Below are 71,632 nucleotides of genomic sequence, written 5' to 3' on the forward strand. Positions count from 1 at the left end.
TTTGGAAAAACCTGACGTTTCACATTCCTCTTCACTCCAGTATAAATACCCCTTTAACCCATGATTGAAGGAGAGCTTCCAGAGAGAATTTTGAGAGAGAAACCCTAAAGAAAAACAAGATTGTTTCATACACAATCCCTACCTTAGAGTCTCATCAAATTCCTCACTCTCTTCCTCTCCATTGTCAAATCCTTGAGAGGCATTATACCAAACCTGGTTCTCACCATTATCATCTCTGTGAGACAGTCGTTTGGAGTTCTGGGAAGCAGTTAGGAAGGAGCCAATATTCATTGGTTGATGCTACGGTGTAGTAGCGGAATCCGGGAAGCTAGAAAAGAAAAAGGTTCGGCGCAACCTCGTTGGAGCAAGAAGCTTGGAGGGCTTAGGTGCACTGGGTAGATTAGGCTTGGAGGGTCTATTGCTGTCCTTGTATCCCAACTGTATTTTCTAGTGGATTGATTACCGCTTGGAGGGCGGCGGAGAGGTTTTTCGCCGAGGTCTTCGGTTTCCTCTTCGATAACACATCGGGTGTTATCTTTGTGTTTGCATCTTCCTTCCTCTCTATCTCTGCCTTTACATTATCTGCTGTGGTTTATTTTGTTATGGCTTAGATAGTTGTTTAACCAATTTCATATTATAGCATATGTTAAGTTTCCGCACACTTGTTGTTTGACATATTGCTTGTGTTGGTTAAGTTGGTTTTTGGGGGTCTAAACGTTCAAAAGTGTTTTTGTACACGTTTTTGAACTTTCAATTGGTATCAGAGCGGGTACACTGCTGTTTGGTTTCATTACCATTTGTGTGATCCTTGACTCCTTTTTGAGATGGATAGGTCTCAATCCCTTAATGCACCTCTATATTTTGATGGAAGTAATTATGCGTTTTGGAAGGTTCGTATGAGAGCTTTTCTATGCTCTATTGATGAATCCGTGTGGGATGCTGTTGAGATGGGTTAGACCAAACCTGAGGCAGCCAAATCCACATGGGATAAGGCAGCCCTTGCTGCATCTAATGCTAACAGTAAAGCACTAAATGCTATTTTCTGTGGTGTGTCTCCAGATGAATTTCACAGGATTTCTCACATTACCATTGCCAAAGATGCATGGGAGATTCTGGAAACGACTTATGAAGGCACGAAGAAAGTGAAAGATACCAAGTTACAAATGCTGACCACTCGGTTTGAGGAGCTTAAGATGAGTGAGGATGAGTCTTTCGACTCTTTCTATGGGAAACTAAATGAAGTGGTTGTCAGTAAGTTTAACTTGGGGGAGAAAATGGAGGACTCAAAGATTGTGAGGAAGATCCTTCGATCATTGCCAGAAAGTTTTCGTGCTAAAGTGACAGCCATTGAAGAGAGCAAGGATCTTGACGACATCAAGGTACAGGAGCTGGTTGGTTCTCTACAGACTTATGAGATGTCGCTGCCCAATCAACGGAAGAGTAAATCCCTTGCTCTAAAGACCATTAATGAGAAGGTGGAAGATCAAGGCTCATCGGGAGAAGATGTGGTTGACAAAGATGTAGCCTATCTTGTTAAAAATTTCAGAAAGTTTTTGAAATTTAAAAACAATGGAAAATTTGATGATAAGAGAAAATTCCAAAATTCTGGAAGGGAGAAGAGGGATTTCAATAAGAAAGATGGAAAAGAATCCCAATCCACACAAGGTGTCACTTGTTTTGAATGCAACGGGCATGGACACTTTAAGAAGGAATGCCCGAACTATTTGAAATCGAAAGGCAAAGTGTATGCCACAACCTTAAGTGACTCAGATTCGTCTGACTCAGAATCTGAAGAGAGCTGTGATGGAGAAGGAAACTATTCAGCTTTCATGACTGTTGCTCATGTCGAGTCTTCGGATGAGTTGAGTTTGCTTGTTCAAGACCTTGGAGAACATAGTGATGATGAATCACTAGGAATTGTTGAAGAATCAGAAGCTGAAGAAGAAGAAAGCACAGCAACTCTTCAAGAAAATTACAACTCACTCTTGGAGAAGTCAGGTGAATACACAAGGGTAGCCAAGGTTGCTGTGAGAAAGATGAAGAAGGCTGAGGAGGACTACAAAAGTCTCCTAATCCGGTATAGGGAGGCCAAATGCGAGATTGAAACCCTGAATGGTGAGCTGTCCGAAGCTTACACTAAAGTGAGATTTCTTGAGAACGAGGTGATGCAAGCAAATGCTAAAATAGAGAGGGTCACCACCAAGAAGCTAGATGATGTTATATCTTCTCAAAAGAGCTTTTCAGACAAATCCGGACTGGGATATACCGGAGGAAGTAGCTCAACTGGACATGTCACTAAAGAAGTGAAGTTTGTGAAGGCCAAAGATCCAGTTGTAGCTGATCCTACTGGTGTGAAGCTCGAGGTGGAAGAGAAGAAGAATGTGGTGGACCAACGGATGCTGAATCATCGTAATCAGACTGTGGGCAGGTCTGAATCTCGTGCCAAGTCACGTCCACGACCACAAAGAGGTCCTAGAGGAATGTATGTGTGCCATTATTGCGGACTTCAAGGGCACACTCGACCAAATTGCCAAAAGCTGAGAGCAAAGAACAGTGCAACTCCTCAAAGGTCAGGAGGACCAAGAATTGATAGGAGAACTTGGGCAGGTGATCAACCTAGAGAGCAAAATGGAGATCCCGGAATGATGAACGTGATGAAGATGATTGGTGCATTCACCAACTGCTTGGAAAGCTTCTCACGAAGGTTTGAAAGCCCTAACTCCCGTACCCAATCCTTTAAGGAAATCACCCCAAACGCAAGTGACGTGTGGGTGAAAAGGGGTACTCATGCATAAGCATTACAACATGTCCATGCATTAATACTTCCTATGCTTTGTGACTTTGTTTGTGTGGTATGCTTGTTGTTTTTGACTTTGGTTGTTTGATTATTCTTCTTGTGAATATTTCTTAATTGTGTTTTATCAATCTTTTTGTTTCTTGAGTCAAAAATCCAAAAATTACATAAAAATTTGAAAATCAAAAAGCTTGATTGACTTTGTTGAGTTTTGTCTTAAAACTCATTTTGCCTTGTACCTTCGTGCTAATGGCTTTGTGCATTTTCGAGCATTGCTTGTTTTTATGCACTCATATCTCTAAGGGAAAAATCTTGAAATCTATGTGATTGTTGTAAATAGATCTTCAACCTTGTCATGAATGATTAGTGAATGGTTATGTTGATCTTGAGACATGCATAGACTTGTGTCTATATATCTTCCCACTTTTTATTTTTGTTTTGCTAAAAAGAGCTCACCAAATGTAAATCTCCAAATGAAAAGAGATATTGAGCTGCAAAAGCCTGTCGCACATTCTAGTATTTGACTAGGAAAAAGGGTAAGCGACCTTATATTAAAAGTGAAATTTCATTCAAAAAAGGCCAAAGGCCTGTTCTTCAAAGAGAAATGTTACATATCCCTCTCACAATGAGAGATGATTGTCTCAAAAAGATCAAAAAGATCAAATGTTATGTTTGAAAGTGGAGTCAAATGAAAAGCTCCAAGTTATGTTATCAAGTTGTGTGGGAGGTCATATATTCATATTTCTATAATTGAGATTGGTCACATGATCTAGTGCTAATTGTGTATGCCTTGGTTGAATTGATCATTGAAGCTTCACATTAGACAAAGGACTATCTCATTGTTGATATCCACACACAACACACAAGTTTATGTTCAATAAATGCCATATCCATTTATGTGAATGTACTTGATAAAATGTGTTTTCACATGCTCAATCTTTGTTAATTCAAGAACAAAAAGATTTTTTAGTGTTTTAGGTGTTTTTGGAAAGTGTTTTGTTGGAAAAAAATCTGAAAATTTCAAAAATACAGTTTTGCCCTGTTTTGGCGGCTCAGTCGCGGGTATGTCAAGTCGCGAGCCTCAGTCGCATCTTCGCTGGTCATGTTTGGCGACTTGTTCGCGAGTGGAAGGTCCAGTCGCGAGGATCACTCAGAGATTTTCGCGGCTCAGCTCGCGACTCACTCGCGGGTAGACCTTCCAGTCGCGAAAAACACTTAGAAAAATTTTTCAAAATTTTGTTCTTGTGTGCTTTGGCGGCTTGATCTGGCGACTGTGTGGCGACTTAATCCAGTCGCGAAAATCGCGTGTTTTGCAGAAACAGGAGCAGTTTTTAAACTTTTTCAGTTTTTCCCTCGAATTTTTGTGACTGTTCATCTTCTCTCTAAACTCTCTCCCTCCCAAACACTCCGTGCTCTCTTTTCCAATCTCTAGTATTGCACTCTTGTAGCTCAAAATCGTCAAGTTACAGGTATGGGTTTTCTGTTTTTCACTCTTTTCTACTTGATTTTGTGCTGTTACTCTTGATTTTTCGCATATGATTGTGTTTTTGGAAATGGGTTTGTGTTTCGGTCTCTGCTCCTTGTTCTTGCTTAGCTTGTGGATGCTGTTGCTATAGTTTGTGTTAAATGATTGTCATATGCTTATTGCTCTTCATCTTGTGCTTAGCTAAGTGTTTATTTTATTCCAATCTGATCTTTGAGCTGTTGAGTGATTTCTATTGGTTCGTTCTGAGGATGTGAGTTTTACTGTGCTAGATTTGCATGTTTTAGTGTGTTAATCTGTGGGAAGCTACTGTTAGGCTCAATATACTGTTTGTGTGTCATATCATTTCTTCCATCTGTCTCAATGTCATTTATCTGCCTTGAGGATAGTTTCACCATGTTGTTCATGTGTTTCCTATCCTAAGCTTGGTTTTTCCATATGTTTGAACTAAATAGCTTGTTGTCTAAGTTTTTGAAGTTCATTTGTATGGTTGATATCTCTCTCTGTCTATTACATGGTTCTGACTGGTTATGCACATATATTGCTATATGTTGTTGTGGCCTTTTCTGATTGTTCACAGATGGCTCCCTCACCTCAGAAGAAGAAATCTACTGCAAAGAAGGCTGACAAGAGATTAAAAATGGATTCCAAACTGTTTAGGTCTGTCCATCACTTTGAGAGATATAAGGATAACTTCCTGAATTGAGGAATTATTCAAGAAAGGTTTGTAGATTTGGAGGATTTAAGACAAACTTTTATTCCCAGTTGTTTTGAAGGAAGAGGATGGGACAAACTTTTGAGTGATTTCCCTTTGGTGTGTGAACCCCTGATTAGGGAATTTTATTCAAATGCTGTGATAAAGGAGAATGAGTTAAATTGCTGGGTTAGAGGGAAAGAATTCATTTTGGATGCACATGTCATAGATGATGTACTAGGGCTTGAGGGTTTGGATGATGAGGAGTTTATCAATTTCAAGGATAGGAGTGTCTCTATTGAAACAGTTCAACAGAGGATAGGTGGGCAGAGAGAAGGGAAGTGTTTGAATACCACTGCCTTTCCAGTGGACATGAGGGTTCTAACCATAATCATGATGTTTAACCTTTATCCTATTAAGAAGTTGACCACAATCAATTGTGCTAGAGCAATTTTTCTGATGGATCTCAAAGAGAAGAACTTCATAGATATAAGTTCCCACATCTTTGACATCATTGTGGATGAGACAAGAACAACATCTAGACCAAAACTGATCTTTCCCAGTCTCCTAATGAGGATATTTCGAAGGAAGGGTGTTCCAATTCCTCAAGACATCAGTCACATGTCCACACCCTCTGCAATTAACAAACTTACCTGCAAAAGGATCAGTGTTAGGCTTCCAGGAGAAGAAGATGAAGGTGATGAAGGAGAGGAAGTCCCAATGGAGACTGATGCAGAGGCAGCAGGGCATGCATCCACCTCAACACCAAGGAGGAGTGGCAAGAGGTCTAGAGCTTCAACTTCTGCAGATGCACCTCCAGATGCTTTCCAGATCATTCTGGAAAGGCTTGATGGGATCAGGACAGTCCAAACTGAGCATTCTGACAGGATGAGAGCCATGCAAGACCAGATCGATTGCTTGGCTGCTAAACTTGACAGCTTCACAACTCAGCATGACCAGTGACCCTTTGGCAATTCCTGTCAAAAAGGGGGAGAAGTTCATTGATGATTAAGAAGCAGAAAAGCAGCTCTTAAGGGGGAGTAATTAGTTGAGGGGGAGTAATGTGTTTATATATGTTTATGATTTGAGTATTTTAGTGTTTTTATGGTTTTGATACACTGTTTTGGTGTATAGATGTTTCTAACTCTAAACTTATACTCTTGGTTTAAACTTTAATATATGTTTGATGATGTTATTCAGGATATTCTGTGTTTTGTACCCATATGCTTTTGTAAGCTTTTAGGGTTTATGGTTTATGCATAGTTTGTAGGCTTTATGGTATGTACCTTGCTTTAGTGCAGCCTTTATGCTATGTTTGAAATCAGTACTTTAATCTAAATGTTATGCATTTTGGTTTATGTACTGTCACTCTTGTGCCCTTGTAGGATTGTTCCTAGATGCATATGCCCTGTGTGCTATGCATTGGTTGAGTGTTGAGCATACAAGTGTCTTGCCTTGTGCTTGTTAACTTGTATGTCCTTGTGTTCATTCCAAGTGTGAATGAGCACTGTGATCACTACCTTGTGGTGTTCACTTGGTTGATCAAGCCATGGTTTGTTTATTCACTCCATCTCTGCTTGATCTCATATTGCCTGTTTCATATGCATTTATAATTTTCTGCTTACAATGATCATGGTGTATTGTTGTGTTTCAAGAGTTTATGTTCATATGATTCAAGTGCTTCACAGCTTCTAGAGTTAGGTGTGAGTGAGTTTTGTTCAACTGTTCCCAACTCACATGTTAAGTCTAGAGTCTGTTTTAGGGTTTTGTCACGGAATAGCCAAAGGGGGAGATTGTAAGGTTGAATTTATTCAACCATCTAATTGGCTTTATTCCGTGCCAAATTTGCTTGTAATTCAGCATTTAGTAACCCTGTATTTAGGTGGGATTGTTGTAAGGGTAGTGAGTGAGATAGAGTGAAGATTGCTCAAGAGTGTGCAAGAAAACAGAGTGTCGCGGCTGGGACTCGCGGGTGGACTCGCGGCTTCAACCCGCCAGAAGATGTACACGTGCCAAGCATGCTGGAAGATGAACAGTCATGCTAGCTGGAGCACTACAGGACAAAACAGGACAACTGGCCATACGGTTAACTCGCGACTGGATCTCGCGACTTGTTCGAGCCGCGAGGTCAAGCCGCGAGCCACCCCTGTTTTGGAAAAACCTAACGTTTCACATTCCTCTTCACTCCAGTATAAATACCCCTTTAACCCATGATTGAAGGAGAGCTTCCAGAGAGAATTTTGAGAGAGAAACCCTAAAGAAAAACAAGATTGTTTCATACACAATCCCTACCTTAGAGTCTCATCAAATTCCTCACTCTCTTCCTCTCCATTGTCAAATCCTTGAGAGGCATTATACCAAACCTGGTTCTCACCATTATCATCTCTGTGAGACAGTCGTTTGGAGTTCTGGGAAGCAGTTAGGAAGGAGCCAATATTCATTGGTTGATGCTACGGTGTAGTAGCGGAATCCGGGAAGCTAGAAAAGAAAAAGGTTCGGCGCAACCTCGTTGGAGCAAGAAGCTTGGAGGGCTTAGGTGCATTGGGTAGATTAGGCTTGGAGGGTCTATTGCTGTCCTTGTATCCCAACTGTATTTTCTAGTGGATTGATTACCGCTTGGAGGGCGGCGGAGAGGTTTTTCGCCGAGGTCTTCGGTTTCCTCTTCGATAACACATCGGGTGTTATCTTTGTGTTTGCATCTTCCTTCCTCTCTATCTCTGCCTTTACATTATCTGCTGTGGTTTATTTTGTTATGGCTTAGATAGTTGTTTAACCAATTTCATATTATAGCATATGTTAAGTTTCCGCACACTTGTTGTTTGACATATTGCTTGTGTTGGTTAAGTTGGTTTTTGGGGGTCTAAACGTTCAAAAGTGTTTTTGTACACGTTTTTGAACTTTCAGATAGGTCTCTATAAATTAGTTCATTATTTTTCAGATATTAATAAAGAAATAATCAACTTATATATGTGATATTTTACGAATTTTAAAATTTTAGTAGTGTGATACATCAAATTATGCATTACATACACCAATTTGGATAGATCTTACTTGGCCACATTAAATTAGTTCATTAGTGACGAGCTAAAGAAATCCTAAATAAATTTTGGCAACAAAAGGTCATATTTGTGATTTTCCACCCAAAAAAAAAAAAAAAGAGAGTTAAATTTGCAGGAGAAGATCACCTTCCATTGAATCCTCTAATTTCCTTTGTTTTTTTTTATTTTTTATTAAATATAAATCATGAAACCAAATTAAACCTAGCCCAAACATTAATCCGATCTATGAGCTGGGTTACTAGCACTACAACAAAATGTATTTTTAGCGACGAAAATTAGTGAGGAAATATTTTTTGTCACTAAAAATACAACTTTAGTGACGAAATATGAATTTCGTCACTAATAATGAAAACAATTATAACATTTAGCGACGAAAAATAAATTTCGTCGCTATTGTGATCTGAAAAATGGGCGCCAGTGGAGGGAAACTTTGGTGCCAGTTTAATTAATCTATAGCGACAAAATATTTCGTCGCTAAAAGTTAAAATTTTTAGTGATGAAATATTTCGTCACTGTAGGTATTGCTGTGGATAGTATTAGTGATGAAAATCCTTTCATCGCTATAAGGAAGAATTAGCGATGAAAAAAATTCGTCACTAAAAATAATAATAGTTTTGCACTTATATGTTTTTAGTGATGAAATCACAATTCGTCACTAAAAGTATGATTTAGTGACGAAATATGAATTTCGTCAATATGGTTTCTTTAGTGACGAAATTTGAATTTCGTCGCTAAAAATCTTAACAAAATAGGGTTTCTTAACAAATTCTGGCTCCTTTTGTGACGAAACTGAAATTCGTCGCTAGAAGTGGGCAATAGCGACGAAAACATTTCATCACTAAAGACCACTATAAATACTCCCAAACCCATTTCAATACCTATTAGCCCCATTTCAATACTCTAAAGACCACTATAAGCCCCATTTCAATACCTACCATCTCTCCCATAAAAAAAATTTTAAAAAAAAAAAAAAAAAAAAAAACCTATCATCTCCCACCGTCGCCAATGAGCTCAACGGCAATGCTTCATCTCCCACCATCGCTGATGAAGCTCAAAGGTGACGCTTCATCTCCCACCGTCGCCGATGAGCTCAAGGGCGATGCTTCATCTCCCACCGTCGCCAATGAGCTCAACGGCAATGCTTCATCTCCCACCATCGCTGATGAAGCTCAAAGGTGACGCTTCATCTCCCACCGTCGCCGATGAGCTCAAGGGCGATGCTTCATCTCCCACCGTCGCCGATGAAGCTCAACGGCGACGCTTCAGCTCACCAATCGTGACCGTCACCGATTAAGCTCAACGGCGACGCTATTGCTCGCCAATCGTTGGCGACGCTTCATCCGGCACGGCGACTGTGAGTTTCTTTGGTCTTTCTCTCTAACTGGTCTCTCTCTCTTTTGCTTTTTCATTATTGCCATGGCTGGATTTGTTATGATTTTTGTGTTTTCATTCATTTAATGGAAATGGATTTTTCTTTTCTGGTCTCTAATCATTTTATGTTGTCCAAATTTATCTGCTTGATGTTTGACAAAATGCCTCAGAGTTGAGTTTGTTACATGTTGTGCTATATAGTTGATTAATTGAGTTTATGTTAAATTGTCAGGTCCAACATGGTTTAAAATTTATATTTGTGTAGTACCCTTTGACAATTTTGTTAGAATGGAGAGAATTGTTTGGTTGTCATTTTGCAAGAGAAAAATAAAAATGGGTATTGGAGTTTATTGACAACTTATACTTGTTTTCTTGGTAATGGTTTTTGTCCTATTCCAAGCACTTAGCAAGTGGTTGCTGATTTGAATTATTCTTCTATTCTAACTGGGTTACAGATGTATTTATGAAGGTTTTTGGGTATTAGGATTTAACAAATGAGAATAGTAAGACTTTGAACAAGGGGTGGTGTTACTGTAATTCATTATTGGTGGCTACTGGATTCATTTAAGTTTTAATTAATGAACGGATTCATAAAGCAGTGGCTAGTGAAACAATTTTTATTGGGTAAGTAATAATACTTCATTCATGAAAGATGAAACAATATAGTGGGTAGTAAAACAAATTAATAGGAGTAATGATGATCTTAAGTAATATCTTGATTTTCATTCATTTTTGCAGGAAACTTGTGGAACCTATGGTATTTCCAACGTGTACACATTTTACAACTAGAATTAAAGCTCACTACAACTAGGTTTGATTATTAGAACATTGTTTTCCCCAAATTTTATTATTATTATTATTTTTTTTTTTTTATTTTTTTTTTTGTGTGTGGCTGTGACTTTAAATTTTCTTACTAGTTAATTGTGGGCTGTTGTAAGTACTAGAAGGAGAGTGAACCCCCTTTTAGGGAGGCAATTTAATAAAGGATCTCTCAGCAAAGTGAAATTTAACTAATGAATTATAGGTTGTTTGTTAGAATTTTCATTGATCTTATATGGTTGTAAACTTGTGAGCTTGTGCATTATGTAATTATTTCTCTTTATCTAATGATTGTCATGGTCATGAATTAAGTACTAGAAGTTGTCCCTTTTAAAGAATTTCAAGATCCAAATAAGGTGAGTTTCTTATGCATACATGGTTAATATGTGAATCTATAAAATGCTTCTATTTTTCCCCAGTTAAGATGTACAAAGAGTATCATCTATATTTACTTTCTTGACCAATGAAAATGCTAATTAAAACATGAAATTGAGTCTTGATTCTCAGATAATTGACTCTCAACCTTTAACGGTGGCTATGCTTTCTTCTTTGTTATTGGCAATATCTCTTTTTAAGGTGCAATTATGTTTTGTTCATGATTTATAATTGCATTCTTGGCTGAATCAATGATAATGAATTAAGAGATCATATCCCAATTCCCCCTAGTCTGATCTGAGTTGGGAGGTGGGATTGTGGTTTGAGAATAAAAAGAGATGAGTGTTTCTTTGTCTAAGTTATTTAGTATCATATCCCACATTCCTTGTTTTTCTTAACTACTTTTGAGTTTAGTCTTTAGATAGAGCCAAACCCAGCACTTTGTTTTGAAACAGACACAAGTGAAGTGATCTCAAATGTTGTTGTGAACAAGAACTGGACACTGGTCATATATAATCATAAAGGTAAGATTATTCGTGGGTCTTTTTATGTTTTTCTTTTCTATACTCCCTTTGGTTATTATGTGTTTGTTATTGGTTTTGTTTGTGCTTAAGCTTAAGTAGGGAGCTAATTTTGGTTGAGATTTTTTCTTTGGTGGGTTATCCATTTCTTAGTAAACTAAAAGTTTCTTTTTTTTTTTCTTTTGTATGCGGGCTAAAGCTAACTAAAAGTTATCTTTCTTTTATCTCCAACTCTCTCTCTCTTTTGTTGCTGAAGAAATTGTGAGGAACAAGGTGAAGAACACAAGTTAACTTTGAATTTTTTCTTAAAGTTGTAAACTTAGCTTGAGCAAAGTAAGTAAATTCTAGTTAAAAACTTATAAAACTCTATACATACTTGTGATATTGGAAATTGGCTTTGTGGTGAGTTGTTGTGTTGGAGCAAGCGGGTGGCTTGCATGGTGTTATAAGGTGGTTTAAATACATATTGGGAGTGTTTTTAATTTCTTGTAAATGTGAATGAAACTTGTTGATTAGTAACAATTGTGTTCCTTTATTCGATTTCAATACTTGTAAGCATTGAACTTATGATGTTTGTGATTGGTTTTGTGTTGGGTTGTCATGTTGGAGTAAGCGGGTAGCTGGTCAATGATTCAACCAGTGGGTCACTGGTCAAACCACAAGGTCAAATAAAAAAAATTTAAAAATAAATATATATAAAAATAAGTTTGAGAAATTATAACATAAATATGTAAACTTAAAAAATTGGCATATGCCTAAATTAAACTGCCCAATTGGCCATTATAATTCAAAATCAAGGTTCACAATAACAAAGTAGTCTTTTGATAGGATGAGAGCCTTGAAGGTGGGTAGAAAAACAAAGAAGAACATTTTTTTTAATTCTTTAAGTTTTTTCCTCTTTAAATTACCATATTATTACACATTAAATAGTAAATAGATCAATAAAATAGACTTATAGACGTAATTTTACAAATTTCACAAACCCAACTGGGTGATAAAACCTATATGGATTACATAGGTCACCACAAACCTGCCGAAGTTGACCGAGCCTTATGCATCAATGGTCCATTTAATCACCTGAATTGGTTTAGGTGCCGAGTTTCCAGTTAGAATGGTCAAGTCAGTCCGAGTTTAACAACCATGCATGCATGTGACGTTTAAAAATCATATAAATGCTAGATGTGCAATCTAATACTTGAAAGCATCTTCAAGAAAAATAGCTTCTACTATCTCAATAATAATAAGAAGAATAGTAATGAAAATAATAATAAAGTTTGATTCTTTTTTTTCTTTTTTTCTTTTTTAACCTTCCCCTCTCCCATGTGTGTGTCTATGTTTGTTTCTAAAAAAGGAATGAAATTTTTATGTCTTACTTGAAAAACTGAGAATCAAATATTAACGTAATTTTTCTCTTTTTTTTTTTCTTTTTTTTTTTTAATTTTTTTATGTTCTATCAATCATAGTATGCTATGGGAAAGGGATTGATTTCTTCATACCATTTTAAGCTTTTTATTTTATTTTACAAGGAAAGTCAAAAAAATACATGACAAATTTTGATTAATAGAATATAAAGTGGAATTTAAAAAATGCTACAGAAGATTTGTGTTCCTCAAGTGCTTAAGAAAACCAAAAAGGAAGGACAATGAGAATTATGAGATCAAAAGACATGACGTTAGTCTACATACCTTTGCATGAATGTGAAATGGACATGCTTTATCTATGTTTAGATGCGCGAAACATATTGATCAATATATAAGAGCACAAGACAGAAACCGAACTCGCGATAAAAAATTAAATTAAATTAAATTAAAAAAAAAAAAAAAAAAAAAAAAAAAAAAAAACTACTTCTATTAAAAGAAGTTCAGATTATCAGTCAAAATGCCTTGTAGCTGAATGGTCATCTCCCCAACCACTTTGTGCTTGAGGGTTTAGGGGGAAAAGAATTCGAGTTGCGGAGTTAGCAGTATGTTCTAATTATTTCTCCAAAAAAAAAAAAAAAGTTCAGATTATCAAACTAACATTACCTACTTTATTAGGTCTCTTTAAATATTTAAAGTCAAGTTCAGCTCTTTTGAAAATCGTAGCGATTATTAGTTAGTTTTTATTAATTGAGAAGGGTTCTTTTGAAAGGCAAGCCTTATAATTAGTTAGTTTTCATTGATTTAAAAATAATAATAAAGAACCAATAGATTAAGTTGTGATATATAATCAATTTTATAATAGACAAAGTTTAGTTACAAAATTGGTTGTATCCTAAGGTTACAACCTTACTTAATAAAATAAATATTATTATATATTTTGAAAATCTAACCGTTGAATTGCATGTTCTTTATACTTTTAATGTCAATTGAACATTATTTACTAAATAATCTATAAGTTTATATTTTATGCATAATTTTAAAATAGAAAAATTTACAATTTAAACAATTTATTGATGACATAGTTATTAATTTTTAAATTTCTAGAAATTTTACAAGCATGAAGAGTATAAGAAGAAGATATAATCCAATAGTAGATTTGTCAAAATTCATTTCCTATGAAAAGATATTGAGTAAGATAACCTTAAACTACAACTAATTTGTAGCTAAACTTTGTTATTTGCTATTTTATAAATTAGTAAATATCAATTATAATTAAAAAAAAAAAATCATGTATAAAATTTTATAATTGAATATGGAATCCAAACATTAATGGAAACTAATTTAATCCCAGGTTTGTAACCTCCCATATTACACACTAACATTTGGAGTACATGCATGCACTACTGGTGAGTGAGCTAAGCTGCACCTTTTCACCCAATTGCCATGCTAGGAAAATTTCCCATTTATGGATGAAAAAGAAAGTAGAGGGAAAAGTGAATTTTTTCAAAGTCTATCCAAAAAACAAAAACGCTCCTACTCTCCTACTCTACTTTCCTACAAATACCTGCTTCTCCTCCCACAAAATCCCACACTAACTCAAGCCTGAAAATCCCGAAGTCCAAACATTCGCAAATCCAAATGGCTCAACAAGTTTACGACCTTCCTTGTGATGGTGAAGGCACTTGCATGGCTTGCAAGAACAAGCCCACAGCAGAGGAATCTCTCGCGTGCAAGACATGTGCCACGCCGTGGCACGTCGCGTGCCTCTCTGTTCGTCCCAACTCCTTAGCCGATACTCTGCAATGGGACTGCCCTGATTGTTCTCTGCTCTCTGCAAACCCGGCTCCTGTCTCCGGCGCCGGAGAATCGTCGAGTTCCGGTGGCCTTATCGCCGCGATTTGCGCGATCGAGTCAGACTCGTCGTTGACTGAACGTGAGAAGGCTAAGAGAAGGCAGCAGCTGCTGTGTAAAGACGCGGGACCTTCGGATCATAAGGAGGTGACTAATGGTGATGACAACCTCCTCAGTATTCTCGATGGTCTGAACTGTTCCTTCTGCATGCAATTACTGGAAAGACCTGTGTCGGTTAGTACATATACTCATAATTCTATTTTAATTTTTTACTGGTCTCATTGCACGCACTTCTTAGTCAGAATTCTATTTTAATTTTTCACTAGTCTTATTGCACATGCTTGATCATCTATTTTTGGTTATTTTGCTCATTAAACCAAAAGAATTCATAGCGTACATGCATGTATACTTTTGACAAATTCTGTGGTAAAACGTGTTTACTTTTGTTTATGGGCACTGTTTAGAATAGAAATGATTCAAAACTTAGGAAACCCCAATTTTAAATGGATTTTACTAGGCTAAGGCTCTTTCATATTTTGATGTTTATTTTTAGAATCAAGTTTTATAAGCAATCATAATGCTATATCCACTAAATGTTCAAGAATGAATCAAATCTAGATTCTAGATTGCCTTTCATAATAATGATGTCATATTTAAAGAAAAATGCTAACGGTATTACCAGTTTTAATACCTATTAAAAAAGAAATACTAACGGTATTACCGGTTTTAAAATCCATTAAAAAAGAAATGCTAACGGTATTACCAGTTTTATTATTTATAAAAAAAATTCTAACGGTAATACCGGTTGCACTACCTATAAAGAAATGCTAACAGTATTACCGAATTTACTATTTATATAAAGGGAAAAAAAATGCCAACGATATTATCAGTTTTACTACCTCCAAAAGAATATTAACAACATTACTAGTTTTATCACTTATAAAAAAAATGCTAACAATATTTATTACGAAAACTTTATAAACTAACATGTCAATAAATGTAATTAGTGTTGATGAAGTTGCTAATGGTATTACTAGTTTTTATTTTTTTGAACAAACGGTATTACTAGTATTAACTATCTATAAAAATGAGAAAAAAAATGTAATTATATTACTAGTTTTACTACCTCTAAAAGAGGAAAATACTAAGGTACTCCCGGAGTATTACAAAATAGTATTCCCTCTTCTTACATTCATAATGGACCTTACTATAAATTTAATAAGTGGACCTTACCATGAATGTAAGAGAATGATGTACCATTTATAGTACTCCGAGAGTACTTAAGAATTATTCCCAAAAGAATATTAACAATATTATTAGTTCTACTACCTATAAAAATAAGCTAACGGTATTGCTGGTTTTATTACAAAAACTATATAAATTAATATCTCAATGAATGTAATTAGTGTTGTATCATCAACATAATAAATATGTTTATTATTATTATTATTATTTTGTATTTACATTGATATGTATAGTCTATGTAGCTTTTCTATCAATAAATAAATAAGAAAATGTAAAGTACATGTAGTAAAATTTATAATTTTCCTAAAATTACTTATATTTGAATTCAGCATTATGGTTTTACATCATTTCTTTCCCTAAATGTCTGCTGGTGATGAATTAATTCCTTCATTCATGTGTTTAGGTTAAAGTAAAAATGAAATGGTTTTGATGGATGTTTCTGTATTTGGTGCACGCTAATGATCTCAAGGTTTCCTTCTTTTTCTTTTTTAGACTCCTTGTGGTCACAACTTCTGCCTGAAGTGTTTCACAAAATGGATAGGGCAAGGCAAACGCAACTGTGCGAATTGTCGCAAGGAAATCCCACCAAAGATGGCAAGACTTCCTCTGATAAACTCTACACTTGTCACTGTCATTAGAATGGCAAAGATGGCGAAAGCCAATGCTGAAGTTGGGACCTCAAGGGATCATCCTGTTATCCGTAACGAAGATCGCCCGGATAAGGCATTTTCGACTGAACGATCAGTAAAACGGGGAAATGCTAATGCAGCTAGTGGAAAAATATTTGTGACTACACCTATGGATCATTTTGGGCCAATTCTCCCAGAAAATGATCCGATAAGAAATCAAGGTGTGCTGGTAGGGGAGACTTGGGAAAATAGATTTGAATGTAGGCAATGGGGTGTACACAATCCTCATATTTCAGGTATTGCTGGGCAGTCAAAGCATGGTGCCCAATCAGTTACCCTCTCTGGGGGCTATGAAGATGATGAGGATCATGGCGAATGGTTCCTATACACAGGGAGGTATATTCTTGTCTGTACCAATGGCATTTGTACTTGAATTCTAGTTTTACTACTGGCTTGCTTTTCACAAGAAAATTTAATGAGTTGAAGTGTATTCTTAGGTTGCGTTTAGCATTGGCTGAAAAATACAGTTTTTTTTACTATTTAGGGTGTGTTTAAATACCGCTTATTTTACTGAAACTGAAAAATTATTGTTAAAAGTACTGTAAATAAAGATCAAAATTAGTTGAAACAATATAGTGGAGTTCATGAATAGTGCCAAAAAATGCAGTGGGACCTATGAATAGTAGTAAAAATAAACTGAATAGTGAAATTATTTTCATTTATAATCCCAATCCAAACACATGCTTAATTTATTTTTGCTACTATTCAGCTTATATTTGCTATTATCCATGTGTCCCATTATACTTTTTGTTAATATTCATAAGTTCCGTTGTACTATTTCAATTAGATTTTAGTTTTATCTTTAGTACTTTCAACAAAAAATATTCAATTTCAGCTAAGTAAGCTTTTAACTTCCTCAATTCAGTAAGTTTATTGTATCTGTTTGGAGTTGTTTGTTTGTCTATGATTAAAAATTTTCATAGTTCGGTCACATATATAAATGATAGTAACTTGGTTATATTAGTTGAAATTAAAATTGTCAAGTTAGGATGGTTGATTGTCTAGCCTTAGGTCTTATACATGTGATTGATCATTTTCTTATTATCCCAACCCTTCCCTTCTTCTAATGCAGTGGTGGAAGGGACCTTAGTGGCAATAAACGCACAAACAAGGAACATTCTTTTGATCAGCAGTTTGAAAATTCTAATGAGGCATTACGACTTAGTTGCCGGATGGGTTATCCTGTTCGTGTGGTGAGGTGAGTCGTGTTAATGAACTTTATGATATTTTTAATAGTATGCAACTGCATCTGGGACTGTAATTGGTATAAGTCTGTGTGATTCTAAGTCAAAATAATCATAGTTTCAACCAATGACTTTTGGTAGCATATACAAAATGAATATTGTGTTTTCCCTAAATAGGCAGTTAGTGATGTATTTTCTCTTTGCAAAAAGTTCCCTATAAGGTCGGGTCAACCCTTGTTACTTGTCAAAATTTTGTTTACTACTGACTAGGAATTGTCAATATTGTTTATGATCAGTTCCTTGGTGAAGATTATTTTATTTTATGAGGTACTATTTATCTCTCCTTTTTTTTTTTTGGGTCAAGTAGGTCTCACAAGGAGAAACGCTCTTCTTATGCCCCTGAACAAAGGTTACGTTATGATGGGATTTACAGAGTTGAGAAATGCTGGCGGAAAACTGGGATTAAAGTAAGATGCTTGTTATTGTTAAAAAAAAAAAAAAAAAAAAAAAAAAAAACCCACCACTGGGATAACCAGTTGGGGCTGTGTTCTTGGTGAACTTGTTTACTGATGAGTGTTTGTTGTATTAGGGATTTAAGGTGTGTAGATATCTTTTTGTTAGATGTGACAATGCTCCTGCCCCATGGACAAGGTTTGTTATTTCCATCATACCTCTCTCTCTCTCTCTCTCTCTCTCTCTCTCTCAGTGTTTGTGGATTTGTAACTTTGTGTATGTGACATGAAATCAACAGTGATGTTCATGGAGACCGTCCAAGACCACTGCCCGTCATTGAGGAGTTGAATGTTGCAATTGACATAACCGAAAGGAAGGAATCTCCATCTTGGGACTATGATGTAAGCTAATGCTCTTACTTCATGTGTTCAAAGAGGGTTCTTTCTCCATTGATTGCATTTCTTCTTTCCTTCTGCCATCCATGATATCTATACAGTTTTATCTAAGTAAACAATATGGCTTCCTAGGAGTCTCTAAAATCTTCCTTTTGTGTTCTTATGGTTTGTAACTTAGTTGTGAGTTATTGATTTTCAAATGTCCTAAAATGTTCCAATTGGATTCTCAGGAGGAAAAAGGTTGCTGGATGTGGAAGAAACCTCCACCATGTAGTAGAAAGCGGACCAATTATGGACGTTCGGAAGAAGGGAAGAGAACGAAGAAAGTTAAACGGCAAGCACAAAATAAGTCTGTAAAAGAGAAACTTCTAAAAGGTTTCTATTCTTGTCTAATTTACATGTTTACAAGCTGAATGTTCCTCCCTAATTTTCATGTAGTCATTGTCAGCTTCTCTTACCTCACTATATTGTTCTATCTACAAAGTAAAATTGTGCTTTTGTGTAATTGACCGAGCAGAGTGTAGCTGCTACATTTGCAAGAAGGTGATGACTTCTCCACTTACTACCCCTTGTGCTCATAACTTTTGCAAAAGCTGCCTAGAGGGTGCCTTTGCTGGTCAAAGCTTAGTGAGACAGAGGACATGTGAAGGCAGACGAACATTACGAGCACAAAAGAACATCATGAAATGCCCTTCGTGTTCAAATGACATAGCTGAGTTTCTTCAGAACCCCCAGGTATGATAGGCACGCAGATATTAACTGGGCATTGCGTTGAGGCTCAACTTACGTGCATGCATGTGATGTTTGTGTGTTGATTACAAAAGCATCCAATAAGAACACTAGGAGATGGATCTTATATTTAATTGGTTGAGACAAGCCATGTGACATTCAGAATGAGTTTTAGTTGTTTGTTACTAAAACTATTATTACTAGAACAGTCCACATTTTGTGATCCATCTCTTGTGGTGGTTGCATTCTTGATTGAAATTGCAAGGAGTTGCAGGATCTTATTGATGATCATCAAGTTTCTGTCACAGGTTAACAGAGAACTGATGGAGGTGATAGAATCACTACAACGCGAAATTGCAAAGGAAAATAAGGAGTCAAAAGAAGAAGCTGATGGCATCCATGAGAAGGCAAAAGGAGTCGATGTGAGTAATGAAATTGTGGAGGAAGCCAAAGAAAATAACTTGAAAGATCAGATTGAAAGTGAAATCCATCAAACAGAAAAGCTGAAAAAGACCAGTGGCAAATGTGCACAAAAACGTGGTAGAAAGAAGGGCAGTACATCCTGTAAGCAACTTGATGATGGAAAAAATGGCGTTGATCCTTCAGAACCTGAAAAAGCTGCCGGTGAAGAATTACAAGATCCTGTTGCAGAGAGCAAAGCTTAACGGACCATCAAGTTTGCTTTGGACAATGAAAGCTTCATCCTTCATATAGTTTTTTTTTACCAGCTCTAAAAACTCATTCACCTAGTAGATTTCAGTTCAATGCATTAATAAGGTTATCCTTAAAAATACATTTTTTATCAATAGAATTTGAATTATGTCGATTTATCTATTTTCTCAGAAGTCCTTTATATTTGATCATCCCGGAATCAAAATTAAAAAATATTATATTAAAAGTCATCAATTCCTCATAGACCAGGAGTTGATGCGCCCAAATGCTATCTCATGTGGGATGTCCAACCATTCAATTTGACTTTGATCTGTTGTTGACAACAATTAAAAAGGATTATTACACAAGTTTGTCCCTTGGGGGTTCGGTTTAGGTGGGATCAGGTATGATATAATTTTAAACTTTTGCTGAAAAAAGGGCAAAAAAAATAAAAATGGAAAGCAAACAAACTCCACCTGCGAGTAAGATATTGAGTGTGGAGCCATTCACATTCTTCAGGCATTTATATAATGTTATGGTGCAGTATAATCTGTATGAGTAAGTGGTTAACATGTAACAAGCACAGCCCCTAAATGTTGCTGGCTTGTTAATATATATAATCTTCAAGATCAAAAAGATGAAGAAAAAAGAAGATATTCTGAACCCCATACATTTTCTTCATACAACATTAGATTCAACAGATATTCTATTGCATGCCTCATTCAGCATAGAAAATGCTTATACTCTGACTCAACCAGGGTACAAGGACAAATTGAAAAAAAAGAAAAAAAAATGAACATTATGCAATAGTCCTAAACACAAATTTTGTAGGCAAAGAAGATAATAGAGGGACAAGGGTAGGCAGTAGGTGGGTGTGAGACTGAGTGGAGGTGGTTCAGAGGTAGGTGTACCATAAAGGTAAAGTTTAGAAAGGCTTCTGGTTCCGTAGAATGGCCTTTTATTCTGCAATGTCTTTGTGCTGTGGGTTTTCCTCCAAAGTTTGTTGGTTGGGTGAGGGAATGTACCACATCACCAGAGTTTTCTGTGGCTATTATTGGGGACTAGCAGGCTATTTTGGAGAGGGAAAAGGGCTTAAAGAGGGGGATCCCTCGTCCCCTTATTTGTTGTATCAGCCATGGAGGTTTCAACTTAGTTGCTAAAGAAGAGAGACCTTCTTAGAAATTTAAGCACCAATGTACCATCCAAAGTGTGCACAGTTAAAGCTTATCAATTTGTGGTTTGCTGATGATCTTATGATATTCATTGCTTCTGATCTACCTCCTATAAAATTTTGATTAGAAAAGCATTGGATGAGTTCAAGTTGATATTTGGCCTGGAATCTAATGAGCAGAAAAGTGAGGACTTTTGTGCAGGTTTATCAACTGGCCTTAGTGACCAGATTTTAGAAGCACTGTAATATAAGGAGGGTAATCTCCCTATGAGGTACCTAGGTGTGTCTCTGATACTTGGTTGGGTGAGCTATAGAGATTGTAACCCTCTAATTGAGAGATTCACAACTAGGGTGAGCTCTTAGACTGCTAAGCACATTTCATTTTCTGGGAGGTTACAGTAGCTTCAATCAGTTCTGCATAGTAATCAAGATTTTTGGCTGGTATCTTTATTTTTCCTAAGCAAGTTATAAGAACTGTTGAGGAAATCTTTTTTAAATTATTATGGAGAGATTCTGTTAAAGGTGTAGCTTGTGCTAAGGTGGCATAGGAACGTGTAAGCATTATAATTGGTGGTGATAAGGGGTGGTGCTAAAAAGTCATATTACTATTTTTTGCACATTTTTAGCACCACTAAATATAAAACTATGCCTACATTGATGGAGCCAAAACCAAATAATTTGGCTCCACAGTTATAGTGCACAGCTTATGTTAAAAAAAATTATTTTATTCATATGTTCACATTACTTTGTATTATTTTTCACGTGTTCACATTAATTGCTTTATATTATTATTTGGTGTCGCTCATCCAAATAATTTGGCTCCACAGTTATAATGCACAGCATATGTTAAAAAAAATTATTTTATTCATATGTTCACACTACTTTGTATTATTTTTCACGTGTTCACATTACTTTATATTATTATTTGGTGTAGCTCATTCACATGTTCACATTATAGCTCATATGTAATAAAATAGATATATATATTTTATTGTGTTGTTTATATTATTTTAAAAGCTAAAATAAGGCCACTGATGTTAGGTATTTTGTAAAGTAAGAATGTAAAAGAGATAAAATAGTTTTTTATGAAATCATATTGCTACATTTATTGCTCCACCAATATGGATGGTCAAGGAGGGTGGATTGGATAGGGATAGAAATTTGGAGTAAGGTAACTTGCCTTAAGCATATTTGTAATCTATTTGCAAATGTTTGATCGATGAATCTGGGTAGCTTTGGTGCAATCTCATAAGCTAGACTTTTCGATGTATCGAAGTATCCCATGATAGCTCCTGGGGCTGGAGGAGACTCTTAAGCTCAGGAATGAGGCCAGGTATTATATTAAGTTTGCCACTGGAAAAGGATTACAAGCGTTTTTGTGGTATGATGGTTGGCAACCATATGGCATCTTGAATGATAAATATGGGTACAAGCCATATCATGCTACCAGTTCACTGGAGGCTAAGGTGGAAAGTGTTTTGAAAAATGGAGCTTGGAATTGGCGAAAGCCTATATGATCGAATCAGCTGTAGGGAGAAAAAGTAATTGTGTTTCATGAAAATTGGCGATCAATAGCAGCTTCTGTGGGTCATGTCCAGAACAGAGAAGTTTACTGCTGCAGAATCATGTAATGCCATTCAAATATAAAATCAGAAGTTCCATGGTGTAAATTTGTTTGGTTTCACTAGCTATACTGAGACATGCTTTCATTGTGTGGTAGATCTTTAAAAGAAAATTGACTACAAGAGTTAGGCTATTTGGAGTGTGGGGTATAAATATAATGGCAGATCTTTGTATCTATTCTGTGTTATGTCAAAATAAAATCTTCTTTAGTTTTAGTTATGGGGAAAAATAAAACGTTACAATAAAATAGATAAATAACAAAGGAAAGTTGTGTGCATTTTTGCATTTTTGAGCTAATCTTATATAAAATATCAATGGACATTTATATTTATATAATATTAAAAAACTGAAATGTAGCATTTATTGTTATTATGCTCAACGTAACATATCAATACATTACAGTCCATTTCAGTCCTCTTTGGTCCATTCGATTTGTTAGGTCCAATTCGATCCAGTTTGGTTTATTTCGGTCCATCCAATCCACTTCTATCTTGTTTTGTTCTCAAAGTCCATTTCGGTCCACTTTGATTTTACTGCATTATTTTGAAGCCCAAGCTTAATTAAATGACGCCCAGTTGGGCTTTGATGTATAGAGAAAACAAAGGCCCATAAACTTGCTACAACTCAACACAGCTAAGACCCATCAGATGGGCTATTAGTCTGGGCAGCGATGACATTACCAAGTCTTTAGAATACTAGTCTTAAGGTCCATTTGGTAGGGAGTATGGAAAAGTGAGACGATAAAAAATAGAGGAAAAATGGAAAAGTGGGAGGATAGAAAAGTTTTTAATTTTCCTTATTTGTGTTTGGTTGAGAGGGTGGAAAAGTGGAGGGGTAGAAAACTTTTTGATTTAGTTGAAAATAAGGTTTGTATAAGTCTACCATCATGTCCCTCTTAAATAAAACAAAAAGTAATACATTATACTTTTTTTTTAAATTGTGTATAGATAAAAGTGAGCATTTCAAAAAATAGCATAAGAAATCATCCAAAAGTGTTTTCTTAAAAAATAATAAATAAATAAATAATTTAAAAAGAAGGAAAAGAAGAAGAACTCACCACATCTGACAAAACCAAATAAAGAAAAATAAAAAATAAATAAAAATAAAAAGCCAGCATTACCATAAAAAAAATTAAAAATTAAAAATTAAAAAAAAGAAAGAGAGAGAGAGAGAGCCAGAAACATTAAAAGAGGTGGGGACAGTTTTGTCCAAATATTTTTCCGACTTTTCACTCCAATTTTCTCTCCAATTTGGAGAGATTGTATTTTAAAGGGGGAGGAGAGAAAACTTTTGGGTCCCACCACTTTTCTCTTCCCCCTCCCCCTCTCAACCAAACACCCTTTCTACTCATTTTCTCTCCTATTTTCCACTCTTTTTTTTCCATCCTCCCTAAAATCCACCCAACCAAACATACCCTTAGGCTCTTTGCCAGCTTCCAATACCACCATCTGAAAGTCCCAGAGTATACATTGAGGGGATTAAATTGTTTGGAGTAACGAGACAGCCAATGGAGGTTTCATTGATTTTTTTTCCTATTATTGGAGGTTGAGTTTTAATAAAATCACAAGGTGGATGGTTGACGAAGTACATACACATTTAGACCTAGACTTACTGAAGGTGTCAAGACTGGAATTCTTGACAATGGGTCATTCTTTGGCCGTTATTATTGTATTTCCTCTTGAAGATGATTTAATTTAACCTATGGGATAGGTGAAATAGCTAGGATCTTGATTAATTGGTGTAAGAGCCCTTCGAGGAATTCCACATTGTAATTATTGGGTGTGGTGGTGTGTGAGGGATTGTGGACTACACATATTAGGCGAATAATTAGGTTATAAAATAGCTTGAAAGACTAAAACCTTAGATTCCCCTATTAAAACCAATCATACTGCTACATATTCGTATTGACTAATAAACCGCATTATTGAATTTAATGGTCAATATAATTATGAGAATAAATCCACTTATTTTTATTACAACCATATATTTTAGTAAAATTTTTGTTCATTGATTATATTAAAATTGTGGGCATCGATAACATTACTAACTACTAAGCCTTTATAACACTAGTCTTTGCCAATTTCCAGTACCAACATTTGAAAGCCCCGGGTTTCTCAAAATAAAAAAATAATAATAATAATAATAATAAAAAATAAAAAAATCATTTGAAAGTCCCGGAGTAATAAAGGTGCTGTTTGGATTGGGCTGAAAGCTGCATCTGCATCTGCATTCGTTCTTTTCTTTTCTTTTTTCTTTTTTTTTTCACTTCACATGTTTTGCTTTAGACTAGGGACAATTATCACTGTAGCAGCACTGTAGCAGTATTGTTCATACATTGTAGCAGTACTATTCATAGGACCCACAACCACTTTATTCAGAAAAAAAAAATATTAAAAATGGGTCCCATGGCACTATTCACACATTTAAAAATTATTTTGCTACAGTGTTTTCAGTTTTCAGTTTCAGCAAAAATAAGTCCAATCCAAACAGACCCAAAGTCGATTTTGGATTTCGAAGCTCAAAATTGCAGAACTTGACCCAATGATCTTTGTGGATAATTAGAATAGGCAATGGAGACATGGGACTTTATGTTCATCACTCATTTGGAATTTTCTAATAAATACTCTAAGAGTACTCATTAATTTTTTTTTTTTTAATATAGTACACTGATCACAACTTTAACATAATTAGAGATCTAATTAAGTACCAAGACACCTTTCTCAACTAGGGTATTGCTATAAATAAAGTTATGGAGACCAATTGCCTATATAGCACACCGAGTGTGCATAGTGTGATAGTGACTGGATAACAGTATTACATTATCGATTGTTTCAAAAGCTTAAACTATTAGGAAATTGTGAATTAATCACTTAACCATAAGTCTAACACTCCCCCTCACTTGTGGGCCTAAATTTCCCCCTTAATAAGTAGGGGCCCAACAAGTGGGAATTTAACATTTTAAATGGGAGAGTAAAGCCAGGAATCGAACTCAAAATCTTCTACTTTGATACCATCATTGGCGGCTTTAAGAATTTTTTTCAGGGTGGTCATTAAGAAAATTAAATTATATAAATTTAATAAAAATAGAACTTCATATATTGACCATTAAAAAAAAACACATATACATGCACACAAAGACATAAAGTCTTACAATTTTCTTTTTGAATTTTCTTATTTTGAAATCTTTGCATGATAGTCTTATTATCAATGTTGCAAATTACATCTTTTTCAAAATTTTAGTTCCATAAAAATTTTCTTGGGCTTTTTCTTTTTGCTTGTAAGGACCTAATATATTGTTAAGGGGATCAAAGTTTAATGAAAAGTTTGACTACAAACTAAGCTATAACCTAAGATTACAACTCTCACTAAACAAATTAACATGGTTACATATTTTCGTTTAAAAAAAAAAAAAACATGGTTATATATTTTGAAAATTTAAATGTTAATTTGTATGTTCTTTATTTTCTTAAAATACATGTCAAATTTCATGTTAATGTCAAGTTATTTACTATTTGTGAGGGTCCTTTTGGACAACACCCAGGCCCAAGTAGAAATAAGGACCCTGGGCCCTCTTACTTATTGTTTTAAAGGACTAGGCTTGATTCACCGCAGCTAAATGAGCTGATTATGAACCAAATGGTGCACAGAGTAGGAATCCTACAACACATACATACTAGAAAACAAGAAATATATGCATTGAACAGCAAGAAACAATAAAGGGGCAATGCGATAAAGAAAAACACAAAGTAAGCGTTAGGGGTCGTTAAGATACTTTGAAATATTTCATTAATTTCTCAATTGTGTAATACATCATGCTCACTAGGACGTATCACAAGGTCCAAAAAAGTTCAAAAATTAAAAACTTAGATGGCTCTTCAGGCCTTTATGACTTGCAAAGTTTGAATCCCTTTGAATCCAAATGTGTTCTCTAATGGCTATTTGAGGATACTGGACAGTATTTCCCTCTCTTTTTTTTTACTTTCTTTGAATTCTAACAAAGTTTTCTCAATGATTCTACTCTAATTCACTGTTGCTGAATGCCCTTCACTGTTGACTGCTTCCCCCTTTTATAGTGTCATCCTAGGGTTTCCAGGGTACCACTGATTCCCCCCATTTTCACCCCTAGGTACCGAACCAATGTTATGCCAGCAACATTGATGGCTGGTCCCTTCCTTATTCCTCATAATTTTCTTCTTTTGGTGTTTCTTTCTCAAAAGTCTCCTGCTGCCTTTCCGTTCTGGTATATCTTGAAGAGCTGACCTTGGGTTTTTCTCCTTTCAAGGCTTGTAGTTCCCACCTTTTCAGACTCAGCTTTTGGCTGCCTTTCCCTTTGTCATTTTTCCCAAGCGTGCTAATTCCTTCCTGCCAAGTTAAAAGTTGCCTAGCCACTTCCCTTCATGGTTCTTTTTTCTAGGTTCCCCGAGGTACCAGCCCCTTGTTCATGAATTGTTGGTTCCCAAGCTTTCTGATTCCTTTTTGCATCATTAGGTGGCTAATAAGGACATAGTTGTTCTCATTCCTTATGTTTCTTAGCATCCCCTTTGAACTATCTTAATCCAACCTTGGCATTGCTGCACATCTCAAGGATCCTAAGCTCCTGGAAGCCCCCAAGTATCCCGGCTCAGGTCATACCACTGGGCTCCCTAGCGATTTTCTGACCTTGACGGGCTGAGCTTTTCTTCTTCCCTTCGTTTCATGAGTTCTAAAGCTTACCCATTCGTGGGTTTGGGTTCCTCCTTAAAACCTTAATGGATTTGGGCCTACCATCCTTTTTCTTTATTGCGAGCTCAAGTATTTTTTTTATGGAGTTCAATTCTCTGTGCCATTTTGGGCCTTGGTGCAACTTCATGACTTTTTAGACCTCAACACTATTTAATCTATAAACTTATTTTTTATGTAAAATTTTAAACAACAAAAATTCGAAATTTAAAAATTTGAGTGATGACATAGCTTTTGATATTTGATCTTTTTGAAATTTTGCATGGAGGATTTAAGAAGATAATGTAATCTAATGGTGGATTTGCCAAAATTCACATCCAATAAAAAAAATATTAAATGGAGTTATAGTCTTAATCTAAAATTAAGTTTGTTGCTAAATTTTGTCCAAAGTATAATAACGTTGAGCCTAAAAAAATTTAGGGTGGTCCCAAATATTTTTTAAGGATAAAAAATCATAAAATTTTTTAAATTTACATATAATAATTAATTTTTTTCCAAGTTAGGGTGGTCCTGTGACCACCCTAAACTCTACGTGGAGCCGCCAGTGGATGCCATGTTAAATTACCGATTGTCCTAAAAGCTTAAATTATTAGGAGATGGTGAATTAATCACTCAACCATAAGTCTAACAGACAGTTTTCTGGTTGGTGTTGGTGTTCAAGATTCGAGAAAGTATATAACTTTAATTTTAGATTTTAAGCTCAAAATGACTGGATTAATTAAGCAATTTAGGTGTTGAGGTAGCAACATTAAAACATGATTAATTGATTATATGAAAGCAAGAGACCCCTGTTGGCAATTGGCAAAAAAATATAGGAATCCGGAAAACTTTAAATTTGGGGAATAAATTAGGGCAATCATAGATAAACTCAAAGGGTTAGTAATGAATAACTTCAGTTAATTTTTTGTTGATAATTTGTTTATTTTAGTCTATTTGTACCTGCTTCTGTCACTTTCAACAACTTAAAATGTTACTACTTGTTAGTACCTCTTGTCTCTTGATATCAAATTCAATAAGTATTATTCTGCTAAAAAATATTCAATAAGTACACCCTCCATCTCAGTTTGTTTGTCCTGTTTCTAAAAATAAAAGTCATTAATTTACTAATGTTCCTATTATACCCCTACTTTATTTTCAAAACTATTTAAAAAGAAAACTAACAAATATTTTTTTTTTAAATTAATCTAATTGGGGCACCTTTTTAGTTGTCTCATTAAGAATAACTCTTTAAAAAAAAAGCTGATAAATTTATTTAAGGGTAATTTTGTAAACTTATACATTTTTATGAGGTAGACAAGATAAGAGACAATGTTCCCTTAAAAAGCTTGACTTTTCAAACAGTACAAACAAATTGGGACGGAGAGAGTAGTATTTTTTTTTATTTTCCAAAATTTTTTTAAGGAATTAAAAGCAACCTAAGCAAAAAAAAAAAAAAAAATTTACAAAATGTAATGGAACCTAAGGAAATAAAGAAAACAAACACGTCAACAAAATATGCAAAGAAGCACAGGACCAAAAGAAATCAAACTTCAAACTTCAGAAGTTTTCTCCACCCAAATTTTGGTTGGAGTATGAATAGGTCTAGTTTTCTTAGATTTAGGTTTAGACCTAGAAAAGGTGGTTTTAAAACCTAGATTTTTTACAATCAAGCTCAATGCCTTAACAAGTTCACCAAGAAGAGGCATGGGATTTTTGAGAATTCACTTTTGATGACTTTTTCTTCCAAAGCAATCTTCTTTTCAACATGAAGCTTGAAGCAATTTGGATGAGTATGTCCAAAAGCACCACAGTGGTGACAAAAGTGAAGATTCTTAGTGTTTTCCCTCTTCTTAGGTGTAGAAATCACAATAGGTTTAGACTTAAATAGCACCTTGACTTGTATTTCAACTTTTGGTTCTTTTATCCTAAGGCATGCATTTTTCACAAATTGGGGAACGAAATGAGAACTAGTGGTGAAAGCATAAGAAGCAATATTACTCTTATCAAATCCTAAACCAATTTTTTTAGAGCTAGATTTTTTAGAATTTAAAATATCATCAAGTTTTGACTCGGAAATTCTATCTAGCTTTGCTCTAGTCAACAACAAATGAGTTTCAAGATCTTTTACTTTTTCAAACAAGGACACATTTTTTTTCTTTTTCAACACAAAAATCAAAGTAGTCTTTTCACTCAATTGCATAACAAGATCATCATTTTCAATTTTCAATTCATTTAATTTAGACTGAACAACTTGCATTCTTCTCAAAACGAGCAACACTCAGTAGTTATACATAGCTTATTGTAAGCATCTTGTAGATCTGCATCGTCGTCAAGAATAACATCAAATTCAACTTTAGGTTCAAAGTTGTTTTTCTCATTTTCATTAAAAATAGTCATAAAGGCTATAAAATTTCCTTCTTGGTCACTACCAAAGTCAGCAGACTCTTCATCACTAAGTGTAGCTGCAAGAGCTAGTAGGTGGGACATCTTGTAATGTCCAAAGCCTTGACAGCCAAAACATTGCTAACCCAAGGAATTGTTAACAAATTGTTTGACTCTTCTTTAGAAGATTTTTCTATTTGTTCCTTTTTGGGTGGTTCGAGTCTTTTAGAAAATCTAATTCATAAGTCTGAAGTGATCCAACCAACTCTTCTATAGGAAAAGAGTCAATGCCTGTACTATCAGTGATGCCTATGACCTTAGGTCTAAAATCATCAGTCAAGGATCTCAAAAGTTTTCTAACAATCTTAGGACCATAAACTTCTCCTAAATTAAAGGCTGAGTTTACAATGTCATTAAGTTTTGCATAAAATCATCAAAAGATTCATCTTCTGACATTTTTATGTTTTCAAATTTTGTTGTTAGTTGTTGAAGTTTGTTAATTTTAACTGCTTTTGTTCCCTCATAAGTAATAGAATAGTCCATGCAGTTTTAGCAACCTTAACATTTGAGATTTTCTTAAATTGCTAAGGAGAAACACCATTGAATATAGCATTCATGGCTTTGCTATTGCAATTAGCTACAACAATTTGTTCATCAAACCATTGAGCTACAGGAGTAGCTAGTTTAGTCCACCCATTTTCAATAGACAACCAAACTTTTTCATCCAAAGATTTAAGAAAAGCTCTCATTCTTACTTTCCAGCATGCATAGTTGTTACCATCAAACATAGGGGCACAATCAAAGAATGACCATGATCCATTACAATTTAGGGTCAAGTATCAACTCACGATAGGTAGTTGAACGAGGAGTTAACCTGCTCTAATACCAATTGTTAGGGTTTTAGACCCCAATTTAGTCAAATTCAACTAAATCTCTAGCCAATTAATTAAAGTGATTAATTATGCAATTGGATCTGAATTAATCAAACATCACACAATCACAAATCACATTAACACTAAGAATGATGATTCAGGAAAACTTTTGAAACTGTAGTTTCAAAGTAAAAAACCTAGGGAGGATTTAACCTAAACAATCCTCAAGTCAACATTTCACTAATAGAACGGAAGTTTGTACAATAGACTTAACCCTAAATCTACTGCTACCTCATGTAGTACTTACTCACGTGACCAAACATGGCTCTGAATCCATGGACTCTTCTATTGTGAAACTGTTGCACACAAACACTCATATTTGTGACTTTGAGAACTCCACTTAAAGGTTTAGATCATCAACTATGATTGATTTGATGCAACAACTTCACTCTATAGCTAGATCTGTTGTTTGTACAAGGTTTCCAGCTATAGCTTCAAAAAGGTTTGAAAAAATTCAGATATGTGTACAAAACACTGCCTTCTTGAATGTGTAAAAACGTGCTCTAGGGTTTGTATTTACACATCCTTAAGATCCATCAAAACCCTAGATCCAATGGTTGAGAAAGAAAGTGAGAAATCTAATTTGCATGCATCTCGATCGGTCGAGATAAGTGAGACTTTTTCTGCACTTATCTTTTCCTACTTTCTTGAGTTTTCAATTGAGCAGAATTTCATTTGTCTTGTTTCTAAATATTTCTAGACTAAACACTAGACAAAAACTAAGTTCTAAAAGTTACAATTTATTCATGGTTGCCAGCCTAAACATATGGACTTTACAAGTACCTTGCTTTAAAAATGAGAAATTCTATAGCTTGAATAGGTAGTTCTGATATTTATTGCTTATGTCTACTATTTACTATATAGGCAAAGTTATTAAGTAATTAAAAGATATCTTAGGAACAAATGAATGGAGAGAAAGTGATAAAGAGAGAACATAGAAATAGAAATAACTTCCAAAACAAAAAAGACTAAACAAGAACGAAGGAATCCATTGATGAAGATCCTTCTGGTTCTCTTTTTATTGAAGAAAAATTCACTTGGCTCAAGGTGAAACAGAATGCTCATCGCCCCTGACTCAAGGTTCCACAAAATCCTAATTTCCTATATATTATTTGTAACAAGTAGTTTTGATTTTGATTAAGTGGTTACATTCTGTATATTTAATGTATTGGATTGGTTTTAGACTACATAGTAGATACAAAAAAATATATTCTTTTGATTTGATGTACTTACTAGATCTAATAATGTCCTCGTGGCAAGATGAGAAAGTCTGTTGCTTGAATATTTAGTATTCCCTTATGCACAAAATTCAGCTACAAAATTGGTTGTAACCTTAAAAAATGACAAAGTTCAGCTATAAAATTAGGCTAGAACCTTACTCAATATTTTTTTATTGGAGGTGAATTTTGACAAATTTACCATTAGATTACATCTTTTTCTTATATCTTCCATACTTGCAAAATTTCTAAAAAATTAAAGATTAATAGTTATGTTATTAATAAATTTTTTAAATTACAAGTTTTTGTAGTTTAAAATTATATATAAAATATAATCTTATAGATCATATAGTAAATAATATCCGATTGAAACAAAATCTAACGTGTATTTAAACCATAAAAAACATGCAATTCAACTATTAGATTTTTAGCATATATAATAATATTTATTTTACTAAGTAAAGTTATAGTTTTAGGCTACTACCTCTCTTATTTATTACTTGTGCTTACTATTTTGGTCGAGTAACCACTCTTAATAAGAAATTGAAGGAAATATCAGAAACAGAAGAAGTGGGGAAAGTGATGAAGCTGATGTTCTGAGTGACTCCTGGTCCAACTCCTCTTTTGACTCGCATGAAAGTTTCAGAAATATCAGAATTTATGGCACTGCCAACGCCATTACATAGCCTTAAAATTGAAGGATGTGATGTTCTGAGGTCCATACCTGAAAGTGTGATAAAGAACCCTTCTCTCCAACATTTGTATATTATTAATTGTTGTTCTCTCAAGTCCTTTCCCATAGGCATGGCCTTAAAAATTCTTTATATCCGGAATTGCAAGAAATTAGATTTTCCCCTTGCAAATGAGAATGTACACCCGGATGAACTTGAAGATTTGAGTGTAGGGAGTAGCTGTGACTCCCTGACAGACCTCTCCTTACACTTGTTTCCAAAACTTAGAAGACTTTCTATTTGGGATTGTGCAAAACTGCAGAAACTCGGTGCCAGAAAAAATTCAGACAGAACTCACATCTCGAGGCCTTGGAGATCAGGGATTGTCCTAAACTGGAATATTTTCCAACAGGAGGATTGCCTACCCCCAATTTGAAGTCCATTTGGTACTCTAATTGCAAGAGTCTCGAGAAACTACCTGATCAGTTGGGCACTCTTGAACATCTCACGGCAATGTTTATGAATGATTGCCCCGAACTTGAACCACTCTCAAAACAGGTTTTGCCTTCGAAACTTTGTTTACTTAGGATCACTTCCTGCAACAAACTCATTTCCGGGAAGGAGTGGGGGTTGCACGGGCTTGCCAGTCTCTGTCTTTTGGAGATTGAAGGTGAATGTAAAAACGTGGAGTCATTCCCAGTGGAAGGATTACTGCCCAGAAATCTCAGTTCTCTACGCATCAGTGGACTTTTGGATCTCGAAAAGTGGGACAACACGGGCCTAAAGAAACTTGAGTCTCTTAAAACACTAGAGATTAGCTGCTGTGAGAAACTCCAGTCCTTGCAGTAGATGGTTTTCCATCCTCCCTCTCTTTCCTCTGCATAAAGAAGTGTCCATTGTTGAAACCAAAACTCCAAAATAAGAATGGGGAAGATTAGTCCAAGATAGCTCATATTTCTTGCGTTGAAATTGATGAGGAAGTAATCTCATGAACGGGGCTTTCAGCGAGGTACTGATAATCTTGTGACTCGTTGGACATCATTTTAATTTACTGTATGTTGTGAAAAAATGATTTCGCTTATCTTTTCTTCCATCTTGCATAATCTAGGCCAATATTGTATACTTCTTGGGCCACCAGGAATTGCTTGAGTTTCAACGTGGGTGCTGCCGTTATTAATTTACATTTGCCTCCTACTCTGTTATCAATCGTTTTGCAGACTTCCAATTCTAATATTCAGAACAAGTTTTGTGGCTTATATGTTTAGGAAAATTATCTTAAAAGAATGTGGAGTGTATTTCTTTTAGTAACTTCTTTGATATATTTTGGGGTTAAAACGATGCACATGTATGTAAGCTGGATGTGACTTGAGAAACTGTTTTTTTTTTTATTGTGAGTTGGCCATTGTATTTATATGGACTTGGCTAAACCAAAACAAAAAAAAATGTGTTAAATTCAGTGTAATGAGATATAAATTGATTTGAGTTTGTCAGGGTTTAAAGGTGTTTTACAAAAGTTGGTTTGAGTGTTTCCTATTCATATTAGAAACTCTAAACTAATAGTGAATTTTGATTGGCATTGCTTGAGGATGTAAACTTGTAGTTGGCCAAACCAACGTAAAATCTTGTTATTCAAATACAAGCCCCCTCCCTCTTACACATCATGCTTAAATTTGGAAATTGGACAAGCTGCTGCTTGCTCTTCTTGTACATCTTTTGTAGTTTTGCACCCAGTCAATTGCAAATTCGATCTCCATCAAAGAAAAGTATCAAGTTCGCTTCTTTCAAGAGTCATGAATAACCAGTGTTTGCTAGAGGAAGAGCAAGCCTATCATCTTCAATGTGAAAGCGGATTATAAAGTAACAAAATGCAGCCTTTTTTTCTTTTCCTTTTGACACAAAATGAAATTTAAAGTAAATAAATGAAATTGGCAAATTACTCCTACAATTATTAGAGTATGGATTAGGAATTAAAATTTCGAAAAAACTTAAAGAAATTAGACTATTTTTTGTTTACAAAAATTGAAATTTAGAATAAATAAAATGAAAATCAAAGTGCCCCTATAATTATTAAGGTTTAGCATTAGAATTCAGAAACAACTTTAAGAAAATTAGACTCATAAATTCACAAGCTTATCCTTAATGAAATTTGTGAGAACAAAGGCAGAAAGCTCCTAAGAAACTAGAGATTGAAGACATAACAAAGAGATATTTCTGTAATCTATATATATAGTGTCTTGTATTGATTTCATTATGAAAAAAATATACATATTACAAAATATGTGCAAAAGAGAGAGATTCTAATAACTCAATGTAGTTACACTATGACTAGCCGTTAGAATCGGTTAAAAACTGATTCCCTCTATTAAGCGGTGTCGTTTGGTGGATTAGACTTGGGCTTGGACTGTGTATGATACGGGTCCAAAGCAATATTAGTTTCTTTAATATGTTGACGGCCCAAGCTTGAAACGGCAGTGTTTAAATCATCACTGTTTATGCATTAGGAGTCAGGGCCCAAGAGTTTTTTTTTTTTTTTTGAGTAAACAGTAATACTTATTAGAACACACACGAAAATAGTAATAATAGTGTTTTAAACCGGGTTTATAATACATTACATAACCATCAAAATGTATTGTATAATAGTGTACTCGGGTTTATAATCACCTTTTCCCACTTAACCATCAAAATGCACAACCTCTTAAATTTATAATTATGTAACACTTAACTCCTTGTTCCTGCATCTGTTTTGGGGATTATGTCTAATAGAATATAGTATCAAAAACCAATTTACCTTTCCCTTCAAAACATATGGTAGCAAGTAAATTGGTCTTTTAATATTACTTTCCGTTAGACTTAATTAAGAAAGTGATGTGATGAAGTCTTACATGAGTTTTAATTTGGGGAGCCGATCGTAGATTTTTGTAGTACAAATGGTATGTGTAAAATGGGTGTACAATTTAGAGTAGAAAAGTGTACCGTTTGTTTTTCTTCTTGAGAGAGAGAAATTCATACTTTCATTGAAAATAATGAAACCAAAAGACTTTTACATCAAGTTACTATTTAGAGCTTGCATTACGTAGAAAGCAATATAACAACAAGCACTTTTTTTTTGGTTTTTACTATCTTTTATCTTAAGAAGGAATGACTTTTTTTTTATAGGAAAAGACCATTAGTTATGACTTAATCCACCTAAACATACTGCTAATGGTTGCAATGGTGCAGCAAATGTTTAGGCTCAGTACAATTTCCTACTTAAGCTTCTCATATCTTTCCTAGAGCCTCGAGTAGATCGTACAATAATAAGATCTTTGGACTGGTTCAAATTATAGCCTATATAGGAATATTGCTAGCATTTATATGTGTCACAGGGTTAAATTTTTCTTTCAAATTTTCTGTCTGTGATGGCACTAAGCCCACTGACTTAGTCTCAGCCAACACACCACACACACACACTGTAGGAACACTATGAACAGAATTATCAAGAGAATGCACACACACACAGCACACACAGTATTTACAGGGCACCAACCCCAACCTTCATTACTCAATATCAAGTACAAAGGAAGCCTGAGAATCCACACGAATTTCTCAAAGCAAAACAATACACTCTCTCTGCTGTTGACAACCCCAACAGCCTAGGATAATATACAGAATAAATTGCCATGGCAGTTACTACCAAGTAACTGCCCCATTTCCTGGACTTGCTGCCACATGTAGTCTGACTTAGGACACCTTCACTGCTGCTGCCTTACACGTTTCCAGCCTTTGTACTGCATGTCTGAAGCACCCACAATGCTAGGAAACGTTGGTAACTGCCACCAACTGCTGCTGCACACATAGCACATGCCAGCCCAACACTCAGCATCTCATCATGGGTCTTCTGCCCATGTTCCAATAGCCCACACGTGATGCCCATCACGTTTTAGAAGCCTTGGCCCTCTACCCAAGCCCTTCCTTATCAGCATCACAGCCCACATATCATGTCCATCAGCAGCACACTAAGTAACTGCCATCAGCCCACTCACATCAATCCATACATTCAGCCAGCACCAACCAGCCCAATGTCTTGCACAACATATCATCAACATCAGCAGTTCAGCACTGCCTTGCACTCAAGCCACCAAGCCCACATACAAAGCAACCAATAACCAAACCATCATGCCATGCACTACCACGCAGGGTCAGCACCACCTGCTGCTGCCCAACATCAACAAACCGTTGCTGCCCACCATGGCCCTCCTCTGCCATGGCCTTGGGGCATCATGTGGAGCAAGGTGCCTCCACATGCTGCCCCTCATCATGCTCATCAAACTGATCCCAGCAGGGGGACTGGGCTTGTCCCCCTCAAAGAGCACTTAGGAGCTTCATTAGATAGGCATGAGGAGCCATTGGTGTCTTGAGAAAACATTGAGCCATGTGACTGGCCTGATGTTGTCCAAGCACTCCACTTCCTCATGCCATCATCAGCAACTAGCAAAGCTCCTAACAATATGATAGCTATGAAGTAATTACAAAGAAGTGCAATAAGTTTTTTTTTTTTTTTTTGGGAGAAGAAGAAGTGCAATAAGTTGACATCATTACATTCTTTAAGGACTTTTAAAGCAGCAATATTGATTAATTCAACATCAAGAGTTGGTCCAAGATTTGTTTTGCAGAGTGGCATTCAACTTCGGTCAGTAAGGATTCTAAAAGGTTCAAAAATTAGATTTAAAAATTTAAAATATATATATATATATATATATTTAAGAGAGTTGGGCATGGAGACATTTGAATCCTAAATGTCTCTATTAAAAATACTAGAAGATGCCAACCAATAGAGTTACAAGGATCTTGGCAAAAACTAATTTAGTTCACTTAATTAAGTTGCTTCTTACTTGTGCAAATAATAAACTAATTGAAGTTTGCTGTGAGAGTACAAGATGATAGGTAAACAAAACAAAACAAAAAATCTTCAAAAATTTATAATATTCTCACTTATGAAAATCCTCTCCATCATAGTGATAATGTGAAACAACCATTGAATCAATCCTGTACATATTTTCTTTCATTACCATAAACGCCAAATCTGGAGAAAATTCTTTGAGATCTCCAATGGGCAAGCTCAGCTTAAATACAAAGCTGAGAGATAGTATAGTAGTAGCATTGCACCTTAAAATGGAGAGTCCCCATTTGCTAGATTCAATTTTGCAAATAAAGTTTTTGAATATAATTACATAGTTAAGTTTGAAATAATCCAACCACACTCCATGAATTACATCTCAACATTTACAAACCATTACTTATCATCTATCATGGCTAAAGGATCCAAGGAATGGTTTTCCATCAATAACCTCCTAAAACGTCCTTTAAATGTAGGAAAATCAAGTAACAAGGTAGCATAAGAAATCTCCTAAAAAATAGATAATTCCATGGCCTTTTATCAGAGAAAAATTTGTCTTTGACATTAAGCTTCCAAGCGTGGATGGTTGAGACCACACTGGTGTTCTAGATTCACTTCTTGATTTTGCAAGAATCATTAACAAGTTGTGCATGCAACCGATTGCATCAATAGTTTCAGCCGGAGCGTGAATTTAAGACAAAAGTTGTTCAGTCCAAACCAAAACACCGTCACATGGCAGAGTAGCCGAGATGCTTAGAACAGGTCCTTTAGAATGAGTACACTTGAACAAGTGAAATGCAAAACGTGCAACAAATGATTAAACATGGTTAGCATATATAGTAAAAAAATACCTCTAGATATATAAATTTTTCGGGATCAGCTATGTACTCTCAACAAAGTAATCAAGATTAGCCAAATGAGGGGGAATGATGTTCCCAGGATGATAGGGTTGGTGAAATTGCTGAGCACCATTTCCAATGAAATTTTCTAGACCTCAAGTCCCCAATAGAGTGTAAGGTTTAAGGAGCAATCAATAGAATATTAAGGTTTAGATATGTACCTGTAGACACCATGAGCAAATTTTTAATAAATTGTCTATAGAGAAATTGCACAGCTATGGATGGGGCTAGGGGCTAGGGGCAAGCCAATATAGCTTCTTAACATATTGTATAGGGAAACCTCCACCTATCGCGGATCAAATATCAAAGCTCTACACTCTTCACTTACATAAGAAAGTACAAATAAAATAACAATGTGCACTAAGCCCGAAATTATTATGACCACATACTGTAATAAGGCTTCCAGGAACATAAACTGAGCTTCATTCATCCTGTTTTGACTAACATAAAATATAATTAATGGAAGCCCAACTTAACCCTAAAATTCCCTCAGAGAGAACTGAAATTGGAAACCTGAAAGTTCTTAATAGCAGCCGAAGGGGACTCAAAAGCACATGTTAGCACTGTACTTATTGGCGAACAAGTAAGTAGATAGCTGAAACCTATGTAGCACGGGTGCGTTTCGGGACTCGGGTGCGGGTGCGGGACTCGGCAATTTTTGAAAAAGGTGGGTGCGGGTGCGGCGGGACTCGGCGATTAAAAAAATATTAAAAATATTTTTATTTATATTTTTAATATATTGCTAAGCATACTTTTTTACATTATACAAATATATACCAAATTTAAGAGCAATAGACAATAGTAGATAATAACTAAAACATGATCAAAGTTAAGAATGCGTGAGAGAGAGTTGAAGAAAGAATGAGCTGAAGAACAAAGTCACAGCAACCAGCCAAGCAGCAGAGACAGAGGAGAGTCGCAGAGATCAGAGCAAGAGAGAGTGAGACGGAATGAGAGAGAGGTAGTGATGAGAGAAGTTAGAGAAGTGAGAACTAACGAAAAAGAAAAAGAGGCAGAGAGTGAAAACCGAGTGGTAGGGTTTAGTATTACGGTGCGTTCTGTTCTGTGTGTTTTTTTTTTTTTTTTTTTTTTTTTTTTTTTTAATTTCGGCCGTTTCGGCCGAATCGGCCTGAATCGGCCGTTTCGGCCGATATCGGCCGATATCTGCCGATACGGCCCGAGTCGGCCCGATTCGGCCCGAATCGGCCCGAATCGGCCCGAGTCGGAGCCGCATCGGCGCGAATCGGCGCGAGTCGGCTCAGATCTCGAGCCTGCCACGTGGCAGGACTCGGTCGGACGCGGCCGGACGCGCGGGCAACGGCGTCCCTCGCGCGTCGCCGCGTCCGGCCGCGTCCGACGCGGGTGCGGCACCTCCGGTGCCGCGTCCGTGCTTCATAGGCTGAAACTAGAATTGCATTTCATTATAGCAGCCAAACCTAACAACAGTTATCTTTTCTTAAACAAAATCTCAAAATCCATAGACCAAATATGTTTTTGGGCCAGTTTTAGATGAGGATAATAACAAATTGTTAAGACTAGAATGAGAAGCTGGCAGCCCCACATTGAGAAGATTTAAATTTTATCAGATTCCTAAAGTCTAGCATTTCCAGTGAGGAAAGATTTATTAGCTCCTCAGATATAGATTGAAGTGATAAGTCTCTGGATGCTAGGAGAGGTAATACAGTAGTGCATAGGATAATGGTGCAAAAATACCAGCTAAAGCAACATATCAGTATCAACTTCAGTGACTTTCTTAGCATACATGCCTGACACTGAACCCTGAAAATTTGCAAAGAATCTATATGCCAGCTTCAGAAAACTTGAACCTACTTCTAAAAGATCATGTAACATAAGGAAACCAGTTGAACAGTCATGCAAAATGAAACTAAAATGTAGATCTGCTCTAATGCATGCTTGGGTATGAGAACTGGAGAAAAAAACTCAAGACTCATTTTCTTTTGGGAAGTAGATGAAACTCATACTTGCCCAAACAAAAATTACTGGACTTATACGATTGACTACAGTTATATAATCGATCATAGTCACCAATTATTTGTTACAGTCTTCTAAGTATCTTTTTTTTTTAACAAGATTTGCACAGAAAAGGAGACATACTTGGGGCATATTTCTATGCTCCTCTTATTATTACTACTTCAGTGGAAGAAAAAACATGAAAGATGTAAACATGGACACCCACTTTACGCACCAAAAAACTAGCATCAATTATATGAATTATAAACATTTAACCAACCCTTATATGACACATTAAAAAACCCTGTTTGCACATTTGCTTAAGAGCCTTCTTCTGAGCATATAACTCCCCATATAAGAAAACTACTTTGGGCCGATGCTACAGAATCGTTAGAGGCAATGATATACTGATCAGTATACATGATAATAACCTCAGGACAAACATATCACATAATTACAGTAAATAAGAATACAAAAACAAAAACTACTGTCCAGCTAACTTGCATAAAAACTTCAGAAGTGGATCCAGACTTCTTCAAAAATCCTCCAGTTGCTGTACATAACATGAAGAAGGAAGGAATAGTGAATAACTGCAGAAGAACCCACATAAATTTGAGCACTTGCTGGTGGCCCCAGCAGTCTTCAAAATTAGCCTAGATATATTATGATACATTATGGAAAGAAAAGATTATTTTAGGAGATGCAATAATCATTTCACAATGTACAGTGAATTAAATTGATGTCTAGCAGGTCAAATTGCTATTCATCAACTGAGTAATAAAATTACCCTGGTGATAGTGTTTTCATTGCTTCAGACAGGGACTCTTCTATACTTCCTTACTAGTTTCTATGAAAGAGATATGAGCTATCTTAGACCAATATTTTGTCTCATTTTGGAGTTTTGGTCTCAGCAGAGAGCATTTTCTGCTCCAGATAAAAGACAAGGATGGAAGACCCTCTTCGGGATAGACTGGAGCAGTAAGGTGCTGAAGCCCCTGGTCATCCAGATAAAAGTAAGCTCCTTCTAGCCCCAATTTGTCCAACAAATCAACTACATTTCTTGCCGCTGCAGGAATTCCTTAGCTGCTGGTGAGAGGAGGGCTTTTAGGGACGGGGGAAGGCGGTGGATAGTGCCCTATTCATAGTAAGTTTTTTGTTTTGACTGCTGCTTGAAAAAACGCTGGAGCAGAACCTCTTTTTAGTTCCGTCCTTTTGGCAAGGATCAGCTAGCAAAGAGCAGTTTTGGATATGAAGAGTTAAAAGGGAGGCAGGCAGCCCCTCTTCTGGCATCAACTCAAGCTTCTCACAGCAATTGATCTCCAACTTTCCTAGCAACGTGAGGTGCTGAAGCCCTTGGCCTATGAATTTGAGATGTGGAAGTCTGCTGATACGAAGAGAAGTGAGGGTGTTGGGCAGCAGCCCCTCTTCCGGAAACAATTCCAAGTTACTACATCCACCTTCAATCTCAAAACAAGTTAGTGACACCATTCTATGCAAGCCCCACTCCTTCTGAGGCATCAGATTGTTGCAGTTGGTAATCAAAAGAGATTGTAGGTTGGGAGTAGGCAACCCCTTTTCTGGAAAGAATTCCAGATTTGGGCAATCCTTGAATTTCATTTTTCGAAGAAATGTGAGATCAAAGTGAAGGTTGTTTGGAATTGAAAGGGACTTGAGATTCCTACAGTCCTCAATATGAAGATCTTGAAGCTTGGTAAATAAACCTAATGGTAGAGATTGAAGAGAATCACAGCTTCTCATTATTTGCAAACTCTCAAGGACTCTAAATGGGTGCATCGTATGCTCAAGTAGAAAGGGCTTCAAATTTCGACAATCACAAATAGAAAGTGTTTTTACGTTAGTGAGAGAATCACCTCCAGGAAAGGAGCTGAGAGAAGGACAATTAACTATTTCCAGTCGTTGGAAACTAGAGTTGCCTTCTAACAATTCCTGGGACAGGGTCGTCAAAGCATCCAAATCATGCAGCTTCATTTCTTTCAAGGAACGGAGGTGCTTTGGTAAGGTCCCAATCAATTTTGGACATCCACGTATATGAAGCTGTTGGAGGGAGGGGAAGTGTTCACCTTCATTTGCTAAATGTATCCAGTGTGTCCAACTTGGCAACTCCTCAAACAACAAAGTTCTAAGAGATTGAAAAGGCTTGACTCCAAAGTGGCCATTCCCATAAAATCCAGAATCCAACCTTTTTAATACTTCCATCTCTATGATGTAGAGCCCTTGAAGAGACGATAAATGACCCAGTGGTGGTAAGGACGTACAAATTTTGCACTTGCTAAGACAAAGGAACACCATGTTAGAGAAAATGGCATCACCTAACCAATTGGGAAACCTTGAACCACCATAGTTTTCAATTGTAAGCTTCTTCAAATTTTTATGAGGTTGCAGATTGTCAAGTATGTCTATTTCATTTTGTACCTCGTGAGTGTTAGAGGTCCATGTGAAAGCTAATTCATTAAGACAATGCTTACTTTTCAAGTCAGCCTCTGAAGCATCTGTAGCATCAACTACATTCTGCATCCCTGAGATGGAAATTGTACGAAGGTGTGCAAGCTTGCCCAATTCACTGATTTTCTGCCCACTATTTCTGCTCACAAAAAAATCAGTTAACACTTGGAGACTCTTTAATCTTCCAAATTCAAGTGGCATCTCTCTTAAGTTGGTTTCACTCACATCTAGATGACGTAAATTGATAAGGTTTCCAAAGTTTGCTGGTAGCTCAGTGAGTTCAATACAACTTGCCAACAACAATGTCTGCAAATTATACAAAGAACATATTGAACTAGGTAGCTTTTTTATTGAAGTCTGGGAAAGGTCCAAGTAGCGTAGATGAATCAATTTGCCCAAAGTCTCAGGTAGATCAGTGATCACATGACAAGCAAAAGAAAGCACACGTAAGTGTTTTAGAAATGGCAACCATTTATCACTAACTATTTTACTTAAGGCAGAGCATTGACTGGTATTTGAAAAGCCTAGTGGAAGGAATGTTCTCAGAGACTTTACTTCCTGTAGGGCCACAAAGATCTCGGGACCATCAAGCCGGTTAATTGACCATGCAAAATATCGAGCCTTTTCTGAAATTTCATTCAGTTTGCCATCCTCTAACTTGGAACAAAATTCTCCAGATGCAAATTGAGCTAAATCATTGATAAGGTCATGCATCACAAAGCACAATTTGTTGTGATTTGATGGTTGAAAAAATGATCTTGATATTAGTTCATGAAAATACCTGCACCCAACCTCTTCCATGGTGTCTTTACCTTTTCGATGTTGCAAGAAACCTTCTGCCATCCACATGAGAACAAATTTCTCTTTTTCAAACTCATATCCCTTGGGAAATATCGAACAATAAGAAAAGCATTGTTTGAGATGTGGAGGTAGATGATAATAGCTCAACATTAAAGCATGGAGTATGCTACTCTTATCAGTAGAAAGCTCCCATATCTTGCTATTCAGTATTCTATACCATTCCTCAGCTTCCAATTCTGGGTGCAAGAGGCCTCCAAGTACTTTTGTAGCTAAAGGCAAGCCTTTACACTTTTTCACAATTTTCTCACCAATCCTTTTTAATGTTGGATGTTCCTCAGGGTTGCTACTCCTAAATGCATGTTTTGCAAATAGTGACCAACAGTCTTCATCTGACAAATGCAACAGACGATAAATAACTACAGCGCGCATCATTGATGCAACACTTTGATTACGAGTTGTCACAATAATTCTACTTCCACAGGCTCCAGCTTTTAAGGGGCTTAACAACAAATCCCAATCAATAAAATTGTCATTCCAAATGTCATCTAAAACAAGCAAAAATCTCTTTCCTTTCAATCTCTCCTTTAGTTTGACTTGAAGAAAATTCAGGTCTTTCACATTACAACTCCTTGACGCAACCGACTCAAAAATGGTTCTAGTTATTTTTAAAACATCAAATTCTTCTGAAACATAAGCCCATGCTCTAAATTTAAATGATTTTTCTACCTCTGAGTCATTATACAAAAGCTGAGCAAGGGTTGTCTTGCCAACCCCACCAATCCCAACTATTGCAATCACAGGGATTCTGTTTTCTTTTTGTGCATTACCAGCAAGCAAAAATCCTTTTAGCTTCTCTTTATCTTTATCTCTACCAAACACTTCAAATTCATCAACTAAAGAAGTTGTAGGCAAAACCAACAATGGCTTCCCTCTTACACTCTCCTTGAAATTCATGATATCTCTTTGTTGTGCTAAAAACTCCAGCCTTTCAACTATGTTTTTGAGCCTAGATTCTATATCTTTATCAAGCTTGAGACTGGAATCTTTATCTTCTTTACTAGGATTACGAGTAAAGAATAGACCCATTACCTGTTTTCCCTTGACCTTGGCCTCAGCTTCCAACTCGCATTGCAAAGCTATGGTGGCAATCTCATCCAACAAATCTTCTGCATGGTAGGCAGCATCTTTGAGCTCATTGACCCACTCTTTCACCGCCATGTTTGTGATCTGCTTCTCCTCTGCATCACTCAGCACTGCGTTAACAGTCAGCAGAACTGTCTTCATCTTGTCAAAGAGTGTGTGATCGAAATCCCTGTCTCCAAAGAAGTTTCTGACCAGGGGAGATGCCAGCCTTTCAAACAAAGCTCCAAAGAGTGCAGAAAGCAATGACTCTCCCAAAATTTCCCAAACCATTTTTTTCTGCTTTGCAAAGAAAGGATTCAACAGGAAGAGATATGGGGTTGAGAAGCACTCAGTTTTTCCATGGCTAATTATTTCGTTTGACTATAGGCACAGACTGTGGTAGCTGATAGCCCGATAATGACTGAAAATTAAATAACACTATAAATTTTATAAAAAAAAAAAAAATTTAAAAGATAATATTAACGGTTAAATGGTTAACCACTGTCGGTAATTATTATTGTATTATTTTTCCATAATGTCGGTAATTATTAATAAACAAAGCTTTGATCCATAAGAAATATTTTTAAGAATGGATGCTATAAATTGAAACACACTAAAAAAAAGTTTTGGTATCTATTTCATAAAAAACATAAAAAGTTGTAAAATAAATTTATTAACTTATTATTTTTTTATAAAATTTTGTTTAAAATAAATTTTAAAATAATGTTTTAAGAGTTTGTGTTAATGTTAACAATTTTTCGTATTTTTAAGTAACTACCTTGGATTATAAAAAAAAAAAAATTTAAAAATCGTGTTGAAATAATATATTTTCAAAGTAGATTGCACTTTAAAAATACAAAAAATCAGTCGATATATTTTTTTTTTTTAGAAACAAAAATCAGTTGAAACTTGAAATCGTATTTCAAGCGTTGAAATTTTGTAACATCTCCAGTAGTAGGCGGCTCGGTTTATTTTCATTGGCTGGTAATTGTTGGGTGCTCTGCACCAAGCCACCACTGCACCGTGGGGTTCAGTCACCACACACATTGTCAAAGTTCTTAAATGAGCTTTGACTCTTCAGCCACCAAATTCAGCCTTTTTTTTATTATAATTATTTTTTTTTAGATAAGATGAGGCATTTGGTGTGTGATCCAATTAAAAAGGGGCAGGTTTAATTAGTGGTGTATTTTTTGGGTTTAATTAGCCGAGTGTTGCCAAAGGTTTGGTAGCTAAGGGTGTGGAGGGGAAAGGGTTTGAGTTGTGAGACTAGTTTGTAATTATTTCTCAAAAAAAAATTAGACGAGTGTTTTGGGTTTTAAATGTTAGGACTTAAGTGTAATAGATTTTTTTTTTTTTTAAGGTAAAGGGTAATGATAATTTTTGTTTAATTAGCCTAGTGTTTTGGGTTTAATTGTTTGGTATAATGGGTTTTAACCTAGTTTAACCATTAATGTCCATCTATCTTAAATATGTATTTTATCCTCTAACATTGTAAAAATTTAAAGAGACTACTAGAGATGTTCTTAGATCATGTTACTTTTTTTATTGCCAATTTATCTAAGATTTTATATATAAAAATTTTAAATTTTTTTAAAAAAAATTAACTTTTATGTTTTTGTTCCACCAAATTTGCTACATAATATATGCATACTTACATATCAATATATGTATATATTTTATTAATTTATAAAATTCAACTAAAGGTCCCTTTATTATTATTTTTTTAAGTCAACTATTCTATACCTTAGCTTGATTTTTTTTTTATTTTTTTTTATGATACATTAATAATTTGGAGTTGGAAGGATTTGGATCTTAAATGTCTTTTTTAAAAATACAAGGAAGTATTAACCAATTACGTTACAAAACTCTTCGCCTTAACTAGTTTATTAAATTAATGTATATTTACTATCGATGAGTGTGGTGTAATAGTAAAAAACTCTCGAAAGACCCATCCGTTTAAACCAAGTGTTAGGAAGTGGTAAGTTTAATTACTAGTGTTGACTCATACTTCCTAACATGTAGAAATCGTGGTAACATGGGATGACGATTACACATGAAATGCCCTTTTTTATTTTCTCTAAAAAAAAATAAAAATTCAATGTATATTCAATATTCTAGTTCATATTCAATCCCCTTTCCCAACCATCCAATTTTTTTTTATTTTAAATCTAATCAAACTTAGATTTTTTTTAACCCACCTAACTCCAACTACAGGGGTGGTGTTTCAGCAAGTCGTAGTGCCGCTGAACTCATCTCTGTTACTGTTCCACAATCCAGTCCACCATTTGCTTTTCATTTCACCGTTTCTGCTGTCACTCTTTCGTGACCAAAAAAAAAAAAAGTAACATGGCTGGCTCGCCGGTGAAAGCCGCAATTCAGGAGCTGTTGTACAGTTTGCTTTCACTCAACTTCTTTCGAACAAATAAATTCAGAATTGGATTGCTAGAAGATTTAAGGATTGTGCTGCAGTATCTTACTGTGATGGTCGATGAAGCTGAGGAGAAGCAGAACAAAAACCCAGTTGTTAAACTGTGGCTGGACGAGCTTCAAGATGTTGTCTACCACACAGAGGATCTCGTGGATGAGATGTGCACTGAAAGTTTAAGACACAAGTTGGATGCTGAATCTCAGACCAAGTCATCAAGTCTGGAATGGAATATCAAGGTGATAAAAAAGATGGAGGAGTTGCTTGACAGGTTAGAATTCTTTATGGAGCAAGGAGATGTACTTGGTTTGAAGGGATTAGGAATAATATCTGATCCACAAAAGCGTTTTAGCATGCCCATAACTTCATTTTTTTTGGTAGATGATCGTGAAGTGTTTTGTAGAGATGCTGATAAAGATGCTATTATTAGTCGTTTGCTGTCTGATGATGTAAAGAGTGAACAGTTGTCTGTGATTCCGATAGTGGGCGAGGTTGGGGTTGGTAAGTCCACTCTTGCTCGGCTCGTTTACAATGATTGCGGAGTAAGTCAGCATTTTGAGATCAAGGCTTGGTACCCCGTTAATCATGAGATGACAAAAGCAGTTTCTGAGTCGTTTAGTTTGCAGTCTTTGCAAGAGAGCCTTAAGGGAAAGAGATTTCTTCTTGTTTTGGATGATGTGGGGAGTTTTAACTATGCAGACTGGGAATCCTTACAATCTACTTTGAAAGGTGTTGCAAATGGAAGTTGTGTTATTGTAACTACACGCGATTCAGAAGTTGCATCCAAGATTAGCCCTGTCTGTACTTATCATATAGAGTCATTGTCAAATGAACAAAGTTGGTTGATGTTCACAAAATTTGCTTTGGGAGACCAAATGCCTAGTTCATGTCCCGAAGTAGAAACCATTGGCAGACAAATTGTGCAGGATTTTTTGGGCCTGCCATTTGCAGTAAAAGCACTTGGGCTTCTCTTGCGCTCTAAGCCACAAGTTGAGGAGTGGAGAGTTGTATTGGACCGCCTAAAGCATTTTTCTTTACCTAGAGGAATGAGTGGAGATGGAATTGAATTAAGAAAGCGCTATGATGAACTTCCTGCACAGTTAAAGCGATGCTTCGCATATTGTTCAATATTTCCCAAGGGTTATGAATTTGAGAAAGAGAAGTTGGTTCTTTTATGGATGGCAGAAGGTCTTCTGCAAAATCGTGGAAAGGAAGATGATGGTAACAAGTGCTTTGATGAATTGTTATCGGAGTCTTTTTTTCAACAATCAAGTGCCAATAATTCACGTTTTCTGATGCATGATCTTGTTGATGATTTGGCTGCTCATCTGTCTTGGAAACATTTTTTCAGATTGGAGGATAATAATTTGTCTCATATCTCTGTAAGTACCCTGTATTTATCTCTTTGTAGAGGCAAATATGATTCCTTAGTGATATTTAAAAGTATTGATAAAGCCAAGTTTTTAAGGACATTCTTGCCATTAGATCATGAATCATGTCGATTAAGTAGTAATGAACTGCAGAATATGTTGTGCAAACTGCAATTCCTACGTGTGCTTTCTTTATCTCATTATCATATCACTGAGCTACCTGCTTCAATAGGCAATTTGAAACATTTACGGTACATTGATCTCTCTCACACTGGAATTAAGTGGTTACCTGAATCAGTTTGTGCTCTATGCAATTTACAAACATTCATATTGTCAAATTGTCATTCTCTCACCAAATTGCCAGAAAACATGTGGAGGCTTGTTAGCTTGCGTCATCTTGATATTAGTGGAACTGACATAGATGAGATGCCAAAAAACTTGAGTAGATTGAAAAAACTTCAAACACTGCCTTACTTTGTTGTGGGCAAAAAAAGTGGCTCAATGCTTAAAGAGTTGGGGGGTCTTCGGGATCTTCATGGGATGCTTCACATTTCAAAGTTGCAGAATGTAGTCTCTGAAAATGATCCAGCTGGTGCCCGTTTGTTTACCAAGAAATACCTTGATGAGCTAGTGTTGGAATGGAGTAACAACACTGTTGGTCAGGAAAATGTGCTTGAAGCGCTACAGCCTAATAGTAAACTGAAGAAGCTCAGCATTAATTTTTACTGTGGTACAAGATTTCCAAATTGGGTGGGGCATATGTTATTCTCTGGCATGGTTTCCCTACGTCTCAGCAACTGCAACAATTGCTCATCCTTGCCACCACTTGGACAGCTACCATCGCTTGAAGTCCTCATTATTGAATGGATGGATGCAGTGAAAAGCGTGGGTCCTGAATTCTGTGGGATGGATAAGCCATTTAAGTCTTTGAAGACTCTAACATTTGAGGGGATGTTGGAATGGGAAGAATGGGTTTCATTTGAAGTTGGAGGTGGAGAATTCCCTAGCTTAATTGAGCTTTGTATAAGGAGATGCCCCAAGCTGAAGGGAAACTTACCCAAGCAACTTCCTTCTGTAGTAAAAGTTGAGATTTCTGAATCTCAGGAACTTGTGACTACAATTATGACAGAGGCATCATTACACAAAAGGACTTTACATTATCAGGACAAGGTTCTGCTCATAAGTGAAGATAAAGTTGCCTCATTCTTGGAGCAAATGACTATCTTTACATATAAAGGTGCCACAGAATCCTCATTGCCCATGACTACTCCAAATATTAGGGATGAAGCTGATGTTCCAACCAACAACTGGTCCAACCAAGGTAGACAGCAAGGCCTCTTATCTTTTAAAAGCATAAAAGTTTCTGGAATATCACAACTGATGGGAGTTACTGAGTTAGACAGCCTTAAAATTGAAGGATGCGATGCTCTGGAGTTCATACCTGTAGAAGTGATGACCAGAAACCCTAATCTCCAACATATATATATCATTAATTGCTGTTCTCTCAAGTCCTTTCCTGGGGGCCATCCACTCACTGCCTTGAAAATGCTTTATATCCAGAACTGCAAGAAATTAGAGTTCCAGCTAAGTGCAAAGAGCACACACCAGTTTGCACTTCTTGAACATTTGTGCATAGGGAGTAGCTGTGATTCCCTGATATTCCTCCCATTAGACTTCTTTCAGGAGCTTAGATTTCTTTCTATCTGGGATTGTGCAAATCTGCAATCCCTTTCAATGCCAGAGGGAATTGAGAAAGATCTCACATATCTTGAGGCCTTGGAGATCAGGGATTGTCCTAATCTGGTATCCTTTCCAAAAGGAGGATTGAATGCCCCCAACCTGACAACCATTTGGTTCTCCAATTGCAAGAATCTCAAGGAACTACCTAATCAGTTCCACTCCCTCAACTCTCTCCATTCAATGTTTATAAATAATTGTCCACAACTTGTATCACTTTCAGCAGGGGGTTTGCCTTCCAAACTAAGTGTACTCTGTATCACTTTTTGTGACAAACTCATGCTCGGGAGGGAGTGGGGGTTGCATAGGCTTGACTGTCTTAGTCGGTTAGAGATTGAAGGTGGATGTGAAAACATAGTGTCATTTCCAGAGGAGGAGTTACTGCCTAGCAATCTCAATTCTCTACGCATCAGCGAACTTCTGAATCTTGAAAATCTGAACTACAAGGGGCTTCAACACCTTACTGCCCTTAAAACACTGGAAATTAGCTGCTGTAACAAACTCAAGTCCTTGCCAGAAGAGGGACTTCCATCCTCCCTGTCTTTTCTCTGCATCAATGAATGCTCTTTGCTAAAACCAAAGCTTCAAAATAAGAGGAAAAGATTTGTCTCTTTCATAGAGGCTGATGAGGAAGTAATCTCATGAGCAAGTCTAGAAGAGCCCTTGTTTGAAGCAATGAAAATGCAATTCAGAGAGGTACTTTTTCTGCATGTAGACCAATAACAATTTGACCTGCTAGATATCAATTCAATTTATTTTACAATGTAAAACAATTAATGCACTTGACTTACTAATAATATATATATATATATATATTTCCATTTTTCATAATCTAGGCCAACTTTGAAGACTTCTTGTGCCACCAGCAATTGCTCAAGTTTCTACATGTGTTCTTCTGCAGTTATTCATTTTTGCCTCCTACTTCATGTTTTTGGTGCGTATATTCTGCCTTTGTGATCAATCAATAGTATCAATAGTTTTTGCAGGCTCCCATTTCCATTTTGTTGAAGAATTTAGCATTGCTTCTAGGGATTGAGAGGCTTCTGTTCAAAGTCTTCTTCTTATATGAGGGAGTAATATGGTTAGAAGAAGGCTCTTCAAAGAGTGTAGACTGGATTTCTTTGAAAAAATATTTTGTATATTTTGGGTTTAGTGTATATAACTTATATGTGGCTTGAGTCTTTTTTTATTTTTTTATTTTTTGTGTATGAGTCATTGTATGTAATGAGGTCTTGGAATTGGAACTTGAGGTCTTCATGAAATTTTTTTTAATTGAGATTTAGAGTCAAAGGTGGGTGTGATCACATATAAGTTGATTTGAGCTTTTGAGGGTTTGTGAGTCTGTTTTATAAGAGTGGGTTGAGTGTTTGTAAATCATATTTATAATAGTGGATATCAACATGTCTAAGTCCAGTAAATTCTGTTGAGTTTATCTACTTCCCAAAAGAAAAGTAGTCTGAGCTCATCTCTTCAGCTCTCATAGTCATACTCAAGCATATATGGTAGAGTAGATTAACATCCTAATTTCACTGTGTGTGAAGGTTCAGCCGGTTTCCTTAATTCCTTCTAATAAATATCTTTTGAAGTGGGTATTATGTTTTCTGAGCTGCGAACTGCAGGTTCTGTTGCTCTTCTGTAAGACATTATTGTTCCAGTTCTCAAATTTGTTGAAGCTGACATATAGAATAGATTTTTAGCTTGTTTTCTAAGTTCAGTGGCAAGCATGTGTAAAAATGTTAAGAAAGTCCCGAGTCCATGAAATTGATGCTGACATTTGCTAATCTCTGAAAGTGTGAAATTTTTTGTAATTATTAGACTTGATGATTGTCTTAGGCAGTGTATTTGGATGAGTATCCTCAGCCTGACCCTATAACCTTTCTTAGCATCCAGAGGCTCTTAGATCTTCAATCCATATCTGATGACTGAGGGGCCATGAAATCCTACCTTACAAGAAACGTAAGGCTATTGGGAGTCTGTTAAAACACCAATCTTTGCCCAAACTGGGGCAGCCAGCTTTACATTCCAGCCTATTTGGTATTGTCCACATCTAAAACCGCAGTGTGAACAAGATAAATCAGAGGATTATGGTAAGAATTGGAACATATCCTTTGAAGATTTTCGAATGCAATTCCAGTTTGAGCAATTAGTTGTATATCTTCTGTCGAATAGTGGTACCACTTTGTCTCTGAAGGTTCTGATCTTTTGTTTCTAGTCATATGTTTGGACAAGCCATGCTAGCATTACATGTTAACTGGTCACCACAGATATGGTGCTAGCATGTGAATTTCCAATTTCAGTTCTGTTAATTGAGTCTTTGCTGCCTGAAAGCATTAAGAATTATATTATTAGCCTAAAACAATAAAAATGGACCTGGGATGCACAGATACAACATCCCCTTCCTCTTACACATCATGTTTGAATTTGGAAATTGGACAAGCTGCTACTTACTATTCTGTACATCTTTTGTATCCAATCCATTCCAAATTTTGAATTTCCAATAAAGAAAAGTATCTACTTCTTTTCTTTCAAGAGTTATCTCCAAATTTATTTCAATAGTTGTGATCCAGTGTAGGATGACCAGACTATCTTCTATGTGAAAATGGATCATGAGTTGAGTAGTATAATGCAAATCTAGGAAGCATATACACAAATAACATGTACAGGGTACGACACAACAACACACAATTTTTGAAAATTTAGAACACAATATGGTGAGGATACACATATTAATTAATTATTAAATATTTTTTTATTTATATTTATAAATATTTATAAGTATTTATTTGTTCATATTCTATTAAACATATATCAATTTAAGGGTAATAATAGATGATAAAGTAAATTCATAACTAATAAATAATGTTTATAAATTAAAATACAAACCAAGAATAAGATCCAAAAGAGTAAATAATAGATAACGAGATAAGTATTCAAGATTGATACTAAAAAGGAAAAAAAAAATTATCCCAAATTAAAAGGCCCATGCATCAAGCTCAATAATATTCTAGCGGGCAAAAATAACATATGAACAATACCTCAATACACTTATTGAGGTACTGTTTATCAATACACCAAAATTTTTTTTTTTTTACTCTCTCTCTCTCTCTCTCTTCATGCATCAATCCACATAGATTGGAGGTGGTGCAATGGCCGCTTTACATTGAAGTTCATATGAAAATAGTTAAGCCGCAGCTGGGCCGTGAGCTCAAAAACAAGAATTTGTTAAAAAATTGACCGGGTATAGGCCCAATTGCAAAAGAAAGCACATGTAGAGTTTATGTGCAAGTTTGATACCTATCTGGTCCGGTCTAAAGTTGGAACACACAAAGTTACTGGAGAAAGCTAGCCATAGGCCCATAAGCTGTAGATCTGGCCAGCCCAGAAGTAAGATCCAAGTTAGGCCCAGATCAGATCTAGCCCAGCTCAGGTTCATCTATTCAATTTCTATATATCTATCTATTACCTACGTTTGTTCTTGTTATTAAATTCCTTCTTCTTCTTCTTCTTCTTTTCTTTTTTTTGTATGCACTTCTTGATGAATTATGGTGTATTGGTTTGATGAGGGAATTAAAAAATGGTTTGGGAAAATGTTTTTTTTAACCGTGCTTTGTTTGAGATGTAATAGGGGATGTAATTATATTTTTAATTTTTATCACTAAAGAGTTGTGTGGCTGGAAAGCTGTGTGAGTATTAATCATAAGATTTGTGAAACGTTTTAGTCCTTAAAAAAAATCATAAGCTGAAAGTCTATGTCATGAATTGTCAAAAATGTATTTGACTATTTAGTAATTGTGCTTGGAGATAAAGGAAAAAAAAAAAAAAAAAAAAAGAGTGGAGAGAGATAAGGAGATAGAAATTAGTGGAGTGAGAGAGGAAGAAAGAGATGGGAGAACTAGAGTGTGCATGGGTGGGGACTGGGGTGGGTTAGGTTTGGGATGTTTTTCAAATCATTTCAACTTTCTTAAATTCATACATCTTTGACCCAATTGAATCTATAAAAACCAACCAACTAAATTCGTGGGAATTGGTTGGGTTAGGTTGGAACCTCTGGATGAAACTATCTTACATAGTAAAGTATGCATATTTTCCATATATTACACATACATACTCATTTATTGTACAAGACAAAAATGCTATAAAAATGTTTTCTATAATTAAACGAATTGAAATTGTATTAAATGTATTTGAAAGATACAATTATAAAAGAAAAATTAGATATATACACACACACATTGATAATGTTAACTAAAGTAAAAAAGAAATAATCCATTTAAAGAAAAATATTATGAAAAAGTCAAAAACTTTCCTTGAAATGAAAATAATTTGAACCATTTTGAAATTTTATATGTTTCTTGTGGGGCCAGAGAATTTGTGGTCCCGGTCCACTTTCCATTAGAGACCAGGGCCCGCGCCGAGGAGAGAAGTTGCCGAGAACAAGTAGTGAAAGACCAAATAGCCTAGAGATGCAGCCGAGGATGACCCTGTCCTCGGCATCCCAAGGCCTAAAAGCGAAGAACAACATGTCATCAAAGGCAGCCTCCAGAACGTTCCCAGAAGAAAAGGCGAGTAGAATGGGACTCGCACGAGGGTACAGTGTGGGAGTGGTTCAAGGAGAAGGCGTCACCTCCGCATTGAATGCGCCAACAAATGTCCTAGCCACATTGATGGAAAAAGACTCCTGAATAGTGTGGCTTCGGTTATTGCAACTAACAGAAAGTGGGGGGAGGCGGCTGATGGGACAGGCACTCGAGTAGTTACCTGCCTGAACGACAAATGGAAGGTCGGGATCAACTGAGAAGGGCTATATAATGTAAGGATTCATGCGCCAAAAAGAGGGGAGAGAGACATTAAGCTTCATGGACAAGATCCATGGACAAACTTAGTTCACCTCTGTGCGTCCACTATGAACACCATGACTAACCACTATCCGGCGACCAAGGCCTAGTCTTTCAGCCCACTCTCTACAAATTTTATTGTTTGGGCTTTTAACGTACGAACCCAATATCAATTTGGGATCGTTACAAATTGAGTCCTTACAATTGGCGCCGTCTGTGGGAAGGCTTGTGCGTTGGCACAGGCGGTGGTAGGATCAAGCCCCTGTCTAACAAGGGTCTGCCGAAGCCCTTCCATCATTTCCAGCAGCTCGTTGTTGTTGTCCTAATATAAAGTTCCACTAGGGCTACGCTTCGAAGCACCAGTGGCACGGGTAGTTCTAGGGGCTTCCAACATCAAGTCAACGCCCCACATCTTGGCCAAGGGGCTAGTCCTCGAAACTTAAAGAAAATTATGAGTTTTGGACAGAACCAAGGTATTGCATGGTCCTCGGACTCAAATCTATGGGGAAACCAACTACTTAAAGAAAATTATGAGTTTTGGACAGAACCAAGGTATTGCATGGCCCTCGGACTCAAACCTATGGGGAAACCAACTACTTAAAGAAAATTATAAGTTTTGGACAGAACCAAGGTATTGCATGGTCCTCGGACTCAAACCTATGGGGAAACCAACTACTTAAAGAAAATCGAGATACCAGACTCGGCCTAACAACATACATGGCATCTCGGATGATGCCTTTAGCTCCCCAGAAATATGTTCATACACAAGTTCAACGCCCCATGGGCGCGGGTAAGTTAGAATTCCGGGATGTGATCCCAAATATATCATATGCACAACCATTCATACATGTTAAGATAACTAGTTCAAAAACCATGAGATGTGCAACAATAGTAAATATCGGCAAGGGCAACTAACATGTAATTTAAAGGAAAAAAGAAAAAAAGAATTTCATACATTTGGTCAAAGAGTTTAATTACAAGCAAACTCTGAAGTCCTTAAAACAAAAGGGAAACTAATTAACAGTTAAACTAGAAACAAATGCAAAAGTTGGCCAGGGCTTCTACTTCTTCAATTTCGTTTTGGCCACATCTTGGGCAGGCCGAGCAGGATTAGTCTCGGGGTCCTGGGAGACATCCCCTTCCTGGGAAGGCTAAGCAGGATTGGCCTCGGTGCCCTTGGAGACATCCGCAAGGGGAATGGCCTAAAAGGGTTGAACAAAGATGGTCGGCTCCTCGGCACCAGTGATCTGAGCACTGACTGTAGACTTGACAGTCTCTTGAGGCATCTAAGGATTCAGACCTCCAGGTGCTTCTGTGGCCTCACGAGTCTCACCTCCCTCGGTCGACTCGCCAGGAATAACAATGTGCTAAGCAGCTTCTGACTGAGCAGCCTCAGCCTCCTGTGGAATGCTCACAGCCTCGGAACTGGCGGAGGCGGTCTCACGGATGGCTGGAGGATAAAATACGCTCTCCGCCTTCCACAAGTCGGACGAAACCTCCACCCCAGCTCGTTTGAGGGCCTCGTCCTAAACCTGGGAGTAATATAGTCTGCATACACCATGGATTTAAGCTTTAAGGAGGGCCTGGGTTTCAGCCACCCCTGCCTCGTAACCCTCATCCTCGGCCTTGTCCTCAGCAGTCTTGGCCTCAGTCCTGGCAAACTCAGCCTCCTTCCTGGCCCTCACGGCTTCATCCCTGGCAAACTCCGCCATGTCCTTAGCATTGTTTGCCTCAATTAGTTTCTTCTTCAAATCACTGATCTACTCCTTAGCAATCTCCAATTGCTCCTCGGCAACAAGTAGGCGCCTTGTTTGTTCCTCGGCTTGTTTTTGGGCACCAGTCAAACTTGCCTCAGCACTATCCCTGGCTCTGGTTGCCTCATTCAAGTCCTCCCTGGCCTTCGTGAGGTCAGACTCGGATGTTTTGAGGATTCGCGCGACATCTATACGTTTATTGCGCTCAAGCTTGGCAGTCTTACTCTGCCCCTTAACTTCTTCCTCCATCCTATAGGTAACCTGGATAGCCTGCCAATTGAAACAAACACATTATGAGCGAGAATCTAGGAGCAAGAATCGACGGAGTTATAAGTTTTAGGAGCCTTACCATACCCAGGTACCTCTTCGCGCTAAGGAAAACCTCCTGCATCCTCATATTCTTCAACTCTTCCATATCAGTAGGAAGTAACAGGGTCCTCCCTAACGAGTCGGCTACATAACCGCCATCGCCGCCTCCAAGGTTCCTTATGGACGCATCTTCCAGCAATGGCTCCCGTGGAGCATTGGGGCGGGAAGCCAAGCACTCGGTGCGGATTGGGCATCGATCCCTTTCCCCTGGCCTTGATGCCCGATCTTTAACTATTTTTTAGCTCGCGGGGCTTCGTCCCCCTCCTGAAAGGATTGGGACTTCCCCCCATCCATTAGTTCTTTACCCTTGGGACTCCTCTTTCTCTTTAGGTCAGTGGGCTCAGGTCGAGGAGGCAGAACTAATTGAGAATGAGTAGGAAGTTTGGGGCGGGGAGATTGTGGCTGTGACTTGGAAGAGGAAGACCTAGTCTGGATGGGCTGGGGCTGGGGCTGGGGTGGGGGAGTTGGAGTACTTGATTGCGGTTTTCCCTGTGCACCCTTCCCCGGCTGACCCTCAATGAGGTCGAATAAGCTGGTCGGGGGCTTTCTCTAAAGACCCATCTCGGCTCGAGAGAATGTTCCCACTGACAACAGTTCTACTTCGAACAAGTCAGGGTCACCCAGATCACTAAAAGGATCTTCGGATGGGTCAGCTTGGTCAAAGGCCCCAAATTCCTCCTCGGACAGACCCAAATCACCTTCGTCCTCCACTGCCTGATGAGACGGAGAAGAACCTGCCAATGGGATGCCCTCCGGGACAGGAGATCCCTCAGAGATTGAAAACCCGTGCTCGACTACAATAATTTTCTGAAGCCAAGGATTGTTAGCGCTAATCACGTGCTTTGGGTCGGCAAATGACTTCTGGATAGGGTTGTACCCTAAGATTTTGTGAGCGGCTCTGACTTGACCATCCTCGTCATTTACAAAAACCGCCGCTTGAAGAACAGTCTCCAAATCCACCCGGTTGACCAGATGAAAGTGTCGGTGGAAGGCGTGTGTATCTGTAAAAAAAGGGGCATGTACATGGTTAGTAATCAAACCACACCAAATTAAGATGGCGCAAAGGACTGGTACCCTCCTACTCTCTACATCCCACCTGGTTCTCCCTCCACCATTAGGCAAGGAAGGCCATCGTGCCATTCCCCAGATACAATAAGATAATCCTTGTTCAACCCTTTGTTGGACTCGGGGAGGTACTGGATTAGCCGAACCCTATCATCTCTCGTCTTCATGTAGTAGGATTTGCCCCTCAAATTTTGGAGATTGTAGCACCAATTTACGTCATGATGGGTTAGCCTTAGCCCCATTTTTTCGTTTAAGGCATCCACACAACCCAGAATCCTAAACATATTGGCAGCGCAATGGGTGGGAGCTAATCGGAAATGCCTAAGGTAACTCCTCATTACTGGCCCCATGGGGATTCTCATACCCCCATCTACGAAGGCGAGAAGGGGAATTACCAGCTCGCCCGTCCTTCTCTTAAGATGCCACTCCCCCTCCTTGTAGTGCCTCAAACTTACGTTGGGGGGAATCTTATAGTCGGCGATGAACTTTTCCATTGCCTCTTCGGTTTTCACCAACTTTTTCAATTTAACCATCTCTAGGAGCTACTAAACAGACTTAGGGGGTGATGGGAGAAGGAGGGGAACAAGAGAAAAATAAACCCAAAAAAGAAAAAGTACGAGTTAGTGAAGGCAGAGAACTTACAGAAAAGAGAAAAGGTTCCTCGGACAGGCTTTTTATGCTGGAGGTAGACTCGAATTTGGATGAAAGTTTGGCTGAACCCAGGATATATGTGCTAGAACTCTTAAGTGTAAAAGTGGGGAGACAAATCAGTTCCAAAAATTATTTATACTTCCCATCGAAAGTAACTGCACGAATTTTCCCGTCCATAAAGGTAAGGAAATCTCCACCGTTAGATCACCATCGCGCTGTTGAACGTGGGAAGCACAGAGCTGCCCACATTTAATGAAGACACGTTTCACCTTCCAAGCTCCAAGAACGTGTCTCGGGCAGACGAAGAGTCTCTAGAACTGATAGATGACAAGGATTGACAAGTTTTGACAGAGGCCTGATGTCATCAAAACCCTCCTCTCTGTTTGAGGATCCGGACAGCAGGATTTTGAGGGGCTATTGTGGGGCTAGATAATTTATAGTCCCGGCCCACTTTCCATTAGAGACCAGGGCCCGCGCCAAGGAGAGAAGTTTCCGAGGACAAGTAGTGAAAGACCAAATAGCCTAGAGATGCAGCCGAGGATGACCCTGTCCTCGGCATCCCAAGGCCTAAAAGCGAAGAACGACATGTCATCAAAGGCAGCCTCCAGAGCGCTCCCAGAAGAAAAGGCGAGTAGAATGAGACTCGCATGGGGGTACAGTGTGGGAGTGGTTCAAGGAGAAGACGTCACTTTCGCATTAAATGCGCCAACAAACGCCCTAGCCACATTGATGGGAAAAGACCCCTGAATAGTGTGGCTTCGGTTATTGCAACTAACAGAAAGTGGGGGGAGGCGGCTGATGGGACAGGCACTCGAGTAGTTACCTGCCTGAACGACAAATGGAAGGTCGGGATCAACTGAGAAGGGCTATATAATGTAAGGATTCATGCGCCAAAAAGAGGGGAGGGAGACATTAAGCTTCATGGACAAGATCCATGGACAAACTTAGTTCACCTCTGTGCGTCCACTATGAACACCATGACTAACCACTGTCCGGCGACCAAGGCCTAGTCTTTCAGCCCACTCTCTACAAATTTTATTGTTTGAGCTTTTAACGTACGAACCCAATATCAATTTGGGATCGTTACAAATTGAGTCCTTACATTTCTTAATAGTAATAACTTTATATAAATTAATTAAGAGATACATTTATGAAAATAATCACAAATAAATCATCTAAGACTTTGTTTTTGATGATTTCTTTCTTTGCTATTGCATTTGTTTTTCCTGAAAAACCAAAATGCCAAATTATTTATTAAAAAATTTTCAAATTTAAATATAGAAGTGATTTTGAGCACCAAAAAAACAAAAAAAATCTAAGGTTTGAACTCCAAATTTCTTATTCAAAACAAAAAAATTTACTAGTTGAATTAATTGGGTCATGTACTTAAAACAATTTACCTATGACTCAAATTGATTTAGGTGTTGTATCATTGGTTCATTGGCTTGACTAGTTGGTGGTCTAAGTTTAATGATTCTATTTAGAGAAAGTCTAGACTTTAGAGATATACAAAATTTAACAAATAATTTAATACATACTGATATGGCAGATTAATAATAGTATGTAAAAAAGTGATGTAAGTGATAGATCTAGATAAGCACCAATAAAAACATACAAACTCAACTGGTATGAAAAAAAAAAAATGTCAATTTGTGTCTGTGTAACATTACTCTTCTCCTTAAAATGGACTTCTTGTAAATATTAAAGCAAGCCATAAGATACAATTCCCTATCCTTCAATGGACGAAAGAAAGAGCTGAGGACCTCTTAAGATATATATATGGAAATGTAGAGAAGGCTGTGGAAGTGTTTAGTTTAGAAGTGGGATAGGGGAACAAAATTGATAAGAAAGTTTAATAGACGTTATTTAACATTTTTCCATCTCAACATTCTAGGCTTTCAAGGCTGCAGTTTTTTAAAAAATTTATTTGGAGGGCAGAAAGCAATTTACTTCAGATAAATAAATCTCTTCTTTTTTATTTCAAGGAATGAGTCACACAAATGGTTAATTAGGGCACCAATTTTGAGCTATTCTACAAATGTTTGGACTTCAGGTGGCTAATCAAGTTCAACAGGAAAATAGTATAATGCTATTGTTAAAATTATTTAACTTAAGGAAACCATAGACATTACAGCAAAGAAAGCAAAATAGATTATTCATTATTGTCCATTTGAAACAATTTATAATGTTATCTCTAGCACCGAGTATATTTACCCTATATCGCTATAATTTTTATGATAAGAGCATTCACATCCAATTTCTTAAAAAAAATTCTATTTTACCATCTTAAAACCTACTTTATCATTTATACCATACCATTTTACAATACACTCAACATCCCAACTTTTATTTTCCTATTCAACATCCCAATAAAATAATATAATCCAATGTCTCTTACTCCCCCACCATCAATCTGATGATCTTTTCCTCACTATCTCCCTTTCAACCGCCCATCACCACCACCTCTGTTACAAGAAACCACCACTACCACCACTAAAAAACCCACCACTACCACCGCTAAAAAACCCATCACCACCACCTTTGCTAGAAGAAACCCACAAAAACACAAAAAATCAAATAATCCACCACCACCACCACAACAACACAAAAAACATTCACGACAACACAAATAATCCACCACCACCATAGAAACACAACACAAAAAATCAATGAAAAATCCACCACCACCACAGCAACAACACAAAAAATCAAATAAACCACCACGGCAACAACACACACCAAAAAAAATAAAAATAAAATAAATAAATCAAAGAAAAATCCACCATGGCAACAACACACCCACCACCACCATGGATAGAAACTCACAAAAAAAAAAAAAAAAAAAAAATTTCACATCAAAACCCACCGAAAATCAAACCCATTACCACCGTGAGGCACTAGAAATCAAACCCAAAATGCACCCGGAATTCACATCACCACTGTGAGGCACACAACGTCGGTCTCACCATGCCACACAGCACCTTGACACGCCACGCCCACGCCGATCTCCAACGCCGTGCCACGCCAATCTCCAACCCAACTCTGGTGGCATGCTTAAAAGAAGAAGGCAGAGAGATGTGAGAGTGTGAGTGAGGATGAAGACCAAAAAAAAAAAAAAAAACCTGAGTGGCTGAGAAAGAGAACAAATAATATAATTTTTATCCAAGATGCTACAGTACTGTCATAGAAGTAAGATGGTACTGTAGCAGTATTGTAAAAAATTTTACAATTAGAAGGCCAGGTAACGTGAGGTTTTAGGACTTTAAGGCTAAATATTACCAACATATGGCATTTACAATACCCAATGTGAATGCTCTAAAGTAGTCTGATTCTTCTACGTTGGTTGCTGCCTACGCAACATAATTAGACAAAAATGATTAATTCAAAATATCATATATCACTTCTAAAATAAATTTCATCTAACATATAAAATGCAACAAGAATTTTCTCAAACAAAAAAAAAAATGCAACAACAACTACTAATCACAATACCAAAAAAAACATATATTAGAACACTCAGAATTATAAGGTGAAATCAAAGTAACCCAAACATGCTTCTTAGCAATACACTTGACATTTGAGACCCTAATTATTATTATTATTTTTTAGATAATAACCTTGTTGAAGTTAGTGACAATATGTTTGGGACTTCTATAGTTCTATAAGGGATAACAAAGAGAAACAATAGCACCTACCTACCATTCATAACTCATGAAATTGACAATAAGACTTGCTTCATTGTGATGCTGCTTAACTGGGCTACCATTCACAGCAACTGGGTTTAAGTGAGGGCATTTTAAGGGCCTCAACGATGTTGTTTAAGGGTGCTAAATGAATAATTGGGCTATGAGCTCAAAAACATAAATTTGTTTAAAAGATTGATTGGATATGGGCCCAATTGCGACAGAAAGTGTAGAATAACTAGAGTAGATTTTGAAACCCATTTGGCCCGGTCGAAAGTTGGAACACACAAAGTTACTGGAGAAAGCCAACCATAAGCCTTAGAGCTAGCCAGCCCAGAAGCACGATCCAAGTCAGGCCTGTAAAGGATTATGTTGCTGCATTAGTTTAAAGACACTTCAAGAAAGCTAAGGGTTGCATTAGTGCTGCATCTATTGTAGAGTAGTCTAGAAACGAATTGTAGTTTCTTAATAGAGTTGTTAAACTGTATGTAGCTTAGTATAAGGCTTTGAGTGTTTAGTTAGTTACTCTGTTGGTCCACGTGTTTCTATTCTATTGGACATTAAACAATTCTGTTAGGATAGAGTTTTAGGCACCTAATCTGTTATGGTTAGTTAGCATATATAAGATGTATTCCTGGTAATCTATTCAATACAATATACAGAATTCTCATTTAGTACTTTTCTTCTAGAATATTCTCTCTAAGAAATCATAGAAACACAGTTTTTTTTCATGGTATCAAAGCCATATTAATGGCGTCTTCTGCTAGGTCTTCGTCTTCTGCAACAACAGGATCAATCTTGAGTTCTTCAATCACTCATGGTGTTAATCCTTCTTTGCTGCTATTGTCAAATATGGCAAGTATGGCTACTATGAAGCTTGACTACAACAATTATATAGTGTGGAGACACCAAATCGAAGTGATTTTGGTAGCATATTCAATGATCAATTTCATCGAATATGATCCATTGCTGGCCAATATGCTGTCAAATAATCCATGTGAGCGTCCTTCAGCTACACAGATTTTACGACTGCTTTGTTTAAATATGAATAATGGTAAGCCAATTATCTTTTGTGAGACAGAATTTTCTTTGTTTTGAATAACTTATAAACTAATGATGTTTTGTTTTGTATCCAATTTGTTATCTTGCTAAGTGCATTGATTGAGGGCCTGAGAGAGAAGATTCGGGGCTTGGAAGCTAAAGCACAAATCCTTGCTTTAGTGATCAATAATTCAGATGATTCTATTCCAAATAGAATGAGTCTCTCATGAGGAGCCCAAAGTAGATATTTTCTATGGTGGTTTGGAATTTTATATTTTCCCTTGATATATGTTATGTTTTATATGATGCTTGCACTTTGCATAATTGTGTATGAGTTTTGGTTAAATTATTTGCATAATTGTTTTGGATGTATTTGGTATTCCAACCCGTGAACTTGACCCACTAATGTTGGGGCTGAGGGGACAAGGCCCATCTCCAAATTTTTTGAAAAAAAATAAAATAAAGTATAGGATCTTATTTATGAGTATAGGATCCTACTTGTAGGCCCTTTTGTAGTAGTACTTTGGGTTAGGTAACGTGTTTGAACTTGATGAGAGATTGTAATTAAGTATGTGTGTTTAACAGTTAGTTTGTTTTTCTAAAAAAATAAAAAAAAATAAAAATTCCTACATATAAAGTATATGATTTGTATCAAGAAAAAAAAAAAAAAGTCTAGGATCCTAGTTTCAAAAATTTTAAAAACAAAATCTTTGGCCCCCAATCTCCCTATTAAATTTGTTATATATACCTAAATAATATTATCTTTTCAAAAATGTGGTAATTTTATAATAAATCTGAAACATACACATTAATTTTCACAATTATCTCAACAAAAGAAAAAAAGACAACAAAGGAAAAAAAATATATCTAAAAGGAGATAAAAAAAGGTTTTCAAATTTTCCTCTTCCTCAATCAAAAATAACTTCTTTAGCTTACTTCTCCTTTAATCATGGAAAAAGATTGTATTATTGTTCACTCTTCTTCTTGGTCCTTAAAAAACTGCACCACCATTAGATCTATGCTGATAGACAACCCAGCTAGCACAATGTGAGTTTTTGGGCCTGTTTGATAGTGTTATTCTAATAATGTTATTAATTTTTTAAAAATACATGTGAGTGAAAAAATATATAAAAAAAAATACGCATAAAGTTTAAATACTAAAAAGTATATTACCAAACAATCCTTTGTGTCCGCTATTCTTTTTCTTTTCTTTGATTCAATTTGTTTTGTTTGGCTCGATTTTAGTGCTGGGTGGAAAATGCTTTTTCTCTCCAATTTCAAGAGAAGAACAGGCCCACTTCAAAAGCAAAAGCAGGCACCATCTTTTCTACTCCCAAGGGATGTGACTCTTTTTTTATTTTTTATATATATATATAAAACTAAACAGCCAAGATGGCTAAGTTGGCAACATGCTTACAAAATGTTTTCCCCTTTTTGTCTGCACTCATTAAGGCAGCAATTACATTAGATAGGGGATAATCAAAAAATACAAGATCTTCCTGCAAACTACAGTCCATTCTAGCAAGTGTATCTACACTTTTATTTGCCTCCCTAAATACATGCTTCACTGTGTAGTGGGAAATCTTTTCTAGCAATAATCTGCAATCAAAAAGTAAGGAAGAATAAGCAACAATAAGGGAGTTTCCGGAACTAATAACATCTAATACAACTTTAGCATCAAGTTCCACTTCTAAATATTGAACACCAAGCTGAATGGCCAATTGTAGACCATCTCTTAGAGCCCAAAACTTTGCTATAATGCTTGTAGTTGACCCAATACTCCTGCAAACCCCCTGACCCACTCACCAACACTGTCCCTTATCACTCCACCACCTCCAGCCCTTCCCAGATTGCCACAAGAAGCCCCATCTGTGTTCAATTTGAACCAGTTAGAAAGAGGCTTTTCCCAGCGCACTTGAATGCTAGCCAACCTCCTCTGTTTGTTTATTTTCCCCACACAATAATAAAATTCCATTGCCTGGCTTATACACGTTCTGTACAGATTGATGTTTAGGGGAATATTCTCAAAAACAACCTTATTTCTATGCTTCTACAGTTCCCATACAGCAAAAGGAAATATATATCTCCAAGGAACTAAGGATTGGTGCATTGCTTTACTCAAGCAATTGACCCAAAGCCAATCATTAACATCATCAGTGGCTTGAAATAAGGGAACAACCATAGAGGGAATATTTACTTTAGACTAGAAATCAAGGGCATAAATACATTCCCTTAATAGGTGCCTAATCGTTTCAGGCATTCTCTTGCATAACGGATAAGAATCTTTCTCAATGATACCTCTTGAAAAAAGAGTATTTTTCACCGAAACACTCCCATGCATACACAGCCAAAGGAAATTGATGATTTTTGGCAAAATATCAAGCTTCCAAATCCACACCCCTTGGAAAGTATCGTTTATTGCTATTAGTTTCATAAAAAATAAGTAATATATCAATATCTTATTTGTTATTTGATTTTTTTTTATGCTTTCATTGATTGTTATTCTTATTCTTAAAAATATTTATTTTATTAGTAATTTTTAATTTTGATTATTGTATTTATGGTTTATAATTCAAATTTAAAAATCTAGTTATAACATAAAAAGTAACCTTAACCAATACATTAAGCATCATTAATTGAACTCTATAACATATATTGAGAATTTTTTTTTTTTTATTCAACTCCTAAACATAAATTTTTGGTTTCACCACTGCGACACTAAAGTAAATCAACAACTTAAATTAAAAAAAAAAAAAAAAAAAAAAAAAAAAAAAAAAAAAAAACCACATAGAATCCCGTGACATACTAGTCCAACATTGTAACAGTTAGCAATAAACCTTAGTAAAGCCAAATACAACCACAAGTACCACCCAAAAAGAAAATAAAACCTTACCGATCACAAATTTCTAATAAAGCATTACAAGTAAAAAAAAGAAAAAACCCAAAATGATCGCATGCATTATACACCACAACCATATGACCTAACTCATAAGAAACCCAACAAAATTAAGTGCATAGCTCACGGGCCACGCCAAGCCTTGAATTGGGTACGTCAAAAAGCAACCGATGGTTCTGTTGCTGCATGTTGGCTATCACATTTAGCACCGAGTTCACATTGTCAGGTGCAGCCGCCATGGCCAAGCATGTGGTGCTGCCTGCTGTGCTGTGGATGAGTATGTTGTCTGGTGGTAGTGTCACATTCATGCCTGCGAAAATGAATGTTATTGTGGGTGCAACAATTGGGACATTGTAGCATGTGTCAAAGCCACCCAAGGATGTCACTGTTGGAACCTTCACTCGCCTTCGGAACTCGTCTCTCATGGCAATGTATGCCGGTGCGACTAGTCGGGTGAAGACAGTGCCTGATTGAATCAAAAAGGTTTGTATGTTAATTATTTTTTAGATTATACAAAACATGGTGCACAAGAGAAAAACAATTACCCATATTTCAAATGTATTCATTTTATAGTTTAGAATAAAGAGATACACATGCTCAAATGTGAGTGCTTGTACTATACATCTTACAATGAGAAAGTAGGGCACGCTGATTATAATAATGTTGCACACAGTGGTACATGGTACATAGAATTATTAAGATTCCTTATTTGACTTAAAGAATGTGTCCTCAGTGTGCATATTACTCTTTTTTCTTCAAGGAAACATGCAATTCCTGTTTGTCATCATTACAGGACAAAGCTCACCATATTATTGTTCCAAAACAAAATTTGACCATAAGACACAAGGAGCAGGACAATTCTTAAGATAGAATAAATCCAAGACCGAAATTTTAAATTTTGTGACTGTAACTAAACTAATGGACCACCAGTACCTTAGTTAATAATGGACCAAGTTTGGCATATATTTAAGCATTCAAATATAATCAAATTTTCATGCACAGAATGACAATAATTAATAAGGGCAAGTGTTTTATGAGTGTATATGAAAACAATACCAGAATCAAAGATGGTTCCTGAGCCTGTTGTTGGATTGAAAGCCAATGCACTAGGTGGAATATTAACAATTGTCCTACCAACCCTTATTGCTTGCAAGTTCACATAGTACAATGATGATCTTCTGGGGTTTCTGAGCAAGGGTGTGTACTTGATTCTCTTGGGCTGAGCAACTGGGCCAAGCCTCAAAGACCCAGAAAAGTTGAGGGACTTGAAGCTAGGTAAGCAATATGAAAATGTGGATTGGTACAAGTTTTGGGTCTGGGATAGAAGTGACAATGAGCCTCGGCCCAAGCCCAATAGGCCCTGTGGTGGCATAGAGTTACCTGTGGTTTTTTGGATGCAACCAAAGGTGTAGCCAGGGATGGGGTCAGTGGCTAAAGTGACTGTGTCCTGGGACAGGTCAGCTGCAATGCTAGAGCTTCCATAGGTCAGGTTGAAATTGCAGGCACTGCCACCACAAGTGGGGTTGGGTACCTGAAATTATTCACATGCATGTTAGTGTAAAGAAGCTTCAGAAATTTTGTTACTTTTCTCTGTTTAGTAACCATAGACTTTACACCCGTGAACTTTTGTGTCGGTGATATGATATCACATTCGCACCTAAAAAGAAAACAAAACTAAACAGTAAAAAAAGGTTTGTTTAAATCTTTCATTTTTAGCATCAGCATAATTACTCTAGGATTAGGGGTTTGTGTTTTTAATTTTTTTGAATTTCACTCTAAATATTTTAATCATCAAACAATGTTATGGTACAACTTTTTTTTGGACCTACTTCATAGATCAAACAATGTCATGATACAACTTTTCTTGGACCTACTTCACAATTTATTGAAACTATAAGTTTAATTGGCCTAATATTACTTCTACATAAACTTACTTTTGATATAATTTTATTAGGGAAATAGTTGTTGCACGCTAGGTGTGTAACATGCTTTGCCCATTTTATTATATTACACTAATCACGCCCTAAACATACTTAGAGATCCAAGTATGTACCAAGACAATATCTTTCTCGACAGTGATTGCCTATATGGCACATCAAATGTGCACGATCCTTATCATAGTAAATGGATCTTAACTTATCAAAAAAAAAAAAAAAAAAGTAAATGGATCTTAAAAATGGGCCCACATTAACTATCCGAAATTATAGCCGTAGACTCAGGCCATAAAAGGAAAAATTGAAACATCATGAGAAGAATGAACCTACTAGAAAAAGTTAGAAATTATTCAAAGCAACAGTTTCATTAAAAAATAAATAAAAGCTGATTAGCTTTAGGATCAATTATTGTCTAAGAGAAGTGGCATAGATCTCACTTATTGACACTTCGAAACACAAACCACCTAATAATTACTCCACAAATTGAGCTAAACTAGCTAGCAAAATACATTATTGGAGAACTAGTGGGAAATTGTTAACAGTAAGTAAAACAATGATGCTAACAGTGAGTCCAATAAAAGTTTGTCAACTTAAAACTTTCTGAAAAATATGAGTACAAATGAGAGCTAATAAAAGCTTGACAACTTAAACGTTTTGAAAAATTATGAAAATTGTTGTATTGGTAGCCATTATAATTCATTTTAGTGTTAACAGTACCTGCTTGCACTGAGGAGCTCCACAACCAACAGGCTTGTAAGTGGTGGAACTAGCAGAGGCAAACAAGGTTGAAGAGCAGCCTACACAGCCAGTACAAGGCACCCAAGCAGCATCATTGCTAGTGTCCATGGCCATGAGCAAAGTCTGAGGTGGTGTACCAATTTTGGCTCTCACAATATACGTGGGGCTCTGTATGATCTGCCTGCCAGAGGCAATTGGCACCACAGATCTCCTGGCCACTAGGCTTGACAAGAACTGAAGCCTGGTTTGGTCCTCGGTCTGCATTTGGAGGATACTCTCTTCCCATGACAGTGGCTTTGAGGGTCTAAATGGGGAGCAGGGGCTGTATACATGGAAGACTTGGAGGGTTGAGCCTTGGTCTGAGGTCTCACATTTGGGGTTTAGGCAATGGACAAGGGAAATGCAGAGGAGGGCTAGTGAGAAGAGAAGGGTTCTCATTGCCATGGCTCTAGACTTCAGTTGTGAGGTTGAGTTAGGCTTTGATGATTTAGTGTGACCAAGAGTGTGCCTATTTATATAGGTGGAATACTATGTGTGTGCTTGTGAGAATGATTATCCCTCATTGCTTATTGCACACTCACTGTCATGTGGAATAATCGTAATGCGATTTTACCGAATTTATGTACCAATAGGCAAGCACCATAGAATAAGCAAATGAAGCGGTGGTCTAAGGTCCAAGTAGAAAAAGACCACTTTCTCCATTAAAAAAAAAAAAAAAAAAAAAAAAAAAAAAAAAAAAAAAACCAAATTTTAACCAATAGCGTTATTTATATTATTGTAATAGTATTAATAAAACTCAAATATTATTCAATAAATAAAATAATATTTTTTATCAAATAAAAAAGAAAAAGAAAAAAAGAGAGAGAAATGCTACCTCTACAATATTTTAACAACAAATCTTAAATAGTAGGTTGTTAGTAACTATTATTAATATGCAAAAAAATAATTTGAGTAGTGGGTTCAAATTAGAACCGTAACAATTTAATAAGTAAGATCTCTTTTTTTTTTTTTTTAAAAGAACAATTAATACACAAAAAATTTCACAACAATTTTCACAACAATTAAATTGACAAACTTTTACTAATTTTCATCTAGTTTCACAACTAACATCATTTTTTTTCTTTATCATTATCAATCTACCATATCAACATGTGTAAAATGTTTTGTCAAATTTTTTTATGTCTATACTTTATAGACCTTCTCAAAAAGAAAAAAATTTCTACATAATTCATGTTAATTAGTAATTTACAAGACAATAGAGTTTTAAATATATAAAATGTCTCATGCCCCAAATACATCAACCAGCCTTTGCCGACGATACAACCCCAAATACAGCAGCCTGCCTTTGCCGACTGATACAATAAGAAGTGTGTATCAAGAATTAGATATTTTTTGTGTCGGGGAAGGGAGGGATGGGCTGTTGTGCACTTGAGTAAAAGGACTAAGGATTGTAGTGGAAGTGAGTGACTCGTAGAAATTCTGTAGTGAGTGCGTAGTTTTGCTAACAGACTGTATTCCATTTACTTTTGTAAACTGGGCCTCTCTTTGTCTATGACTCTATGTCTATGACACTATGTCATACCCAACCTAGAGAGAGTCATAGAGATTTGGAATATTATATGATATGGGATAAACTCTATAAGCAGTATTATTAAATGTACATGGAGGGAGCACTAGATTATGGACTTGATTATATCTCTGAGCTGGTAAACTATGAGTTTTTTAAAGAGGAAAGAATACACTTTTTTAGTAGTAAAATATGATAATTTATTTGGCTTCACAACACATTCTTCTCTGTTTGTTTGTTTTTTAGACAAACAATGCATATGCCACCTAATAGTACAAAAGATTTTAGTTGTTGGTACTTTAGGGATGCAAAACGTGAACTTCTTTTATAGTTTTGGAGGTGAACTACTTTCTTAGGCACATTAAATAGAAGTGTGCAATATGACCCAAAATATGTTGGATTATATACACATATATTTATCATTTTCATCGCTTCAATTGTTTTTATGTAAAGGTTATTCTGTCATGAGTCTATAAATAGTAATACATTATAATCTCTCAAAAGCTCTACTTCTATAAATAAATAAATTATATATAGGTACAAACAATAATATCTACTACATTTTTTTTCTTTATCATCATGAGAGTTCTTTTGGGTATAATAGGCAAAATTCAATCTAAACCTTTGATTCTCCAACAAAGAGCTTTTCTAGTTTAATAATTTAATTAATTGGAACTCCACTATCTATTATATTCTCTTTTAAATTGTGAAAGGGAGAGTCACTATTTTTTAGTGATTATCAAACATTTATTAGTGCACATCATCCGTACAAACTACCCTTTTTTATGTTTTAAATGTACATATCCTTACAAAATATGAATATCATGCATGAAATTGTGGATGTAATGTGTACAGAGGGTACCAATTATATTAACAAGTGTGCCGAAATTACTTGTTATTTTTCAAGCTAGGAAAGTTGATGAACAGTATTATGCTTTAATGTTGTAAACTTCAGGACTAAATTGTGACATAAAACTTTTCATTCTAAATACAGCACGCAAGTTCAACACTAATCTTGTACGCGAATTTTGAACTCTTATCATCTATAAATTTGAGCTTCAGTTATG

At 36.4% G+C, this 71,632-nt stretch overlaps 5 protein-coding genes and 1 long non-coding RNA gene across 8 annotated transcripts; 4 read left to right on the forward strand and 2 right to left on the reverse strand.

The window, feature by feature from the left end:
* The first annotated feature begins 14,115 nt into the window (after positions 1-14,115).
* Positions 14,116-19,688, forward strand: LOC126722537 (E3 ubiquitin-protein ligase ORTHRUS 2-like). Its single transcript, XM_050425690.1, has 9 exons — positions 14,116-14,562; positions 16,066-16,598; positions 17,335-17,460; positions 17,814-17,913; positions 18,036-18,097; positions 18,198-18,300; positions 18,525-18,669; positions 18,812-19,029; positions 19,332-19,688. Exons 1-9 carry the CDS (start codon positions 14,116-14,118, stop codon positions 19,686-19,688), a joined length of 2,091 nt encoding a protein of 696 aa, XP_050281647.1.
* Positions 19,689-32,501: 12,813 nt separating this feature from the next.
* Positions 32,502-33,217, forward strand: LOC126722538 (putative disease resistance protein At3g14460). Its single transcript, XM_050425691.1, has 2 exons — positions 32,502-32,697; positions 32,781-33,217. Exons 1-2 carry the CDS (start codon positions 32,502-32,504, stop codon positions 33,215-33,217), a joined length of 633 nt encoding a protein of 210 aa, XP_050281648.1.
* Positions 33,218-40,340: 7,123 nt separating this feature from the next.
* On the reverse strand, positions 40,341-44,897 carry LOC126723591 (putative disease resistance RPP13-like protein 1). Of its 2 annotated transcripts, none has more exons than XM_050427159.1 (2): positions 40,902-44,897; positions 40,341-40,667 (listed from the first exon to the last, which is right to left on the reverse strand). In XM_050427159.1, the coding sequence occupies exon 1, from the start codon at positions 44,789-44,791 to the stop codon at positions 41,219-41,221; it is 3,573 nt and encodes a 1,190-aa protein (XP_050283116.1). In that variant the 5' UTR covers positions 44,792-44,897; the 3' UTR covers positions 40,341-40,667; positions 40,902-41,218. The 2 variants fall into 2 exon arrangements, with proteins under 2 accessions (XP_050283116.1, XP_050283115.1); XM_050427158.1 differs by having other exon boundaries at positions 40,341-40,767.
* Positions 44,898-46,666: 1,769 nt separating this feature from the next.
* Positions 46,667-52,351, forward strand: LOC126723592 (putative disease resistance protein At3g14460). 2 transcript variants are annotated; one of them, XM_050427161.1, is made up of 3 exons: positions 46,667-50,728; positions 50,869-50,966; positions 51,916-52,351. In XM_050427161.1, the coding sequence occupies exon 1, from the start codon at positions 46,847-46,849 to the stop codon at positions 50,675-50,677; it is 3,831 nt and encodes a 1,276-aa protein (XP_050283118.1). In that variant the 5' UTR covers positions 46,667-46,846; the 3' UTR covers positions 50,678-50,728; positions 50,869-50,966; positions 51,916-52,351. The 2 variants fall into 2 exon arrangements, with proteins under 2 accessions (XP_050283118.1, XP_050283117.1); XM_050427160.1 differs by lacking the exon at positions 51,916-52,351 and having other exon boundaries at positions 50,869-51,450.
* Positions 52,352-63,053: 10,702 nt separating this feature from the next.
* Positions 63,054-63,754, forward strand: LOC126724541 (uncharacterized). Its single transcript, XR_007655026.1, has 2 exons — positions 63,054-63,443; positions 63,543-63,754. It is a non-coding gene; the product is annotated as an uncharacterized LOC126724541 (long non-coding RNA).
* Positions 63,755-66,233: 2,479 nt separating this feature from the next.
* On the reverse strand, positions 66,234-69,608 carry LOC126723593 (aspartyl protease AED3). Its single transcript, XM_050427163.1, has 3 exons — positions 68,978-69,608; positions 67,383-67,857; positions 66,234-66,792 (listed from the first exon to the last, which is right to left on the reverse strand). The coding sequence occupies exons 1-3, from the start codon at positions 69,440-69,442 to the stop codon at positions 66,437-66,439; spliced, it is 1,296 nt and encodes a 431-aa protein (XP_050283120.1). The 5' UTR covers positions 69,443-69,608; the 3' UTR covers positions 66,234-66,436.
* Positions 69,609-71,632: the final 2,024 nt, after the last annotated feature.

Source organism: Quercus robur, chromosome 4, assembly GCF_932294415.1.
Source record: "Quercus robur chromosome 4, dhQueRobu3.1, whole genome shotgun sequence".
In the NCBI taxonomy this organism is placed as follows: domain Eukaryota; kingdom Viridiplantae; phylum Streptophyta; class Magnoliopsida; order Fagales; family Fagaceae; genus Quercus; species Quercus robur.

Excerpts from the sequence above, each read along its gene's own strand:
- LOC126722537 (XM_050425690.1), top strand. The coding sequence starts at position 14,116 with ATGGCTCAACAAGTTTACGACCTTCCTTGTGATGGTGAAGGCACTTGC. Across the intron at positions 14,563-16,065 it reads TACTGGAAAGACCTGTGTCG|ACTCCTTGTGGTCACAACTT; the intron begins GTTAGTACATAT and ends TTTCTTTTTTAG. Across the intron at positions 18,301-18,524 it reads CTCCATCTTGGGACTATGAT|GAGGAAAAAGGTTGCTGGAT; the intron begins GTAAGCTAATGC and ends TTGGATTCTCAG.
- LOC126722538 (XM_050425691.1), top strand. The coding sequence starts at position 32,502 with ATGGCCTTAAAAATTCTTTATATCCGGAATTGCAAGAAATTAGATTTT. Across the intron at positions 32,698-32,780 it reads TGCAAAACTGCAGAAACTCG|GAGGATTGCCTACCCCCAAT; the intron begins GTGCCAGAAAAA and ends ATTTTCCAACAG.
- LOC126723591 (XM_050427159.1), bottom strand. The coding sequence starts at position 44,791 with ATGGTTTGGGAAATTTTGGGAGAGTCATTGCTTTCTGCACTCTTTGGA.
- LOC126723592 (XM_050427161.1), top strand. The coding sequence starts at position 46,847 with ATGGCTGGCTCGCCGGTGAAAGCCGCAATTCAGGAGCTGTTGTACAGT.
- LOC126723593 (XM_050427163.1), bottom strand. The coding sequence starts at position 69,442 with ATGGCAATGAGAACCCTTCTCTTCTCACTAGCCCTCCTCTGCATTTCC. Across the intron at positions 67,858-68,977 it reads GAGCTCCTCAGTGCAAGCAG|GTACCCAACCCCACTTGTGG; the intron begins GTACTGTTAACA and ends GAATAATTTCAG. Across the intron at positions 66,793-67,382 it reads AGGAACCATCTTTGATTCTG|GCACTGTCTTCACCCGACTA; the intron begins GTATTGTTTTCA and ends TGATTCAATCAG.